Raw genomic sequence first — 69587 nt, 5'->3', positions numbered from 1 at the left:
TGATGCCATGTCGTATGTAAGGAGAAGGCCTATGCATTCTATTATTGTTATCAAGGATCTCCTGAAGAAGCGAGAACTCTCCAAGCATCAATTCGAAATTATGATAAGGGAGACAGAACGCTTATACGGGTTTGCTATGTGCAACCTGCCGCTCGTCTTGCCGTATTCCCAGCCAGCCCGCTTAGCATGGACTCTTGGGCGTGCTTTTTTACTACTGGACACCCTGTACTGTGCAGTCCAGGTCCTTGGCCCGAATGCAAAAAGTGCGGAATGGTGGCCGAAGATGATGGAGCACTTAAGCCCTCTAATGGTCACGAGCGTCTCAATCGGTAACAATAGAAGCGCATCATGTAAGTATATTGATATTTGCAGAAGGTTATTAATTGCTCTTCGCACCTACAGAACTGGCTTTCGCCCCTCTGCGGAGGTTGTTGTCGGATTGAAGCGTTCGCTCTTCTGTGATCTTGGCATCTTCAAGCAAACAGCTGTGTCATGGGAGCGGTGGAGAAGAGATGAACTTTCGTGGAAATACTCTACGAAATGCTGACTGTAGTGGCAGCGTTAGCGGCTGAAGAGGCAAGCAGTAAGCCGGCTTGTTCTCTGTTCGGAAACGTAAAAGCGACGCGAAGCCAACGGAAATGAGCTGTTTACCCAGGGCACTGGAGAAATTACGCCAGAGCTGATTGAATGGAACGGCTGTTTGTTGTTAGTGATTCGCTGCCAGACCTTTCTAACTCAGGCATGTGCGTTTACGCACTTTGCCGTGATTTGAGCTTCAGCTCAGGTGCATTCTATGCTGGCCATTTATGGGGCTAGAGCAGATACTTCACTGTTTACCTGGGTGTTTCAATGTGCATCCTTTTCGTGATGTATGTAATATTCCGGTGGATTGGTGCTGGGATGGGATATTCCGACTTTGCCAACAAGATCTGTGCAGTGTACTCACAATTTTATGGAACGTGGCGTAGTGTTTCACTTCTTTTTTTTGTTAGCCCAGTGATATGAATTTCGGAACTGTAGGCCTGCAGTGCAAATTTATGGGCGTAACATTGCTCACTCTGAGAGCTTTCCGGGAATGAAACTGATGACAAACCCTTTTGCGAACCTGCTTAATTTACTGAAGTAGATGTTGCAGTAAATGTTGAACTTTTCAATGTGAAATACTGATGTTGCGTTCTTGAGTAGAGACGGACTCCTGCAGCTCTTGGAAACATGCTCATTGTAGGCTAAGCAACTAGCATAGGCGATGAAAATGTTTAAATGAGGAGCATGAAACGCACTGGTTGAATCATTCTCACAACTGGGAGCGTTTGATCATCGCTTACAAGAATAGGTGCTTCTTCATTCCGTTTCAGTTGGGAGGTTGTCTACTTTTCAACCGAATTTATCTTACGTTCTATTGACTAGAAACCTTTTGATTTCGTGGCTTCAACTGCCTTTGAGGTCTATGATGAAAGAGTATTTCTAACGAAAGAACAATGTCACCATCTGTGGAAGGTACTCCAGATTGGTTTGTGCGCTAATGAGACTCACAGCAGCTCCACCCAACCTACAAAACACCCAACTGGTTTTCCGGGAACATTTGGCTTGGTGTGATTCCGTTTACTTGCTCGCAAAAATGGCTCGGCAATGTTTAATGCGCCCCAAGTATCCTTGTTCTAAGCAGCTCAAGAGTAACGGCAGCTATACTTGCCCTGGAGTCGTTTCCGTGATCTCTGTAACTGCAGATGAAGGGTTTGCGGAAGAGTACGAGGAGCATCAACGTGACATTAGGCAGGGCTTGACGCGGCAAGCATGAATTCAAGAATTTGGCGCCAGTTCAGCTCACGCGAAAAAGATCTGCTACGTGCTACCTAGGGCACCCCCAAATGTGTTTTAGAGTGACAGTTATCAGAGCGCCGTGCCCAGACGCAATTTCAGGAGTTTGCTTTAGCCTATATAATCCATGAAAAATTGTTGACGAAGCGCAACCCGTCTGTGCTAGCCCGCTGCTGAGCTACTGCAAGTGGAGCACCACATCCCTGCAGCAGGATTTCGCTGTCCAGAACATAACCAGTCCAACACCCAGCATTACGCTGTACCTGGGTTCCAAAATTCTCTCATTTTTCGTTCTTACTAGCGGCAGCTGCACAAGCGTAATGCAGCTTTAAGCTTGTGTGCATATCTGGTAGTTGTCATTGCATAATCTGTGACGAACTCAAAGGTTCTTCATCCTGAAGCTGCAAGCAGTGACTCAGTGACTCATCGAGTGCCCAAATCTGCTAGTGTTGCGGCCGCTTGAGACTTCCCAAGGAAGTAAGCAGGCGCAAGGGAAGGGACATGGGCAAAACAGGTTAACTTTTCATCGGAAGGGAATTTGAAAACTTCAAAGGTTTCTTATTCCCTACATGTAGACTTATCTCTCAGCTACCTAGTGCGTATACGTTCAAATAGCGCAGAACCAATGGTGACTGCAAACGCTGCCAAATAGTACATGTTGTGGTTTTCGCAAAGATTGTGACTGGCACGAATTAGCTCAGAACTTGCTGTCGGCTTTCTTCACTAGTATGCTAAGTTTACTACTTCCATGAGTCTGGTCCTATTCTAAAAGACCTTGGTCATAAGGCGGCATCGACCCAATGAAAGCAGTTGTTTAGGTTGCAGTGATATTCACTGCATCCGTATGAAATACAGAGCACCACACAAAGTCAGATAGAGGCACCGGATATGGCTCTTCGCGCGATCCAGCTCAGAGCTGGAGTGAACTGTGGTGCGGGGAGTCAATGTTAACTCTTGCACGCATTTCACAGTCCTGGCTGGTACTTAGAAAGGCGCCCAAGGTAAAAATTCGAGTAAAATTATGAAAAAGATGAGCTTGAGGAGGCGGGACCAACACCCAGCGCAAGCTAGGACATGGGGAGGCAAGCGGATCTCAACGCCTGAAAAATATTTTGTACAGTGTACAGTACGTTGCCTAAAGTTTATTGGCATTAGATCCAGCGGACCTCCATAGGCTAGTGACAGACGACTGTTATTTGTGCCTCTTACCCAGTTGGCTTTGGAGGATCATTTACTCAAGAGACATTCATGCATCCCACGGCATGATGGGGAAATAGTATAGTCATACATTTACTAAAAAGCGCTCATTTATGGTGAAGAATTTCTGGATCGAGCAGGCATAGGCAGTGTTCAAGGTAATTGTCCAGTGTCGAGATCTGTTTGAGGTGGACGCCTCTCCTGAAGACATGAACCGTCAGACAGCAGCAAAGCCTGTCTTTTACCTGTTTTAAAATGTCTAAGATTTCAATATACTTACAAGCTATTGCCCAAGTAATGTAAAACTAGGTGTTTGGAGTAGTTACCCTGTACTTCGCAATCACACGAAACAGTTGGCAGGGTCGACAGCAAACAGTGATGAAAGCTTGTGCACGAAAGTACAGCGTTGACGTACAGTGGATGCTGTCAACCCGTTTAACAGGCTCGTGTTACCTTAACTACAGTATTTAGGGTTATTATCCCAGACTAATCATAGCCTGAACCTGTTGGTAGGACGGAAGCTGCTGCACTTGTTGTTGCCCTCGACTGATCGGTTGCAAAAGAGCAGCTGGAGAGCGCACAAGCGAGCATGCGCGCCGCCAAAGCGAAAAGGACAAGCATTGACTTGTCATTTCTCATATAATTTCGTGTTGCATAGGCTAGTTGACACTGAAATTATTCTGAGCGGTCGAGAGTAGCGATCCTTTGTCTAGCATCGCTTCAGTCTACGAGCTTATCCGTAGGCCTCTACAGCATCCACACCACCTCTTAATAAGGTTCTTTCTTCATACTTCCTTCTTCCCTGTGCAGTCGCTTCGTTCTTTTGTTTCCTGTGCAGTCGCTTCGTTCTTTCGGCGTAAGAGTCGTGGGAGAGCTAGGTTTCACAACCAGCTGCGCTTGAGAAAGTTTCATGGCATGGAGCAGGTGAAAGAAGCGCCTTTCTGGGAAGTTAGTCTCTTGAGCGAGGATGCATCTTGAGACCAAGCAGGAAGCTTCAAGTGAAAGGACAGCCGCTACCACGGAGGTCCTGACATTTTAATGTGACCGCCAATGAAGTTCGTGAGCAGAGTTAAGGAAGACCCAGCAGGATTTGTCTTGTTTTCCAATAAATAATTTGTGCAACAGAGGTCGGCGTTGTTTACAGGTACCTGAGGAATCGACGCCGACGCATGATGATCGACACAGAGCAGACTGACCGCTGAGCTGTATTCGACGATAGCTTTGCAGCTTCTACGAATTTCTAAAAGCGTGTTCAGGCCAGTGTTCATTTTTCGACACATAAGTGACTCCAACTTGCAACCCCTAGTCAAGATATGCCATTCAGTGTACGTGCAAGCAGTGGTATGTTTATAAGGTCTCTAGCAAGAACTCATTTCATTGCCGCTACCAGAAGTACAATCCTTACCCAGAACTTGCAGCTTGTTCAGCTTGGAAGTCTGCTTGGCTTTTACGGCAGCTGCAAATCTATGCGGGGGGAGTGAGGAAAATTTTGACATAGACGCGTGGTGATCGTGAGAAAACATGGGGAGTCTCTTGCTACCCACAGAGAGTCAAAATGTGGGAGCTATTCCTTACGATTTCATGCAATCTGTGGAGTCCATGCCTTCAATACCTTCAGATAGAATCGAAACACAGCATGGCTCGTGGAATAACCGCCGGGTTGGCTGGCATCGTCTGCGGATGTCGTCGAAGGCGCTTCATAGACTTGTAGCGTTTGCCTCTGTCACAGCAGTGGCATTAATGTTGCATGCATGCAGCGTGTTTGTCATAAGGCGATTATCGTCGTGGCCGAGTAGTCGGAGACTCGCTGCTGGAGAAAACTCCGAAGCTACATCAGGCGGCGGCGCTTACACGTCGTTCTGCGAGGCCTTGTACGAGTGTCAAGAATCTCAACTGAATACTGTCACTATGCCAGAGAGGCCTCCGCAGTCTACTCTGCTGCGTTCCCCTCTTCATATTTTAGAGGAACATCAAAGCAAATTGTCTGGAGAGGAAGCGAATTTTGTAGCCGAAGGGCTGGACTCAACAGAGGAGCCAGCGCAAGGTGATGGCAAGCGGGAAGCCAAGTCAGATCTAGGTTCTGGAAGACACGGTAAACGGCTGGAGGAACCCCAGCAGAGCGAGACATCGAACTCAGGTCCCTGGCTCGGGGCGAACTTTGAAGACGTTGCAACGCGTGCCCGAAAACGTCACGGAAGTGCGTCGAGCAGTAGGACAAAACGCGTCAAAACTAGCAACGTTCAGAGTGATCCAAATATCCCACATCAAAGCACATCGGCATTATCTCATAAGGCACTGCGTGGCGTGGGTGGCGCTGTGGGAGCCGTAGAGCGGCAGCAATATGCACCAACATTTTTCTTAGGCGAGCATCTGGACAGCAGTTTGAGTCGCCATCATGCTGTCGGTGGAGGCTGGTGGTTAGCAGACCCCAATTTACAAGTGCCAGGCAGTAGCGAACTTTGTAACAATTTCGGCCAACCAGGGAATGAAAACCCGCGTAACGTTCATGGAGGAGTCGAGCGACTGCCAGGCCGAAGTGATGGAGTGCTGCCAGAAGACCCTTCTTCCGCGAAATCTGAGAATTTTACCTTATTTTATCCGGAGGACGATGCGACAGCTGTAATGGAGTGGATACGAGAAGTCAAGCAGCACATGGGAAGCACTGGTGAATTTCGCCGAAGCCTCGGCCAATCAAGAAAAGATAACTCTCAACAATCTCATGGAAGTGTTGGAGGATTTCCACTGCCAGGAGCTGTAGTGCTACCAGGAGCCTCTTCTTCCAACGTAGAAACGGGGAATGTATCCGCGTCGTATTCTCCGGAGGATGATTCGGGAGCCGTACAGGAGTGGTTACGAGAAGTCACTCAACACATGGAGAACACTGACGAATATCCCAGCAGTCTCGGCCAACCAGGCAGTGCTAACTCGCGTGGAGCTCCTGGAGTAGTCGAGCAATCGCCATTTCCAGGAAGCGCACTGTTGCCGAAGGGCTCTTCTGTTGGCGCAGAAGGGAGTGGCGCTTTCGAATGCTTTGCTCCGCAGGGCGATGCGAGGACCGCGCAGGAGTGGTTACAGAGCCCTAATTCACGCTCACAAAGAACAAGCGGATTTCGTAGCAATCTGCATCAGACAGTGATCGGCGGCCCAAGTCATTCTTCAATAATAGCCAATGCGCCGATATTCCCAGAAAGTCCTGGAGAGTTTTCACTTGGACCTAGTGTCCGGGCACCAATGCTTGATTACGCTTCAGAAGGTGGAATGCAAGTCAGTGATGGAGCTGAACACAAAGTTTAGTTGAAATTTCTTCTGCCCTGGCCCTAAGCCACGTGAGGCTCCAGAAATGCGTATTGCGGAAACGCCTCCCACTTAATTATCGGCAAAACTCTGCACCTGTCGCATCTTTGTAGGGCACAGCGTTTTATTCAAATGACGAAGAAGCATTGGACTCATACTTAGAGGAGCTGGATATGTCTGGCGCACTTGGAGGGCCCGTACTTAAGAGAAGTCTCTTTGGTGAAGAGGTACGGCCTTTACCTCGCCGTTGGCTCGAGGGCGAGGATTTATGCAGCATGGTAAGCAATCTTTCCTTTTGTGAGCCTTTCAATGCTGCAGAAGCCATGCTTTAGTGTAACTGCTTGCTCCTGTTGCATCTCCAACGCGAAACTAGCAAGAACTGTGCTTTTGTTTACACCTTCTCTTGCAGCCTGGGCAGTCTTCAACGATGACTTCTGGAATTTCTGGAGGGTGTGCTATAGTAGCTGCACTACAACAAAGGGAATTCATGGACAGCCACCCTTTTTACCGCCTGCCTGCTAAACCACCAGCACCCGGTAACAGAGTTTTCAGTTTGGTTCTGGCTTTAACATACAATCAAATAAAAAGCAGGCCCTTTCGACTTCTCGCTCTTGTGAAGGACCTTTTGAAGCAGGAAACGCTAAATGAAAGCAGCCAGGATGCTCTTGTAGAGGCAGCCGAACGCCTGTATGGATACTCGCAAAATAACATGCCTGTTACGGCGCCGCGAAAATGGCCATATCATTATGTCGAGATACTGGGAACCATCTTTCTTCTAGTAGACGCGCTGTTCTGCGCAGCTGAAGCACTTGGATCAAATGCACAGAGAGAACTGTGGTGGCCACAGCTAATGAACCGCGTAAGGGACGCAGTTCAGCACTTTAGGGCGGAAAAGTGGCTGTATGTCGGTAAGCAGAAGAAAAACATTGAGCTTTCCAAAGCATTAGCCAGCGCTCTTGACGTATACAGAAGTGGTGGGCGGCCTTCGGCATACACGGTAGTCAATTTAAAGCGGTGCCTTCTGTGCGACCCCACCAACGTGAAGTTCAGGAGCACGTCTTGGAAATCTTGGAGAGCAGACGAGTTGGAATGGGCCGCTTCTGTACAGCGGCGGCTATTGCAGCGGCTTTAGGCGTTTGTGGGAGCACAGCACATATATACGGTGTGCTCTTATCGCTGTCGTTGAGCTTACAGGGGCAAAACGAGTCTAACCTGGCTCAAATTCTGCCTACACGAGAAAGCACAATCATATAATCTCTTGTTCATGCTGTCTGCTATTCATGTATGTGGATTGCGTGACCTACTTTTGAGATCTGTCATAGGATATTGAGCGCTGCGCTGCTGCACGCTGAGGAGGATGCCACGCTTTTTCCTCACACATCCTTCATTTCCAACAGTTTACTGTAGTCTGCATTCCTTCACAAGTATGCTTTGCTGTGGGGCATTGGCACTCGGGGTGATACTAAGGGTTACCTTGGCAAGTTGTGAAGTATACACGCTTGGTCCTCTATTATCTTGCAGTTTTTTGCTGAGTGCTTTGACCTTCAGACTATAAATTGTGATGCAGCGAGCTGGATAGGTAACAATGAATACGAAATGGCCAACAGCTCGAACTCAGGTAAACGAAACGGGATGACGAAGGCCGGTGTAAAGCCTAAGCTCAATTCGAGTCGTTTCCTGTTCACTAACAGAGAGGAGTGAAACACAACAAAACTGGAGGCTTTGCAGTGGCTGTCGGAATCTCCCGTTATAGAGTGAAATTTATGCAGGGAAGTTTCCACATCTTTCGCGCGAGATTTTACACGTAAAATGTGTGTTGTGAATTTTCAACGTTGTGCTAACAAATGAGAATTGGTATCGGACGCGGCACTTCTCTATCCGTTAAGGGATCCGATCCTTGAGAAACAGGCCATCCTGCTTGGGAAGGCCGCAATCTGTAAACTATGCCCCTGTTCTTACATGGATTCTGCAAAAAAACTGGTTATAAATTGGAGGCCGTGCGACGAATGAGGGCGCTGGCTCGCAGCATTCTTGGCAGCTCTCTTCCGGAGGAGCAGTCGCATGTCCTGGCAGGCCGGGCAAATTTTCGTGGAGATGATTAGACAGATATAATGCCCAACTTTGCCTACGTAACAATGTAAAACTGCTTGGAGGGCGTCGTGTAGCGCCTATTCTTTTGGCCGTAGAGGATGGCAGTCAGGCGATCACCTCCAAGTTTCAGTCAGAAGCAAATTTAAGATACATATAGAAGCTCACTGGTACGTGCCGCTAAGACTATATATTCAAGTAATCTTTAAGGGCTTCTTGGCTGCAATAGGGCTGTGACATGGCTTCCGAGACGGCTTATCTGGGGCTCCACGTCACGTGGTGTGAAGGCCCTAAAGACCTGTGTGCGATGTTTGCAGCACGCAGCGGAATAGCCTAACTTGAGCAATATTGATATCACTACCGGCCATTAAACCATTAAACGTTCCAGTGCTTTAAGCAGTGCAGCGCGGTACAAGTATTTTGGCCATCCCCAAGCATTTCATGCGTCCGGCAAGGCCTCTTGCCCAGAAAAGTGCATTGCACTGGGGACAGTTTCTTTCCCGAAGTATTCACTATTGCCGTGTCATAATATCCCGGCAAGTTTCTAGTTCGACCACTGGTGGCAGCTTGTGACGTCTATGTTGTGCGGCTTTTGCGACAAAGCAATGTACAAGGTAATGTACAACGTAAAGTACAAAAGGAATGCCACTTCATACTTGCAGCATCATCTAGGTGGAGTCCTTATAGACACTGTACCTGCACAGGGCCGGAAACGAGACTATTCTGGCGCCGACAAAGAAGGCCGAACTTCCACGAGGTGCCGCTTAAAACATAATTTATGAGGCGATTCTGAAGGCAACGGCTGAACCTGGTACCCGTAGGAGCAATTGGCTTTCTCCGCAGCAGTGGATGGTTGCGTGGCTCCGTACTCTAGCGGTGGTGTCTGTGGCGACGCCAACTAGTCTTCCTGAACAAAACAAAGCGGATTCGTATCAAAGCTGCTTTATCTGAGTGTGTTGTGGTGGAAAAGTTCCCCAGTGGAACACATGCTAAGTTCGCCACTGCTCACCGCTAAACTAACGGTACCTGACCCGTCAAATGTAAAATTACCTAACATACGGCCAAAAATGTGCAGGAAAGCGGACAGTGACCCTCAGTGATCATTCGGCAGCCCGATCGCGTACAGATATCCGAACTACCAGCATGGATACGTAATCATCTATTGGCATCCAAAACACCAATTAAGCCGTTTTAGGAGTGTATCCCTCGGCGATCACCGGTGGTAGAGCCTGCTGAGGCAGCGAGACTGCCAACTGTGCAACAAAGGCACATTTCTTTTGACAAATTCCTCTCTAGTCAATTTTTATGACTATACAATACTAAGTATTGCAAGCTTTGGATTTTGTCTTCGATTTTGTCGTTCAGCGTCCTGAACGACGCGTGTTCCGGCTTGCTGTCCAAGGACCAGGTTTCTTCAACAAACTCCTCTCTAGTCACTCTCGATCAATACACTACTGAATATTCTAACATTTCGAGGTTGTATCCGCCCAATATTGTAGTGCAGCGTCCCATACCAAGTGTATTCCGCGAACAAGTTGCTTCCTTTAGTATAGTCGATTTTTCAAGATGAAGTGCTTACCATACCTTGGGCATTGTGAATTTTTTAAAAGGAGGAAAACGGTTCACGCGTAAAAACCGGGTGCTGTGAGAAAGATTAAATTCAAGCAGGACTTTATTCCTAGAGCTTGACCTCAAATTACTCAAAGTCTCTCCAATCCCCACTGGGTCACAGCAGGGCCCAAACCCAAGCAATACACTCAACTGTACTTTGGGTGTGTTAAATTTGACTCACGTTGCGTTTTTGTAGGCCACGTTATCGTTTCATTGTTTTCCCCTGCACAACAACGTCCTCCCTTCACTATTCACGCTGCCGACTGGTGACCCCGTGCTCGTCCCATCTCGGCCTCCCGTTCCTTTGCTGCCTTCAGCATTCAAAAGCTTCTCTGTTTTCTCTTTCCCTCTCTCATATCACGGTGGTTTTTCTTTGGTGTTTCTCCCAGTTGGCTCTCCTTGGCCTGCAATTGCGTTTGTTGCAGTTTGCGTTTGGTATTTCTACTCCTCGCTGAGGTGCTGCTCCTGCAGCTGCAATTGTTTTAGCTTTTGCATCTGCTGTTCCAGCTCCATATACAGGTCTGGTTGCTGTTTCAGCTGCTATTGAAATAGCTGCTTTATCTCCGGTTCTTGCCGCAGTTGTCTCGGTTTCTGCCTCTGAAAGTTCGGTGGCAATCGAGGAGGCCGTCGCTGCTGGTGCTACTTATGCAGTAGGTGTTGCGGCAGCTACTCGTTTTTCTGAGGCATATGCTACGGTTCCTACGCCAGCTGGTGCTTCTGTTCTTGTTCCAGCTGCTGCTGCTGTTCACCTATCTCAACTTGGCGCTGCTGCTGCAGTTGCTGTATATGTTGCTGACACAGCCGCTGCTGCAAACACTGACCCTTCCGACTTCTCTCATGGCGCCTTACGGCGCCAACTGGGCCACCTTCGTTTATGCGCGGGTGTTGAAATTCTGTACATCAGGGCAGTCAAACAGATAGCAGGCAGGCCACCACGTGGCCAGTCTTCCAGGTGAGCATCCCTGCGTGGCAAGAAGTTGAGCATCGTCTGCAGTGCCCTGGTCGTGGACGATTTAGCCCACCTCGTGTTGTTTTATACTGTTGCCCGCCGAGATCAATACAGGAGGCCAGCCAGAAGCGGCTCACGTGGCGACCAAAGCAGGGTCTCAAAGAAAGGATGCTCTGGGATATCTAATAGTACCGTAGCAGGAACAAATGGGAGAGAACACCAAGTGTGGGGAGGTATTTTTGCCGATTCGCCCAGTGGCTACGATATAGCCGCAAAACGGTGTTCATTTTCAGGGCATTCAGTGACTGCGTGCGAGTGCTACCTGCTGGGCCGCGCACTTTCTCCAACAGCACAGTCACTGTCAGACCCCGATGAGCCTGCGCGTGCTGCTGTCACAGATATTGCTCTGCGATGACCGCCGTGTTGTTGAAGCAGCAGTGCCAAGGAGGTGAAAGCGTTGGGACTAGACCTGCTGCGGCAAGCATGATACGACCGATCGCTATTGTTTCGTTTCGGCGAGTGCCACTGGGTGACACTGGGGGGCATCTGCTCCAGAGTACTATTAGCGCGATCGGCGTGTGTCTCTCTGGTGGTAAAAGGCATATTTCACGACTCGCTGGTGGTAAAAAGCATATTTCGCGTCCCGCTTGATAGTGAAACAAATGCGGATGTGCTGCCACAGGTCCGAATTAAAAAGAGGGTCTGAAGCCATGAAGGAAGAAATCTCTCTTTTCGTGCCACTGCACAGATATCGCATCTAAAGTGTGGCTGAATGCGTGGGTTTGTGGCACGTGGGACTCCGTATCGTGGGAACTTGTAGGGTGTTGTACACAACTCTTTTTTTAAGACTTTACATGGCGACAGCAGAAGCCTTTGCGCAATCAACAAGTGTATCTGTCCGACTGAGACTAAAAACGTCTTTAGACGGCATCGACAAGTTACGGCTTCGTGCACATGCGGCAAGACGTTGCAGTGCAAAGAAACTGGGATATAAGTCTCTTTGTTCAGCGTGCCATGCCATAAAAGAGTGGCCCTGGCTAGTTGGAAGTTTTACACTTTTTGCGTCGGCAGCATACTTGAGATAAATGATATGCTTTTGCATGCACTTAGGAACTTGGGACAGAACTGCATTCGGGCGCTGGCGGCTATAAAATCGTCTCATGCCACCGCGGTGCCGTAGCTGTCCTTGCGGTCACACCATGTTCTGCGCTTGGACTGCTGCTTTTTCTCGCCCCTGACAGCCTTTATGTGGCTTCAGTCTTCTTCTACTTTTCATCTTTTGCCGCTTGCTTCCCGCATGTGTGAGTGTATGATTTCGCTACTTCCTTTCAGAATGCCGACACCACTGCTCACCCTTCCGTTGTTGCCACATTCAAGTCTCTATGGGATTTCGCGCTTCAGACGCCGATGGTATCACGCTTTTTTAAATACAATGCCCCCTCCAATAGTTCTAGGCAGTCTAGCGAATTCTCCGTGGCCTGCCCCTTACTGGATGCTGCCCGGATCTATCATAATAATGCAGAACCTACTAAAAGCCTCTGCAAGTGTCCAGTGTGCTTCAAATGCTTCAAACACAGTAGAATATTTCCTGTTGGGCGTCAATCCAGCCCAGAGCCCCACTGCCTAGGGTCCCCTCCCATATCAACGGAACGATTCTCCTCAAGGTGAAGGAGGCTCTGAAGGTGATTTTGTTCTTTTGATTCTTTTCTTGCTTGTCCCTCACCAAAGACCTTCATTGTTCCACATAGAAACTCCATCTCCGAAGTACATTGTTGGTCGCATTGCAGACAGTTTACAGCCGTGCCACTGCCCTGTGGAGATATAGAGTGCAGCAGGGTAATCCCATAATGTATGAAGCTTTTGTCTCCCCATAATCCTGGCTCAAAAATATTTTGCTTGGAGCATTGAGGGGTTTCCAATTATTGTGTGGTCTTTGAAAACCTCCAGCGTAGACACCACATATAAAATATACTCATTGTGAGGACCTCAGACGGTCTGTCAGTTACGCACTGATGGAACTCCGTACACCTACCAATTCTGGAAGGCTGCGTCAGAAGAACGTATCTTCTCGGGCGCAGACGCCAACATGACTTTAACCGTAGATTCTATGGTGTACTTGAAACACTTTCAACTTAAAACAACAGCGGCAGTGGTAGTTAACAGCTAGCCTACCTCGAAAACGCAGGTCACAAAGGCCTCTCAGGGCGCGTAGGCCACGATGCCAGCGACGCCTAGTCGCCTTGACGTTGTCACATTAGGGCGGCTGCTCCCTGCTAGGGAGTAAAAGGAACTAATTTTCATTCTGCAACTCAAGGATGATAGAAAATGCTCCCCTAGAAGCAGTCCATGCGGGATCCAGCAAAAAAAGAACGCAAGGCTGTAGGAGGCCAGCCCAAGCCGGTGTCTTCGGTACCTCACTAGTGGAAAGGCAATGAAGAGACGATGTCGTCAGCGGCGCAACGCAAAGAGTTCACTGCGAGGTTGTGCCGCCATCCCGACGCCTGCCTTGGCTGAGACTTGACCTAGAAGCACCGCATTTACTTTTCAAGAATGCATGAGCAGTGCCCCTGCTCAGATTGGCATGCAGGGGTTATCAGCCAGACAAGCAATTTCACCCAGGACTCCAGCAGGATTTCCCATCTTTCGCTCATTTGGTTGTGTTTGTCCTGGAGATTAGCCCAATCATGACCTGCAAAAACAGTCCATTTTGAACCTTGATAGGATCTCTTTATGTCACCGTCTCCAGTCCGCCATGCGTCCCCCGTACGCCCGTAATAAGGGAACATGAGGGTTGTTAAGTTACTCCCGTCGAAACGGCCCAATAGGCCCCCTTTAGATACTATAACGACCTGTAGGGATTTGGGGGCATGCTTCACTAGTTCTACTAGTTAGGATGGCGCGAAAGCACGCTCCCATAACAGGCCCCTGAGGGCCTACCGGCGTTGGGCCCTGCACTGCTTTGCCCAAAACTCACTAAAGGTTTTAAAAACGCAATATCTGGAATAATACAAAAAAATTGGGGCTCTAATCGTGAAAATACAACATGCATATTGGGCTCCAATGCGCCAAAGTCCGTCACTGCCAGGTCAACTGCCTAGATGCGATACGGTAGAATCTCAAATCGGAAGTCTTTTACTGATACATCTACTTATTGTAATTTCGCACTAGTTACATTTTGTGTTGTTCCTCCACGTTTACATGCCTTGGCTTGTCGGTTACTGTGACAACTCTGCGGCGACAGACAGCCCCAGGTGTCTAGGGCGGACCCGTCTTCCAGCTAATGCAAGCGACCCCAACAATACTTATATTATTCTAGTACATGTGATGATGCACTGGCGTATGAGTGTGCTTGTTGGAAGGACTTGCGACGACAGACACAGCGACGCTAGAGGTACCAGGGACACGGGGCCTTTGGGCAAACTTAGTATCGTTGTACGAGTTCTACCGTCGGCAATAGACCTCAAACTCGAAGCAGCAAGCAGGATACTTGCATGCGCTGCCAGCCAAACTCAGACCACAAATATGTCCCCCGCGGAGGCTGAACCACCTCGCCATCAGTCACCAGACACGCTTATGGCCGGCGAAGCAGCAGCAGCAGCAAAGTCGGCTACACTGTCGAGTGCAGCAATATCACGGAACCAGGAAACCCCAGGTACTGCAGCGCCGGTGGGTGGGGAAGAAAGCGCAATGCCAGGAGACGCAGTTGAAGCCAATAAGGCGCAGGGAGGTGCAGGCGAGGCTCCAGGCAGCGGTTCATCTACAGTAGCCAACGCAGCATCTGGTAACTCAACAGCATCCTCATTACAAACAGCACCGGTGGGAAGGAAAGTTGCAGACAACGCAAATGAAGATTCTAAAAATGTCGCAACCAACAGATCTGAAGGAGATAGGAGCACTTTCATCGATGTACTGTGAGCTTATCGGCGTCGTTGGCGCATCTGTGCCTTCGCTCGCCCTCGCTCGTCATTATGGCTGTCTTTGCTTGCTATTTCTGATCTGCATGTCTAATACGTCCATATGACTGCAGCTAGTCAGCATCTGAATGGCTAATTTCTCCCTTTTGTGCTCCTTTAGGGTGCCACGTAGCGGTGTTTTTGAGTAACTCTATAACTTCAGTGCCCTTCAGCCGCTATCAGGTGCTGGCCAACAAATCCTGGGCATTCGTGTTTGATTTATGTCTGAACATTCTCTGCCTGCTTCATTCTTCGTCCCCAGGGATGCCATAAGTTGCCTTTGCGACTTGTCTCCTCAGCGCGTTAGCTCTATCTTGTTTGTTTTTGAACTGGTAGCGTCAATCCATCTTGTTGCTCTCTACCTGTGTACGCAGTTCACTTCTCACTGTAGTTCTGGAGACACTTGCATGGATGCCTGTGCCTATACATGTGGACGTCTTTTTTCCCATCAGGCAGCATGACTTGAACGCGGCGGTACAGCGCGTAGAGGCGGGCCGGCTGCTGTTGGAGAGACTGCGGGGAGCGCTGCTTCAACAGGCAGCCGCAGCGTCAACGTATGCTGCGTCACTGAACAGCGCGGCTGCCACTCTGAAGCCTCTGTCTTCAGAGTCAAGGTACGCGGCCTCACTAAGATACAAAGAGAACCGAACCGCTTGAGGGACGGACCCGAAGATGTTCGGGACAATAGGAGAAACAGACATACAAAGAGATTGCAATATATACAGGCCGCATCGATGGTACGTGTATTTGTGTGTGTGTGTGTGTGTGTGTGTGTGTGTGTGTGTGTGTGTGTGTGTGTGGGTGGGTGGGTGGGTGGGTGTGTGGGTGTGTGTGTGTGTGCGTGATGGTTATGACAGGACATGTGCTGCCGCTGTGGAGAGTTACAGCTGCCTGTTAGGCAGTTCTGCCTTGCAAGCAAAAGAGCTCTCTGATGCCCTCCGAAGAGACGTTGTTGCATCTACACTTGATAGGACAATTGAGAACCATGCCCAAGTCCTCAAACAGGTCGCCCGGGCTCACGTTCATCTCTGTGTGGAGCAAGAGACATGGCAAGAGGGAGATTTGGTGGTGTAGAAAGAGCGAAGAAGCAAGCACACGCATGTTGCATGCTCACGCGCTGATGAGCCCGTAGCTTGTCTGTCACTGGTGTCCTTGTGGCACCCCGGTTTTGTCTTTATTACTTAGCGCTGAATCGCTTGGCAGCAGGACAGTGGCTAGTATTTTTGTGGATGTTTCTTATCGTCAAGGTCGCTAATGGAGAGTGGGATAGGGCGGAGCCAGTGTATTTGCATGTGCCTGAGGGTGAACTCAAAAGGCTGTGCCTCACCTCCCATCCTTCCATCGTCGTGGCTTACACTCAGGCGGAAGCTTGTACTGTCGGTAATGAATTCCCTCCTGCCATAATCTATGTTTATGTTCAGGTCAAGGTGGACGCTGCAGAGGCCCAGAGGCGAAATCACCTAGCCGCCGTTGAACATCAGCGGGTCTGCATATAACAGTCCTCAGAGCAGCAAGAGCGGCACGTACAGAGCAAGTATTCACAGCAGCGGCTGCATTGACAAAAGCAGCAGCAGCAGGTCTCCGATAAACAATATCGCGAGAAACACCATCACCAGTTACTTGTGTGTGCGTGTCTGGGTAGGCAATGGAAAAGTACCTGCGCTGCAGCAAACTAGCTGTCGCAGCAGCAGAGACTGCACAGGCCTCACTGTCTTTGCTGCCCTCAACAAAGACGGAGCTGGCGCTTCAGTCAGTAGTGCTTTCCCTGTGTTCCCCCGTGATGCGTTGTCCTTGCCCTGGCCAGTGCTCCTTATGCTACCGCAGTGCTATCTGCTATTACGCGCGTCCAGTTGCTTGAAGGCACAATCGTGCGTGCTACTTTCGTGTACTGCAGGTGTATACGGCTATCTGTGGAGGCTCGGCAAGCAGAGGAGGCCTACGTGATAGCAGTGCAGGTCGGCCTTCCGTGGGACATCCGTGTAGCTGCGGATTTAGTATAGCTTCCGCTATACTTTGTCCGCAGTGAGTACGCGCATCCATATACTGCGTGCCTTAGTAATGTAACTGGGTTTACTGGATGTGCTCCTTCCCTTTTCAAAATTCCAGGCTGCTTTCAGTGCTTTTGGGCTTCGTGTTCCCGTTAAACAATTCAGACGGTTGTCGTAATCGGAATGCAAATTTGCTCTCATCCTACTTATTTTGCTGAGTTTGTTCCTTCCTTACCCGTAACTTTGATGTTTACGAGCCTCTCTTCCACTTCATTTTGCGTATGTCTTTGTTCATTCTCAATTATTGCCTCGTGCAGCAGTTGACCGGCCCGTCTCGCGTTGATGTGAGCCTGCGCGTTTGCGTCTTTAGCCCTCTTGTTCTTCTATTCAACTCTAGCTGAACTTTTCTCTTGACTTCTTCAGGCTTTACAACAGCGTAGCGCAGCAACACGTGATAGGGTGCGTAGTATCTTGTCTTGTTTAGAGGAGATGGACTTAAAACGCATGCAGTGCCTCAAAGATGCACTGACAAGGGCCGGCGTTTTTGTGGCAGCGAACCTGAGGCACATGCAGTATGATTTAGAGCGCTGTATCCAAGTGAGTTGCTGCTTCAGTTTGGGCTGCTTGTGCTACAGCACTTGGTAAGACCGAAAGTGCGACATTAGCAGCTCTCGATGCTGTTGCATGTGCAGCTCGTTTCGAAAAGTTTTCTGTCTCTGTTCCACAAGTGAGCCCATATTTGTGTTACTGTTGCAGAGCGTGGAAGGAGTCGACCCTGAATCAGATCTGCGAGAATTCGTCGATGAGCGGAGACTGCAAACGCATCTGAACGTCTCGCTTCCTACAGTTGTCAGTTTGCTGATGCTGCTCTCCCTATTGCTGCATCTTGTACCTCTTGACACTCGTCACTGAGCTACAAGTTTTAACTCATAATGCCGCAGATGGTTGTCTTGTAGTTGCGTCTGAGGCAATGCATCTTGTGTTTCTGTGTTCTTGTCGCTGTATCAAGGAGAAATGGACTGTGTTAGACGCCGTATACGGAGACAGCCTACAGCCGGCTGTCTGTAACACGCACACAAACACTGCCGCCACGCCCCTGTCCTCTGCCACGAGCGTGGCACGACAGCTGTTGCAGAAGTCTCCGCTACAAAGAGTCGTCCAATCTGCAGCGGTTAGTTGGATCCTCGGAAAATGATTTTATTTGTGAAAATGGTGCTGCATCCGCTTCACTTAGCTTTCTTGCTGCAACATCGCAATGTCTCCACGAGGAACATCAAGACCTGCTTCTGTTGCTGCTGACTTTGCGGATTTGGTCAAGGGGCCTTCGAGCACTTGGCATTGCCCGTAAAGCTTTTAATTGCCTTCGTGTGCGCAGAGTTTAGCTGCTTATTCAATAGGAGTTCCTGACACTTCTGCTGCAGAGGCCCCAGACAAGCAAGTGCGTGCAGGGACTGAAGGCATCCAGGGGCTATCGAGCCCTCCAGATGATGCGGTGCTGCAGCGCCTTCGGGAAGACTATTCCGGGTACCTTCTTGCTAAGGCTTGCGCTGCAGAGCGTAGAATTTGCGCCTTTTCACACTACACTGCTGCTTTGCTATCGAGTGGGTTCTTTTGTCTGTGCCGGTGCTTGATACGTCTCAGGTTTATAAACGCACTGTGGACACCCGTTATGCAGGTACCTGGCAAGGGCGTCTTGCTGCCTGCTGAGACATGCGCGTTGCTGCTTCACAAGATGCCCCTCTTGCAGGAAGAGCTCACATCATCACTGCACAGGAATGTATTCCTGTCTGCGCTGGTGGCTACAAAGCGGAAGAAAGCTGAAGAAATGCCTGACAGACAAGCACTGCTGCCTTCTATGTAAGAGGGAGACTGCACTTGAGGCTGCTGCGTTTTGGGGTTGCTGCCATTGTTCAGGCTGCTATCGCCGAGTAATTTTATGCAGTTTCCTTGCTAAATAGAGATGCAGTGCCATTTTGCGTTTTTTCGCTGTTTTTGTTCCCTCACATGTGCTGCTGGTGGGGCAACTTATGCTGCAGCATTGTGTGTACGCTCCTGCCCTTGCTCGTGTAGCGGTTGCTGCCAAAGCCTTAGAATTTTGATGGCGAACAGTGTAACTGTTGCGGCTGAGGTCGATGTTTTTCTAGGCTGCAGCTGCGGCTCCTGGGAGCCTCGTGTGAATGGCTGTTGACGGCAGCCGACACTCAGCTAGATGCTTGGTCGGGGAGGCAGCTGTTATTGCTCGCTGTGGAGATCGCTGCACCTGGAAGCGCAGCAGATGACCCTCAGCAACACCAGCATTGGGATTGGCATGAGGCATTGATACTGCAGCAGCAGCTTAACAGCGAAGACTATCCGAATGCCACTTCGGAGAGCCTGGAGTTAGGGAAGCAATGCGCACAGCCCAGCATTGGCACTAGCGGTAACAGTGGCAGCATAGGCAACCAGAATGATGCATGTAAAGAAGATAGAGAACCCCCTACAGTCCGTTGGTCTCTTCATGTGAGTTTGAATTGCTGCTGCTGCTCGCGCTTCCGACTTCTCCTTTGCGTCAGACGAATCCTGAGCAACGGTTTTGTTCCTCATCCCGCTGCGATTCTATTGCTGCAGCGTTGTGTATACCACCATCGCTACTGGAACCGCGTGACGTTTTGGGAGGAGGCATTAGCGTTAACCGTCAGTGAAGAACTTCAGCGGCAAAAAGTGAGCGCACATGCTCTCGTGCAAGATCCCTCGGCCACCACTCCCCCTACAAATATGCCTGCTTGCACGTATCGAAGCACTCACAAAAGGACGGGCTCGCGGACGAAAGTGCGATTGTTGTGGCTTTTACAAATAGGCTTGTACATATACGTGCGTGCGTGCAAGTGAGAATTTGCGTGCTTCTGCCACGCAGTACACGGCATATGGCTGCATGACTTCCTTCACCGAGCGAGCCTGCAATTTTGTCGTTTTGTGAGTGTCTGGGCGTGTTTCAGCTGTCAGAGAAGTGGCAGGCCGCGGGCCCAGAGGTGTTGCAGCAACAAGAAAAGCTGTTCAGGGAGAAGAACCCTTGCTGCAGCAGTCTCCCGTCGTTTGGCTCATTCATGTCCCTGTATGGGATTGCGACCGAGCAGGTCCACTCACTGTTGCTATCAGTGTCGAAGCATTTGAATCTAGATGAACAAACGAGCGAAATGCTATTGCACGGGGTCTCAGGCGTTGTTGCTCCACAAAACCAACTGCCAGCTTCCTCGGTTGTCAGCAGAAGAGGCAGCAATGGCGGCGCAAGTAAAATATCCACCGGCTAGACAGTCTAAGCCTGCACTGCACAGATTTTCCCAAACGTGCTTACTGACTTGCTGCCAGCAGTTACTAGTGCTGTAGTAGTTCGAGCTACCAGCATACTGACTCGTGTGAAGGCAGTCTGCCCTTGGATTGCTGTCTTCGTCCACTGCAGTGGAAGTACATTTAAGAGACCCAAGGAGTTCTCTGGAGCCGTAGTGTATCAGTGTATACATTCTTGGAACGATGTGGTGAGCCTTTTGATAATTAGTGCAAACACTTGGGCAGGAACAGGACATACGAAACGAAATGCTAACTGGTGACGGCGCCGCCAGTTCTTGGACAAAAGCGCGGCCCTTAGAAAGAACGTGAGAAGATAGGAACAAATTGTGCTAAGTAGGTATAAAACACAAAATGCAGGGATCGAAGTAGCGTGAGAAATTGTGCTTCTGTTGAGAAGGCCCAGATGCATGCTATGAACTGCTAAGCCTAGCAGATGCAAGAGCATACACGCAACATAGAGCCAAAGGAAGAGTAGGCCTTATGCAGCTGCAAAGCGTACTGGAACGCAGAACCAAACAAAAGTCATACTGTTGAGACGCGGGGGCAACCGGCATTAATGAAGAGAACGCCACCCGCGTAACGGCGGGTCGTTATGGCTTGCCCATAGAGCAATTCTGTCAGAGAGCCTTTACTGCCTGAGCAGCAAACGTTGGCGGCTGCCTGCAAGCTTGCCCGCTTCACCTTTATTGGTTTTGCCACTCTCTCTGCTCCCGTTCTTGTTCCGGAACGGGGCCTCCAAACTTTGTCACGGCTCGCTGTACCAGAGAACCACCTTTCACGCTGACCAGTAAATGCAAATGAGATTGCTGGCCGTTTTTGTAAACGTTCATTGCGCCGTTCAGCAATTGCGTGTTTTCGCGGCTTCCAGTTGAACTCACGTATAGTGGGGAATATTGGGCTACCGTGGAGTTGTACTAGAGTTGCTTCCCAGCACTTCCTCTACACAGCTGTAGGCATGCAGTTTCGAAGAATGCCCGCAGATGCTTACTGAACTTCGTGAGTTAAACGCCCAGTAGTTGAAGATTGCCGCTTCGACGTCTGCATTAGCTGAGCAAAGTGCTTAAGCTGTAGCCGACCAGATACAGATACGAGCATTTACGCGATGACTCCTTGATAAGCGCTGGTCCGCCTATAGGGGGTCAACAAATCGGATGCAGTGGAAGAGTCAGTTATGAATCAACGCATGAAAAAGCTTCGGGATTTCTCGATTGTAAGCACTTCTTTCTGGTCTTGAGTGCTATAACTATAAAAAACACATAACAGCTAGCGTATGCCCCTCCGCCTTCTCGTACAGTTGATACTGTCGCGTCAGCACAAAGAATCCCACCGACAGGCTGAATACAGCAAAGTAGATCATCAAGCAACGAGAGGACTTTTGCCCGCCATGTGCTTAAGACCCGGCTTGCTTTGTGACAATATTGCAAGAAGGCAGCAACCATCAGGTGATTCTTTGTTTCGCCTGCCTTACAGGACACTTCATCCACGGTTCAAAAGAGGAAGACAACATGGCATCAAAACAGGCAAAAGAATCATTTGGTGCTGGACCCTTCTACCCGCAGTTACTAGACATTTACCCAACACCTCACCTGTTAGACACGTTATGCAACCTGCGAACGCGCGGAACAGACCGTCCTAGGCAGTTTTGAATCATGGGTGGCTGAAATGTTCAGTGCGTTGGAGTTTGATCCTTGGGGTCATAAAAGCAGGCAACGAAAGATGCCATTTGTAGAATCATGAGTTGCCGTGCATAGCTCACTCAGTATCATTAAAGGCAACCAAGAGAAAAGCCTTCTCCTCACCTTTCATGTTGGGTGACACCCACGTAAGCAGAGTGACAACTTCAGCTATAGCAAGTGGACTGGTAGTGCCCTTGAACACGACAACCCGTGGCCAGTCCGCACTACTAGTGTGTGTTCTTCTGAACAATCCTTAGCAGGAGATTTAGTTTGCGCCCAGCTTGGAAATGTTCATGAACTGCAACAGGTCCCAACTAAACAACTTCAGTAGCTGCTGGCGACAAGCTCTTCCAGGCAGTGAACTGCACTGTGTACTACTCCGATATCACAGCTACTTTTGGCATGAAAAACCAAAAATGACCAAAATTGATCAACGCTGAGTGCAGCTGCATGACAGTCATGTGTGTGCTAATATGCTGCTCATATCGGGTTTCGCAGCAGTTAACGCTGCACAGGTAGCGCCCTGCTACACTTGAAACCGTTCGCGGATTTTGGCGATTAGTGGCACAGCTAACACCGTACCGATACCCTGATGCGTTAACTAGATATTTGCAGAAACCAATAAATAAGCTAAAACGCGAGCAGCGACCATAAAATCCGCAGACTTTTTCAACCGATACGAGGTTACCCTTTCTCTGACTGGTCATGGAACTCAGAGCTTCAGAAGGAGCCCCCAGCGCCAGGATATTTGGGGGCGCCAACACTTCCCGGAGTGTGAAACTCGATCAAAAAATTGTTTCTGGGTAAGTGGTGTACACAGAGGTTTGTATGTGACTGTCACGCGCTCAAGCTTTCCGTCAGTGGTCATGTGGTGACGCAGAGCCACTACACTGCCGGGAGTTGCCGCCCGCGCTATCCAACTAACTGCCACTCGTTTTGTCAGTACACCCATACATGCGTACTTGTGTAACTTATCTTGAAATGAAGATAAGTTACACAAGTACGCATGTATGGGTGTACTTCTTGTTCGTGAAGAAATTCAGTATGCTCTTTGTTATTCTCCCTAACGCCTGCCTGCGCTTTCTAAGCGGTGGCAGGGGGATAATAGTGCACAAGATGCTGCCAGCAAATACAGGGGACCATACGAAGATACGCATGCGACAAAAAGCGCCGCTAGACAGGAACGAAGCTCCGCGTCACTAGCGGAGCCAATACATAAAGAGGGAAAAGAGAAAGGCACAAGGCGGGACGATATGAATGAAAACAAGGAAAAACCAGAGGGTGTGAAGGACAAAAGTATTGCCAGGAAGCAAGCGCCTTTACCTTGAAACGGAAAATCAAGGCCAAATGTCCCAGCATGAAGAACGGCTCGAAGCGCATCCTAAAGATAGTCTCTTGCCCTAGCTAGTGCTACGGCTGCTGCGGCTGCTTTGAATGCTGCAGCTGTCGGACGTAGCTCAAACTTCATCTGTCGCCCTGGCTTGGTCTAGATTGGGCACGAACCTGTTAGACAGACCCAGCACAGTTACCGGAGAAGGCGCAACACAGTTAGCACCTCGAAGACAGTTGTCTCGAGAGCGGTTTGCATCTCAGCAATGGGCAACAACGTGGGTTGCCTAAACCTAGCAGCATATTTGCAAAAGCAGGGACAGCATGAGTCAAATAGCCTCACCACCAAAGCTAAGAAAGTCGTCGGTCTCAGCCTGCCTGTACTCCTCGACCAAGCTAAGTACGTGCTCCCTGAGCACCCATCCAAAGTGGCAGCAGACGAGCGGCCTTGATAGAGTCCTAAAAGTGGCTTGTCCGCAGCAGCAGTCATCACGTTGCCTTCTTACTTGGAGTCTTCCATTTCTGAAAAATCCCCGAGACCATCAGAACTGCTGAACATCGGTTGTCGTCTGCAGTGACAAGACGAATGCACCAGAACTCGCCGCACACTCTACTGCGGCTTCGTCTCTGGTGGATGGGCAGCATCAGCAGCTGCATCTACGCTGCAACAACTACGGTCTGCAACTGCGGCAAGACTACTGCAGCATTACTTGTAATTGTCGAGAAAAGCCTTTCGCTTGAAAAGACGATCGTACTGAACCACACACCGCTCAAAAAGCTACAGCACCAGCAGCAACAGCACCACGCGGGAAGACTGTAAGTCGGAAATCAGAGCTGCGGGAAGGCGGAAACAGCAGACACGGCCTAATAAGGACGCCAACGCCCCTAACACTGCCCAGGCGCAGCAGTGCCACCACCAGCAACAACGAACGAGTGACCCACAGTTGTAATTGCCGTGTGGTTGGCGAGCATCAGGCCTGCGCACTTGTGCTTTTGAGGGCTGAAGGGCGAGGCTCGGGCTAAGACAATCTGGGGAGACGCCGGTGCCCAGCGGATAAATTGCAGCAGCTGCCTCTCGCGGATGCGCTGCAAGCTCTTGTGAACCTGTGGAAACAAACGAAAAAACACCACGAATGCAGCACAGGCGCCGCTGAAGGGATGGTTACTCTAGTTCAGACGGCGGCTGCACTGTTTCAGCTGTTAAACCGCCATGTCTTACCTGCAATGGATCTGCCTCGCCACGGATAACGTTTAGAAGTGACATATATAGACCACGACGGAGCGATGTGGAGACCTGCAGTCTCAGCAGCGAGCTCACAGACAGCCATCCCAATTCCACCGACTGTAATGAAGCGCAAGCTTTCTCGCGTACATATAAGCAATCCTTGTGCAGGCACCCATCCATGTATGGGGTTCCCCGACTCTGTGCACATGTGAATACGAGCGAATGTATGCAGACCCCAGCAGTTGCTGCAGGGCTTTCAACGTCAGAGACTGCGTTGACACATGTTGGCTGAAAGATAGCATTCCAAATGCACTGTGTTTAGCACAAGGGCTGCTTGACGTGCAAGGGAGAGAAATGGCTCCGTCTTCCTAGTGTCGTTCTTTAGCAGATAGGTACTGCTAAGCTAGCAAGCATCTCTACTCATTTGCTGCGGCTCCTGCGTTTCGTGGTCATGCCTTCCTTTCGCTGCGTGTATGCCTGAGTAAGTGCACAGGCACCATGACATTCTTGGACTGGGTGAGGCGCCGCATGATGTCCATCACGGTCGTCTTCTGCACAGTCGAGACGCAGCGATCTAGCGTCATTGGGGTGTATCCGCACATCAAGAAGTGACAGCGTGGAACCGGGACCAAGCACGATAAAAGGGATAGTAGGCTTGAAGACAAAGAGGATGGATAACGCAAAGTCGCTGTACACGCTGCCATCACCGTTGAAATCTGAGAAAAAAAACGCGCACAGACAAACATGTAGACAGGGGCATGGGCCGAAACTGAAAAATAAGCATAACACGACGCACATACTTACGCACTGAACAATAGACGGGCACAGATAAAAGTAAGGCCAACTGCAGGCGACGCAAGGAAAATTTAAGGCGAAGTCGATTGCACGCTGGCAGAAACTTACGCGCTCGAAACGAGCGGCGCACCAATATAGATACGAACTCCCAAGTATTGGTACACACGAAGATGAACGAATTACAGAAGAGATGCAATGATGCAGGAAACTGCTCGAACTATGACGCAGATGAACTAAAATTGGTATTGACAACAGAGAAGACGCACATTCGAAACTGCATAAGCATGAACGACGAAAATAAGCGGGTGTACAGTGTCACTTGCGTACCAGAAGCGCAGCACTATTGTGTGTCGCGCTACTGCCTAAAGATGATGAAGGGGTCATTGCGTGAACACGAACTCAGAAGGTACGTAGCACGTATATAGACACAGGTAGATACACACAAACAAAAACAATAATTGGTGGTCTCGGCTCTAGCTGCCTGATTCCATTTGGCAGGGGTCACCTTAGGCTCCTCTTTCCAAGGTGCCGGGCACCAGAAACGTGTGCATGCACTGAATTAAAAAAGAGCTCCATGTAATGCCGATGAAGGCATATGAACGTGGCTGTACTGATGCGTGGAGGAACATGAACGTGGCTGTACTAATGGAGGCACAAAGGCAGCTAGATGCGCAAAGAAAAGCACTGCCTGCTAAGAAACTTACCAAGGCATTGGTCTGTTGAAAGCTGGGGTTAGGGAGGCGCAGGCGGTCGGCTGCAACACGGTGGACTGCGTGGTTATCAAGCACTACAACAGCATCGCTTTGGAGGCAGAGGCGCTTAAGGGTAAGCAGGGCATTATAGGGCTGTACCACAACGTCACTTGCGGCATCGCCTAAGACAGGAAAGACTGAAAAGTTCTGCACCAACTTTGAGCCGTAACGGTCTCCCAGCAACTCCAGCAGATAAGAACCCATGCCTGAACCAGTGCCTCCAGCCTGCAGCACTCATGAGTCGCAGACCTTTTTCCTCAAACAATAGCTTAAACTCTGCCTCGCAATCCCTTTGTCGATAACTCCGTGCAGGCGTTGCTCATTTGACATAAGGAAAAAGTCGCAAGCCACCAACAAGTTTACATTAATATGCACCTCATAGAAAGGAATACAAACAAGGCTCTATGGGCGAAATAAGCATAAAACCACAAAGCAACAGTTCGCACAATGGAGTGGCACAAGACGAAACCCTCAAGGCTTTCGCTGCCGTCAGCTTCTCGGTCAATCATCTCCAGCAACTCCTCCTCAACCTTGGCGGCCTGAGCATACCCGCTACCCCAATTATTCCCAGCGCCTGAGCAGCCCAGGAGACGAAGACACTGACACCTAAGCCGTAGAACTGGCAACTCCTAAGGAGTGTCAAGGAGCATGTTATACGAATGCTAAGTGTATTCGTACTCCTTCGCCTCCTCAGCTTCGAGCCTATGCTTCTCTTTCCAGCAATGTTCGCTATTTCTGTCTCATCTGCTTTGTGTAATCATCTGTTTCGTGTAATCCGGTTGCTGCTATATCTGCATCGCGTAATCCTGTCAAGGCGTATCCGTTTGCTCGTGGCAGACAGCGATTTTCTTTGCTCTTGTCCTAATCGTTAGTCCGTTTGTGCCACTTTCTTCTGTGTGTCATTTCTCTAGCTCTCCATGTTGGCTGCATTAAGCGACTACTGACCCTGTCGTTTACTGTCACCTTTGGCGCCATCTGTTGGTGACGCCTAGCTAGCTAGTTAGCAAGTAGCATGTTTGTCATGAATCAAGTAGATTCCCTCTTTGTCTCTCTCGACCCACCACCGCCGTCTCTGGAAACGAAGAAATTTTCTGGGTTGTACAGATGACGATATTCTGAGGTCTGCACTCCGCCAAACAGGCAAAATCGCGGAACCAGTAAGAGCGGTAATCAGCAGCAATCCGATCATGGTAAGTGCCATCCAAAGGGCGACAGAATCGTTCCAGCTTGCGATTAGCCCATAGGTCGGTAGCAAAGTGACTAAACACTACTCTGAGCAGGAGCTAAATGAGATTGAGGCGCAAAAAGGATTAGACACACATACAAGCAGAAAGGAGCTGACGTTATCGACGCAGGCAGGTGACCAAACCATCCGAGCGTCACCAATCCAACGCAGAAGTACATAAAATACAGGACCTCCCGGACCTCGGTAAACGTAGATAACAACAGGCAACGGCAAAGGAAAAACGCATGCTCCTAAACTACACCATTAACGGGCACTGTGAAAACGTACGCTGACACATAAGCAAAGGAGCCTGAAAGCTAGACGCAAAAGAAAATGGGCAAAGATGATGATGAACCCACTCAAGAAAAAGCGCAAAGACAGGCGAGCAAGGACTGGGAGAAGACAGAAATGCTTATCCGTACTTTTCTTGGCCTTACCTGTAAGGCATAAAAATACAAAGATTAAGCAGGATCAGGCAAAGACAAGCAGATGTTTGCGTCCATGTCAAGACATAGAGAGGAAAATACAGGCCGACACACAAAAGTAGTCGCCGGGAGTCAGGCAGGCTCAGACATCCACAAGAACATAAAATACGGTTGCAGATTTAGATTTAGGCAGCCAAAATCGTATGATCCAGGCAAACACGACAAACGCGTATACAGAACCCATATACACCAGAAAAAGCCACACTAAAGTGACAGAAGACAGACATCGACACGCACAGAAAGATGCACGCAGTAGGGCACGGGCATAAAATAGTGGGAATACACAGAAGAGTACATGAACAGACCCCCCTACACAGGTAGACAAGCAGGGTAAGAGGCCTATCTATACATAGTCCACGGGAACCAGAGTTAAACAGTCCACGGGAATCAAATGTAAACAGTTGATGAAGACAGTAGGAGAATCTGCTACACTGTGAAGGAAAGAAACTTGTCAACAAACAATGTATCGGCTTGGTAACAGCTCCACCTCCGCTGCGCTTTAGTTGAGGCTCTGAAGCTCCTGCTGCTGCAGCAATTTAGAGACCGCGACAAAGAAGCATCCAAAGCAAACAGAAACGCCCAGCAGTTGTAGAAATCTACCGCCAGCAGCAACACCACACCCGTAACGAAGGTGCAACAGCACTAACAACACAGTGGCACGGAAGCTTCAGCAGTGCACAATTGTGTTCACCTGAATTGTGTTGATGACGCGAGGCTCTAAGTCGAAGAGAAGTGCTCTTGGTATGTAATGCTCATCATCTGCCTGGTAGAAAAAGACGTCCTTACGGTCTTCTGATGCTTGGGCCACGGGCAACAGCAAACCCTCCTAAAGCACGTGCAACACATCACCATGCGCAAAATGCAATGCTTGCAACATTTGAACAGCTGCAACAAGTGGAATCAATGCATCAGATGCGCACGGAGTGGTGTGGGGAAGAAAGAAATATATATAGCGGTATATTTTTCTGATAACGGTGAATTGAGAAGGCAAAATCAATGGGAAACTGTTGATACACAAAACCTGGCAGAGTGTCACGTGATAGGAGACAGCCGCACAACGGAAGGCAAATGCACGGAGACAAAAATAAAATGCAGAAACGGCACCACGCAGTCATAAAGCAGCCAAAGCAGAGCTGCAGAACTCATGCAGCAAGGGAAGGAGAAAACAATAGGCACACAAAATGACAAGGAAAGGAGGAGACAGTGGACAAAAGCACCGGTTTCAAAATAACAATCCATGGCTGAAGAAAGCGAAGGGGAGGCCGCATAAACGGAGACAGCATATACCCACCTGGTCAATGCCATGCTCTGCGCACAGTTGTTTCCAGAACTCCATACCAATTTGGTTGCCGCATTGACCAACCTGAATTGTAATCAGCTCCCGAGGCATCTTGCATACAACAGACAGAAGGCACTCCTTTTCATGCCGCTGCAATGTTTACTGCTGTTGTTGCTGCTCTTGACGTCTCTGCAATTTCAGGAGCATGTACTTTCCCCGCCAGAGATATGCAACCCCGGTCCTTTCTGTGTGACCTCTCTGCCAATTCTATTCAAGCTGCCCTGAAAACAAGAGGCGATTCATCACATGAAGCGTGACTGTCGTGCCCGTCACATGCAGTGGTACTCCTGCAGTTGCAGGTGGACTGCCACGGCTAGAAAACTCAATAGACTGAAAACGAGCATTTCTCCCACATTTCTAAGTTTCGTTTAAAAAAATCCAAAAATGGAGACGAACACTGAGTCATCCGCTGATAAGACGTCGAGGCCCAGACAGCAACAATGTGTTGGGGGTGGTGGACGGGATCCGTTCAGCCCTGGAGACTATTAAGCTGTAAACCACTTCGACCTTCTAGAAAACTTTGCGTTAAATCATAGCTTAACGTCTGATTAATGTAATGAAGACTAACAAGGCAGTTCTACGAATGCGGTGTAGCCGCCTCTTCGGCTGCACCCTCTTCGGGGTTGCAGTTCGAAGGCCAGTTGAGCCCTATTCACCGAATAACGCACATACACGAAAACAGGACATCTTAATTTTCCTAAAAAACTAACGTTTCGCCCTTTTTGGAGCTTATCCACCTCAGCTACTTGTAAAGCCTGTTTGCAGACAGCCCACGCTGTATTGGAAGGTCTGCTTTGTAGACCATACGAATGCGTATTTGGTTGTGGCTTCGTCAACAATACTACAATAATAGCACTAGAATGCTTTCTGAGAGTTGATATAAATTCGTAAAACCTAAGGGAACTATGCGATTGATAAAGTCAGCGCCACTCATCAGCAGTTGCCCGCCAACTTAAAGTAGCATTAGCGCGTTGCAAGGGAACGTCCCCGCAAGTTCGGACGGGACAACCTTCCTTGGTCAGCCAATTGGTGCGCAGACCCTTGAACAAACGTACCCCTATACTGAATCTCCTTTGTTCTAGCGTACCGCAGTGAACGAACTCCTGCCAACACCGCTTGCAGGTCAAATTCTTCATCACCAAGGCCAATTGCCTGACAACCGTATATACAACTACAGCTACTGAATACCAAGTCTCACTGGTCTCAACCAGTGTACAATGTGCGTGCACCTCCACACGGGGCATCCTCTCTCCTGTGCCGCATGCCTCAAATACAGACTGCAAAGAGCGATACGGAACAAAATCAAGATTGGCGCTTCATGATTTACTTGCAAAGCCTCGACTCCTGCTTGAGGCTAATGTGTCATTTTAGGTACTTCCGTGTCTACTTCTAGGTTTACCACTTGGACGCCATTAAATAGCTCTTAGTCTCAGAATCGGTGTCTCGACCAAGTGTGAGGTCCCGCAGGTCGACACTTCCAACGTATAGAGTGCATCATGCTCTGGAGTTGCACACAGTAGCATTCTAGACATTCTCGAGTTGTTTGCCCCTTTGATCAGCTCTCCCCAAATTCCCTGAGTTGTAACCAGAGTGCTATAACTTCATTCCTCGCGAACAACACTCCAGCCTGTGGTAGCCGTGGCGTAGTCATGTAGCTGCCAGCACCAAAAGAAGCCGCCGACGGACCTAGCTGCAGCATTAGCAGCTCGGGAGGCCATCAGAGGCTTGATTATGCTCTTAAGCGAGCTGTAGTGTACCAACGCGCAACCCGCCCGTTCGAGTAACAAGCGATTAGACGGTAGCAACAAGAAAATAGGCCTGCAGGATGCTGAGGAATGCGCGCACCCAGGAATGTTAGCATGGGACTTGATGACGGATCTCACGACTTAGCATTTTCGGTTCAGTAGGCGTTTAATGCTTGGCAAAAAACTTCTTGCCAATGAACGTACTGAGGCCACCTAGACGCTTCGGCAGCAAGCCTCTGTCCAATCCATACAAAGACACTGCTAGTAGCTGCTGTGCCACCGCACTCATATCGGGTAGTGCTGCTGGCGACCTTGTCTGGGAGTTGAAGTGACCTGCTCCGTGAACTGCTGCTGCCGCTGCCATCGCTGTAGCTGTTTCAACAGATGCTGTTTAGCAGCTGTTGCACTCAAATGCGTAGCCTCGATATATGAAAAAGTGATTCTTGGCTCGCCTTCTCTGCCTGCCACATAAATTCAAACCGCCAATCTCTAAGCCTTTCCCTACAATTCCTGAAGATGTGAGAAATACGTATTGTTAAATGCGGAAAGATGGTGCTGCTGCTGCAGCAGCGACAGCAGCGGCAGCGCAACAAACTTACTAGCTCTTGAGGTGTTAATCTGGAGTTCAGAACAGCCACAATTTTTCCTTCTAGCTTCTGCTCCTCCTGCCTGCTGAACTGCTGCAGCAGCAGCTCGACTTGTTGCTGTAGCAGCAACAACAAACCGCGAACCCTCTGCAGCTCATTCGCTTCCCACCGCCCCACGCCTGGAAATAGACTTGCCTGTGCAGACATTCAGCCTCAAAAAAACGCTGTATCCCAAGTTGTAGACCCCAGAAAATCCAGCCATTCGTTTTCTGCTCCAAAGAACGCTGTATCCAAGCTGTAAACCCTAGCACTGGCATTTGGATGGCGCCTACAGGGAGAAATGCGTCAATGAATCCACGTGCAAGGTCAAGCAAAACAGCCAGCGGCAGTGGCGGCTCCTCTTGCTGTTTTCGTTCTAGCTGCTGTTGCGAAAAACCCTCCGACTGCTGCTCTGGTCCCACGTCTTTGCAGTATTGTTGCTGCAACCAATCAACCAATTGTCTCAACAGCGACTCTGCGACATTCCGCTGCATGTTCTGTTTTTGCTTCTGTTGCGTCTGTAAATGCAGCAGGCTTTCCGCCAGTAATGAGGCCTGAAAGTGCTGCGCATGGCGCAGCAGCACTCGCAGCAGCTGGGGTCTCCACTGCACAAGCAACGCCGCATTTTCCTCCTGTAGGCGAAGCAAATCCACATACGGGACAACAGAAGCTTCCATCATCGAGTTACACCAACCAGAGCAACAGACTCAGTAACGACACAGACTACACGCACCCGCAAGGACGGACAACAGCAAGCGCAAGCCGCAGCCGTTTCTAACTCGAACTGTATCAGCAGCTCCACAACAGTGCGGTGAGGAGCCAATATCTGCGCATGTAGTAACAGGCAGATCGCCTCCTCTGTATGCAAACAGGCAGCAACAAAAACCGCACCGCGAAATGCAGCTGGAGCAGACTGAAACATGTAAATGGGCGATGTAATTGGTAGCAGTCGCAAAACTAAGGCTAAACAACAGGCGCAGCAGCACCAGTCTGTACAGCTCTCGCTGCGACGGGCTCAAGGATGCAGCGTCGCCAATTGTGGCAGCACATGCAACAGCATGAGCGACAACAGCCACACCCATCAGCCGCCTCGTCTCTGGAGATTTTATGAAGAGACCAAAGCTCTTCTGCAGGGCCTCTGGGCTCAAAGGCTGTCTGGGCAGCTGCAGCAGCTGCTCCACTATCTTCTGTTGCTGCTGGTCGAAAATTTGACGCAGCTGCTGCTGTATGAGTTGCCGGTGCTGGCCAACAATAACGTTGCTCGATATTCCGGCTGCTGCAAAGTTGCCCGGAAAAAAAGCAGCAGCTGCAGCAAGAATACCTGCGCAGTATACTCCTTAAGTGCTATCGGCAAATACACTAACGCAGGCAGTAATGGACATAGATAGCAAATCCGAAGAACCATACAAACGAGGAACCGAAATGGCCCAGCAGCAAAATGCTTGCCATAAGGCAGCTTTAAGCCCTAGAGACTTGCAATGCAAAACCCACCCTGGCAGAAAAACAGCAGCAATTGGGCATCAGCGAGAATCACCCACCGACAGCTTGCGCCAATGCAGGCGCTGGTGAAGAGCAGCGTGTAATAAACGATTTCCCCTCACAGGCCCATAGCAGTGAAAGAGGCTGCTGGCGCTGCGGCTGCTGCTGGTGCCACATCGACTGGTACCATAGAGCACCAACCTAAGCAGCAGCAAGACAGGGAAAAGCAGCTCATATGAAACGTGCCCCAACAAGTCAGTTCGCAGAATGTGCATGTGTGTCCTAAGCGCCCTCGCACCTTATCTCACTCCGCCGGTACTTCTGCTCCAAAGAAGGTCTCTACTTCTGGTGCAACTGCTGCTGTTGCTTGTCAGCTTACAGAGTGCACTGCAGTTGATGGAAGATGCGTGGTGTACGCTGGGCCAATGCGTGAAAACCAGCGGAGGTCTCGCAATATAAATCTGCAGAAGCTCGTCCTGGGGTTACTCACTCCCGTCTCTTGGGCTGTTTCTATTGCTGTTACTGCAGACCACTCTAAACAGCAGGCAGAAGACAGCAGGATACTGCCACCTGCTATTGTCGCTTTCTTTATTCCTTTAGGCGCTGCTTGTGCTAGAGGCAGTAAACGCCGGCTGCGTTTCAGGCAGCGAAGACGGCCTTCAAAAACGCCGTCAAAACCAAAAGCCTGCAAGAGAAGCACGAGATAGGTCATAACAGCTGTGCGATACTAGCTTTCAGCTTCGCCTCTTTGATTTCAGAAAAAAATAGTGGCGCGAAAGGCAGCTGCAGAAGTCACTGAATCAACGGTGTTTAGCAGCATACAAGCAGCTCTCCTTGGACTGAATCCACAAGCAGCACGGGCTCGGCAGCAGCAGCTGTGGTTCCTGCTGAACTAGATGTTGCCTGCAAACAGCTTATGGAACGCGGGGCTTGGCCGCCCAAACAGAGCTCTTGTAGCACAGGCGCATCTTCACTGCTGCTGTTCAGGCAGCTGCCGCTACTGTTGCCTTTTCCGTCGAACAATGCACCCTTCACGGCCAAGGAGCCGTAGAAAACACCCACCCCTGGTACAGCAACCACAAGAAGCACCCGTGACAAATCCCCTACACCTGAATAAATTTTTGTTGTAGACTGCAGCTGCACTGCTTCGATCTGCAGCGAGCCTGCAGCAGCAGCCGCAGCTGCTGCTGTCGGCAGCAGCAGGCGAGACAGCATCTGCTCCTCCAATGTCTTCGGCTCAAGCAACGAGCATAGAAGGACTGGCTGTTTCTCGGTGACGCCGTTGCTTTGTAACTCCTTCGGCAGCACCAAACTAATGGCGAGTATAGCATCCGGGTGCCGCTGCAATAACTTCTGTTCCTGCTCATCATCGTACTCCTGCTCTTTCTGCATCGTGCGCAATGGCAGCAGCATCAGTAAATGGCCCCCAACCTGCCAACAGCGATAGCCCGCACAATGGCACTACACAACGTATATGCACAGAGCACCTGTGACTCCCTCATCCACCACATTTCCCAGCGTTTCTGACGTTCCATCTTGTGACGCCTACCTCGGCGCGCGCAGCGATCTTCAACGCTGTGGTTGGTAGGGGAAGCGCCGCCTGTGAATCGGTGCCGCTGCTCCTCTTGTGAGGCCTGAGGGCCACAACTTCGCCTGCTGCTGCACCTGCAACGATGAAGGTTGCAACGCCTGCTTCCGTTTCTGTGAAAGGTGCAACGAAGCAACCACATCCTGCGTCCAAAGACGTCCCATTTGGTAGGCTATATACCTCTAATATCGCATTGTTGGAAGCCTGAAGTATACAGATGCCAGCAAAAGCCAGAGGCGTTCCAGGCAACATCTATGGGACGCAATAATTCGCCTCTGGCCAAACCATAAGTAGCATAGACCGGGAGGGAGAGAGACGGAAAAGATGAAAATAAGGACAGCAGCAAAGACACGTACTGCACATTTGGCGATGGTTTTGTTCGATCTCCACAGATATTCTGAGAGCTCCTCGGAGTCCAAACTTCTGTTGCGAGAAAGCAATCGAGCTGCCACTTTGCTGTTCCTCCCAGCCGCGTCTGACTCTACGGCGGCTACGCAGAATGCAGAGACCGGCCGCCCTTCCTTCTGTTCGCTGTTTGAGGCTCCGGAATCAGCAGCAGAGCAAGTAGCGGGGCCTTTGTCACGGCGCTTCTTAGGTGATTTCTGAGCTTCCCCAGCACTGCTGATTCCCATATTGTTGCTGCGGCTTCCGCTGCTGGCTCTATGCTTGTTGTTGACTGCTGTCAGCTAAGCTGCAGAGAGGGAGGCCACCTCTTGTAGTCTGTACAAAGAAGCCGACTGAAGTCAGAAAACACCACTGCACCATGCGCCAAATGGTTCGACACTTGCATCCACCGCTCCTGCTGCCGCTGCTTCTATCACTAGTATTATGCTTCTATATTCGTTCGCCGTTCTACATTCGCTCAGGTGAAATGATGGACTTTTATTGTTACAGCAGTTTTCGTGGGGAGAAATCGATACAGGTGCCCCACACCAATGGGGCCCCGAGTATCATTGCGATTCAGCAAGGGAGCGCATGCGTGGCTGCGCAAGAAATGGATTAGTAGCTGGATACAGAACTTTCAGCTGAAGCGTTCACTTGCTTTTTTGCAAAGGCCGGAACAGGTGCAGCACGGGTGCACATTGCCAAATTCGGGAGCGGCTGCAACAGTTGGGGCAGTTGGAGTGGCAGCAGCGAACATGGCAGAAGCATGAACGACAGCGGCAACCTGAGGTTTCACAATAGAGCTGCTCCGCACAAGCTAGCTCTTGCTGATGATGCTGGCATCAGCTGTAGCCAAATCAGACTCCCCCGCAGCAGCAGCCGCTAGAGCAGCAGTAGCAGCTGCAGCAGCAATGGCAGGTACCGCACGGTTCGTACACGGCACGTGCTGCGTCTGGCTGCGTTCGACAGTTCGTTGTGAGCCAGCGACAAGGATTGCGAGTGGCGCACCAACGGGAGGAACGCAAGCAGCAAAACGAGCCACGCCAGCAGCCTGCGTAGCGTCGGCTCGAACACCAATAAGAACAGCAGATATTCGTCTGCACCAGACTTCCCGTGCATTGGGACTGTTACGGGACCGTCGCCTTGGTACGGCCATGCAGTCACGGTGCCACCTGCGCTGTCTCGCACCAACAACACCTGAAGTGACAGTGCTGCAGGCCAATATGCAGCAAAGGACGGCATTCTCTCTCATGCAAACACAATTCCCAGAACCCAGCAGCAGCAGCATTGATATCAAGAGCAACAGCAATGACCGCTCCAGCAGCACCAAAAATAGCAGCATCGCCACTACCAGCGAGAGCCCAATATCTAAGGTGCAGCGACAGCAGCAACGGCATGTGGTCCATTGGAACGTATCCAAAATGTGTCCCGTATGCAATGTGAGTCCTGCGTTTGTCGCTGTTGATTCTGCGGCCCTGTAGTACTGCTCTTGTGAGAGCTGGCGTTGTTGCTCCATGCTACCGTGTTCAGTATGAAGGACGCCGTTGCTGCTTAGGCTTCTGCCGCCACAGCCGGCGTTGCTGTGTCTGACTGGTGTGCAAGCGGAGCCAGCAACAGGAGAGCCTGTGGAAGCGGCTGCACCGACAACGCAGCTTTAGCAACAGCTGTGTCGCCGGAAACTGCCACAGTAACTGCCAGTGTTTTACTACGCAGCCCACTATGAGCGTACAGGTGCGGCAGCTGTGTGCTGTGCCATCTGTGCGTAGAAGTCTGTGTCTCGAGGCCAAGTGGAGTATTTGCCTTCTGCGTGCGCCGCTGCGTGGCGATTCCTCATGGGCTACTCCGTTAGCAGCAGAAAATGTGGGCTCATTGGGTAAGCTGCTACTGTTTCTGCACTTGCCGCTGCGCTTAAGGCTGGATGTAGCTGCCCTTGAGAGCTTGCTTGATGGGCCGTTTGCTGTTGTCATTGTAGGCACATGCATGTGCTGCGCTACGCGGACCTTCGACAGCAGCAGCAGCTGCAGCTCGAGATCAATGGACGACTTCAGAAACAACGTAAAACAGCAGGAGCGGAAGAGCCACGGGCTGTTAAGAAACCGTGACGAAGACGTGACACGTATGCACTCATGTCGCTGTCGTATCGGTTGTTCCATATCCGCAGCCAAGGAGGGCAAGCAGTAGCAGCAGCAGAAGCGCTACCACCAGCAGTGCAGGAGCAGCCACTTGCACAAATGCCAGAGTTACAGGCTCCGGTCCCAAAAACCAGGCTTCAACATGAAACGAAGCAACAGCTGCTACACTACTCGTTTCATTTCAGCAGCCCCGGTATTTTGCGTACTGCTACCGCGCCGGTGCACCATAACCAGTGTACTTTGAGTAACTGTGCAATGCCACAGTACACAGTGGGACGGCGGCTGCCTGGTTCTGTGTGGGATGCACTTCTATTGGTGGCCTCTTCAAGGCCCTGCAGCGGGAGCACTTCAAGCAGCGGCAGCTGCAGCAGCACGTGCTGCAGCAGCACGAATCATGACTTGACGAAAGTCATGGCGTAAAGAAGGCGCATTGTGGGCTCCTGAATGAATCTTCTGTTGAAAGGGTTATATATAAATCCCACTTCATGCAGCGGCCGAAGCCCCGCAGCTCTACATAGACACCGTATCTCTTCGGGGGTGCTGAAATTTTTCCAGTCGTGCGTACCCTGCAGACACGTCTCGTTGCACCGTAAATGCACCTCGTGCATTCAGCCGTTTAGATGCTCCCCGGCTTTTAGGTAGGGGTAAACAGACACACGGCTAAAAGCGCATCGGCAAGATCCAGACTCCAGCAGGCATACGTTTCTGAGGTATACTTAAGCGCTATGGTACACAACACTACATGCGATGAAACGTCATCGATTCATCTTTTCAACGAGCATGAGATTGCGGACCCTGCAAAGCTAAATGTGGAGCCATACATAGGCACACACATACGGAGACTGAAACTCTGAAGACGGGGGAACAGAATCAAACTGCTCGCCTGCTCAGCTGGTTAACTGTTAGCTAATCATCCACCAGCGGCACCTCCATGAGTGCTGCAAGACTAGTTGGCGAGATAGGAACCCAAGGATTCCGTCTCGTGCAGCAAATAGCAGCAAGCAGGGAATGAGCTATTTGTGGATATGCCTAGTTTGCCCTTTAGTTGCTCCTTAGATAGCTAGATATCTACGTATCCTCGTAGCTTGATAGACCTCACCTTTGGGATGATGCCCAGGAGATGTTCGGCCACGAGAATTGAGGCGACGTAATTTTCTGGGGTTCGGTTAAGAGACGTTAGCATGAAGAGTCCACCCTGTTGCAGCCGCGCTGCCGCCGCAGCAATTGCGGCTGCCTTGCCTTCCTTCCCCCATATATGCTCGATTACCTCCGACATCACTGCAGCATGAAAGTGACCACACTCCGGCCTGCATGGGCACCACAACCCGTTGGTGTTGCCTCTGTTGATCCAGTGGCCATTCCTGCCCGAGAATAAGCAGCGAACAACCACACCGCAGCAGCACCTAATACTTCAATAGGGAGTGCCACATCTAGAGTACCTTACCGTTTCGGCAGAGTGCAAGCGTCTGCTACGACGTAGGACAGACGACTGCCCAAGTCAGGGAGGCCCTGTGAGGCTGAAGCAACAACAGCAGCGTCATCAGCAAGCGTCCAAGAAACAATAAGTGGGACTGCGGCATTGCCGAAATCGCCAAGGCCAGTGGAAGGAGGCAAAGTAACAGCAGAAAAGCAGCACTATGTATGTATCTGACCGCGTTGCTTCTGTCTGCGACCCGCTGCTGCAAGAAGCTGCTCGTTAGAATCAAACCCAGTGACTGAAGCCCCTGCAGCAGCAAGGCCTTCGCTAAGAAGGCCTCCGCCGCAGCCTATGTCAGCGATGCGCACTCCGCATAGAGGCAGCTCTGCCGCTTGCGCCTGCTGCTGTTGTTGCAGCTGTGGGAGGGACCGAAGGATCTGCTGGTAGATAGGTAGCGTCTGCAGTTGCTGCACTAGCAAGGATACCCGCACTGGAGTGTACGCATGCAAAGCCCCAGCAGGACCGTCGGGGTCCCACCAATCATCGGCTTGTGCAGAAAATAGCTTCTCCTCGTTGTGCAGTTGCTGACGATATTGCCCACTGCTGGGGCTGCCGCTCCCAGCAGTGGAGCTTGTGTGCCTGCTGAAATTTTTGTCGCAGGGAGAGCTTCTGCACTGTCTGTCATCGTTGCTGTGGCGGCGGCGCACAAGTACGCAGTTGCTCGTTCCTGGAAAGCTGGGTAGTTTCGAGGACTTACTGTTGCTGCTCCCATTGCTCCAAAGATTGCGGCTGTGCTTCTTGGCGCTGTTGAAGGATCTAGTGCAGCTGTAAGAATGTGGTGAAGAACTAGTGGCGCAGGCTGGAATAGCAGGAGCCGCATTTCTGGCTGCTTTCGATGCGGCAACCCCACTGCCGACAGAACTTCTAAGTAGGAGCGCTAGAGAGAGCATCTCAAGGATATTCTGAGCCTTTCTGGATAGTTACCGAAAATCTATAGTCCTAAAGCCTGAGTTTTACACGTACAGCTAGGCTTGAGAGCTTAAGTTTAATCTATTTAGATATACGCTTAATACGGCAGAAGTACAGGGCGGGGCTGCATGTGGTGCAGCTGCATTTGCTTTACAGGTGCAGATTGTGAAAAATCTCCACAAATTTTGATTCCCCAAAATTGTACTTGGTTGAGCTAGAAGCCTTGACTCCACTGAGAATCACCGCTTAAGAAGCGCCAGAATCTTTCCAGATCCACTCCAGTAAACGCGGCAGGACGTCGCGAAATGCAGCAGAAGCCGCATAGGCTGCGGTACAAAGTAACGAACATACTGGCTTATATTTGTCATGGAGCATTCTCACGATCGTAGGGGCTGTAGCAACGACAGCACGGGCTCGACTGTCGGGAACAGCAGCACGAGGAATCGCAGCAGCGATCCTTGTGGGACCTCGAGCGATCCTACCCGCAGCAACATCTGGGCGAAAGACACTGCCGATAAAAATATTAGTCGAGGTAGTACTATTAGTGGGAGCACGAACACAGGCAGCATCACCGGCAACTACTACGTGCCTCCTCCGTGGGGCCTCACGAAAGCTGGGTATGACGCTTTGGGTACTTCGGCAAATATAGGCACACTACAAGGTCCTGGAGCGAAAGCAGAAGGGACCGCAGCAGCAGCTGCTCTGCCTCATGCAGTGTTGCAAGTAATCCGTCAGGGCATCACTATCGAGTCCTTTCGTCTTGAGCAGAAGCCGTATTGGGTTATTGGCAGTAATGAGCAAGCAGACATTTACTATCCGCACCCGTGTGTCTCCAGACGCCACCTAGGTAAGCCACACGCCCTTGAATCGTAGCACATGCCTACGTTCGGCATGTGGGAGCAGCACTGCATCAACAGTAGCAAATGTAGCAGCATCAATGTGACTCTGCGTAATTGTTGTTGCAGTTCCAACAGTAGCAAAAGTAGCAGAATCAATGTGACTCTGCGTAATTATTGTTGCAGTTCTTCAGTACAGTCAAAGCGCTCCACACAGCCTTTACGCTGTGGACTTGGGCTCCTCTTTTGGCACTTGTTGCAACGGCAATGCCCTTCCCGCCAGACAGCCGCTCTTGCTGCTCGGGCCAGGTGTCCCCGAAGCTGCTGCCTCTTTCGTTCCCTATACGCGAACCGATTCGGACAGTGTTCGCAGCAGCGACAACGCCAGCAGCAGTACCAGCAAAGCGTTGCTGTCTGGAGATGAAGACGACGGGGATGAAAGCTGCGTGTTTGTCTTGGGCACGCCAGGAACAACCAACAGGTTCATTGCTGTTGCTCGCGCTACAGTACTTGCCTTTGCTTGTGCTTCAGTCTCCGCGGCTGCTGCCGATGCTGTACTGGTTGCACCTGTCCTGAGTTGTGTTCACCGTTCCTGCTGTTCCAGATGAATTTGTCACTGCTGCTTCCCTGCATTGTTATTCCGGTTGCACTAGCCTCTTAAGTGAAGCTGCTGTCATTGAATACCTTTACTTAATGTGGGTTATTTTTGCTCCTGTTCAATGTATTTGCGCTCTGCAGGCTGTTCGTAATCGGAACTGGCAAAGCTGCTGAGATGGCACTCACACTAACAGCGCAACCGGCAGCAAGAGCAACGAAACCACAGGCAGCGACACTGGCAGCGACGACAGCTAGAACCAAGGCTGCAGCAGGAGCCGCTCCTGCCAATGCAAAGACAGCCAAACGAGAGTTGAAAGAGCAGCAGGAAGAAGCGCGATTTCTGCAGTTGGTGCAGCAGCAGCAGCAGCTTGAGGAGAAAGCAGCGGCCGCCGCTGCTGCAGGTGATGAGGCAAGTGCCGCGGCAGCAGAAGCGGCAGCAGAAGCGGCAGCAGCGGCTGCTGACGCATTGCAGTGGCAGCTTGACAGCAGGAAACGGCGAAAAGCTGAGGCTTTCTTCGCGGCTGCCTGCAGCTTCGACGAGGATGACTCCTTCTTTGACAGGACGGCAACAGCAGCAGCAGATACTAGTACGGGGACGCAGCGGCAAAGTAAGCCTCTGGATGAGCTATCTATCAAGGCATCTTTGAAGTCCTTGAGGCAGGAGATAATGGAGCTTGAACTCCAGAAAAGAAAGGGCGCTGCTGCTGCAGCGATAGCACAAGGACCAGCTGCTGCCGCTATCTTAGCAACGAAAACAGCCAGCGTGACTGCACCAGCACAGACAATCGCAGTCTCGACAACAGCAACAGCAGCGGCAGATATAAAGACGCAACCTGCAGCTGCTGAAGAAGAAGAAGATTGTTTAGACGCTTTCATGCGACAGACACACGATACACTGAATGCCGAAGAGCAGCAGAAGTTGCAGCAACAGATCGACGCAAAGCGGAAGCAGCTTACCGAATACAGAAAGCTGCTGAGGGTTACTAAAACCTAAAAGTAATGTACGCTGAACTGCCGTGATCTTGTTAGTACTCCTGAGGCAGCAGCCGCCTTTGCTGTTGGGGCCACCTCCACGTTGGCTACTGCTGTAAACTGAAGCAGCAGTTTCTCCTTCGAGGAGTTAGCGAGTACCGTGCTTGTCACAGCCCCGTGTTTGAAGTACACTTGTCTGCCATGTTGCTAGTACTGCCTTGGCTGCTGCGGTAGATGGCATTTGGTTGCCTTTTTCGTCTGTGAGTGGGCATGGCTGGTTTTGGTGCTCACACAATCGCTATCGCCTCAGGTAAGGCCGGTAGAGTGGCTGCGTTTGTTTCTGTAGCCTTTGGTGAAACTGTTGCTGGCTAGTTCTCGTTCAAGCCATTGTTTTTATTGTTTGCAGAGCACCTGTCTTACTTTTTGTTGGAGCTGTTGGTGCGATTGTGCTATTCAAGAGCTGGCCTGTGGCCGGTGAGGTAGGCATGAGCTGATCCCTTCAGAACTGGAGAGAGCGGTTTTTTGTAAGCTGAAGAAACCGGGAACGACAGTTCTTGAAGTGTCTGTGGTCTACAAGTTGAACTTTGTAGGTCGGTGTGCAGATTCATCTGCTGTTGATGTAGCTAGTGTCGAGAGGGACCTTGTAAGGTTTAGGTGCATTCTGACAAATGTGGGCCGATGGAGACCTCTCGCAACGGTTTTCTGAGCTTCGACACTTCTCATGTTCACAGTACATCGAGAGGGACGTGGGCTGATGCCAGCTCTACATTGTCCCTGCACCCCGTCTGAGGTGGTAGCTTCACCATGGCCTTTTTGCTCCCGAGTAGGCCAATATTAACATTGTGATTATTTGCGCTGGCATGCATTGCTACAGCTGCACTTCCGTGCCCTGTCGCGGCAGTCGGTTGAGATCTTGGCACTGTGGTTCTCCTGCTGCAGGTGATCCATCGTGTCGATCGGTACCCCGTTGAGGCAGTCTGCCCCTCTTCGTTGGCTTTATCTTTCCTTCTTCAGCTTCAATCAGTGCAAAAGCAAAAGGGGCGAGGAGTTGCTCGCCGGTCATTTACTCCTGGCGGCTTCTGCTGCGCGATACGTGAACCTTGCGGCTGGAAGGCAGCTCCAGCTGCACGCCCATGATGACACTATTCTCCTCCGCGTTCCCCCACATCTGTGTTGAATTAAAATTAGCGTTTTCGTTTCTTTGTGTATTCTCAAGTTGTGCACTTATTTCAACTGCGTTTCCCCCCAAGGTCTACTCTTGTCGCGGACATCGTCGTCTAAGGCCTGGGCTAAAATGATCCCCGAGCACTGAAGGCGCCAGAGAAATGCCGGCAGAGACTGACCGCTATTCTCTTTCTGGAAGTCTTTAGGGTCCATCTTGTGCCGCGCATTTACAGATATGAGGCCCGCCTGCCTGTTTGCGCTTTGCGTGCGGGCGGCTGCAGCAGCGGCAGTAGCAGGCGTGCCAGCAGCAACAGCTTCTCCACAACCATCAACAGAAGCAGCAGAGACCACAGCAGCAGAAGCTTCAGCAGTAACTCTTACACTTGCAACGACTACGGCGGAGGCAGCCACTGACCCGTCAGCTGGGCGCCTCAGCGGCGATGCCGAAACTTCTCCAGCCAATGCAATTCCAACTGCATCTGCAGGCCCTGAGAACTTCAGTTTGAAGCAGCAACGTCAGGTTCCAGAGTCAGCGCTAGAAGCGCCGATCTCTGCCAAGTCCCGCAAAACTCGACAGCCCTCTCGCCCGCGGACTATTTGGCGAAATTTTGTCAGGGCAATCACAGCGGCGGCGGCTATTCTGTTAGTGCTGATGTATGTGCGGACACAGAATTCGCAAGAAAGGCGCTCGAAGGAGAAGGACTCAGAGCACTATTCACAGCCCAGGCGAAAGTCGGAGCAAGAGCAAGAGATGCTGCGGGGCGAACAGCAGGTGTTTCTGCAACAGCAGCTGCAAGGACGCTTGCAGGAGACCCAAGGACAACAGAGTGCACAGGACGATCAGCGCGTGAAACACCTGCATCTAAAAGGACATGAGCGTTTTCAGCAGCAGACCTACCCTCAGCTGCTACAGCCGCAACAGCTGGGAGGTAAGCAGCGTCAAGCCGCCTGGTTTCAAGCACAACAAATGCAGCCGCAGCAAGCGCTACAGCAGCAGGGTTGGCAGCCGGAACTGCTCCAGGTAAAACCGCAGCCCCTGCCACCGCAAGAACTTCCCAATATACGGCAACAAGCGCAATTTCCGCAGTTTCAACAGCTCCAAGAGCACCAGAGGCAACTTCAGAAGCCCGGGCAACAGTCACAGCTGCAGCAGCTGCAGCTACAACAAGCGCAGGAGCAGCAGGAACATTTGCAGGAGCAACAGCAACAACGCGACCAGCGAGAACACGCACAACAATTGCATCCCTGCTTTTCTAGGGGACAGGTACGCTAGGGTCAGCAGATGCAAGGATATCTGCTGGGTGCTAGTGCATATTCTCTGAGTCGTAGTCCAAGGTAGAGGCCCGGGGTGGCTAAGCGTACCTGCAGATCTGCCATGCCGTTCTTTTTTTCGAATTTGCCTTGTCCTATGCATTTGTGACACCCAAGGGGTTGCGGAGGCACTTGCGAGCCCAACCTGCTACGTGGCCGTTTCCGGTGTCAAGCCCCTAACAATCACCCATGTTTACGTGGATCTACATTACTGGCTGTATGTTAGCTGGCAAAGTCAAGCTGCTCCTATTTTTGTGCACGTGAGCCGCCGTTTCTGGTCTTTCTATGACTGCTGCAATGGTTCTACGTAACGCATGGGGAAAATAATTACCCGCGGTTGCCATTCTGGATGCAGACAGTGAGCTGGTGGGATCTGGCGACAGCAGGTGCACCAAAAACGTCAGCATATTTGCAGAACAGTGTACATCTGCCTCTATGCACAAAGTGGACGCAGCTGGCTGTACAAGGCCAAGGGCGGTATAAGGTCTACTTGCTGCGACCTGCCGCTGTTACTTTCGTGCCAAAGTCTATGCACTTTTTTCAGATATATTAAGTGCTGGAGGCTCAAAGCATTGCGGCAGCAACAGGTCAAAGCACGCTGCCCTGCCTGGAGAAGGGCCTTACAGCATACTTCACTGGCCCGAGCTTGGTTGGGCTACTACCCACCTGACATGGCTTGAGTTCACTTGAGTATGATGCTTGGCGCCCTTTTAACGGAACCGATTGCACACCGTCGTCACTGTCATAGCAGTATGGCGGTTTATGAGAGGGCCTTCAAGGGTATCACTTTGCTGTATCTGAAGGCTCGCAGTGCGCGTAACTGGGAATGCTAAACATGTAAGATGCTACGAGGGACCCACTAGTGCTTGGAGGCAAGCCTCCGGACACGGTGCACGACGCTTAGAAACTGCTGAAGGGATATGACCAGCAGGACAAAGCTGCTAGGTGAAACAAAGTGAACGAAATCACAGGCTGGACAGGTCAAAGTGCACACTTTTTTTGCATAGTTACCGCTATGCAAAGCGACAGCTATGGGGTGGTTTTGACTCACGGCGTCCTAAGCATGGAGGCGCTGCATTGTGTTTAATCTGAGTCTATCATCCTGCTTGACCATCTGCACCATTTCTGATCAGGCGCAGAAGGGCGCTCGCACAAAGTCGGCCCTCCATGCATACTCTTCCCCGTTTCTCTTCAGCATACGTATCCTGGAACTGCCACTGACGGACGTCCTCATTCTTTCAGTGGCTAGGTAAACAGCGGACTTTACACAGCTCTCCTGCTTAAGTAAGTGGATGGTTGCAGCTAGAATACAAGGTGGACTCCAGATATTGGGTGAAGGTGGGTGGAGCACCCACCTCCACCCAATGTCTGGATTCTCCTTTGTGCTGCTGCAAAAGAAGATCTGGAGACGCTATTTTGTATGCCGTGAGCAAATGCTGTCTTTGTGTCGCCTTGAGAACCAATTGTATTCTATCAAGTGGTTATGGAGTCCAAAAATCAGCCCATGGGCAAACCATTGGATGCGTAATGCTTGCCAAGTGATCTTTGAGTTCTTTGCATCTAGACACTATCACGCAATCAAATAGTGGAGGCGTCTGCCGCCTCCGAAAGTCCGCATCTTCTGATTCATGGACTCATCGTGCTGACCATTCGGCAGTTGCTTGGAGACACCGGCGCTTTAAGTGGATGTGAAGGCGCCTGTTAAGAGCTAATTTGGTCAAACTTTGCGGTGTAACTTTGCAAGGATACACCAGTTTTACAGTTGGCGCAGCAGCAAGCCCCGGGCTCTGATCGCTGCCACTCACGCTCCAGCTAGAGGATGTAAGTTTCCCTGTGGGCAGTTTGCAGCCTGTTGTCTAATATATAATCGTATTTTACTTGGCCTGCACGACCACAGCGCAAGTGTCAAACGTGAATGTAAGGCCCACAAACTTGCCTTCAGCTGACGAAGCCTCCCGCAATGGCCAACACTACAGCCACAGGGACGTCAAGTAGAGCGCGTCCGGACCGTCTACTGTTTAGTACCTGCGCAGAGTGCTACAACGTGCGTTTAGCGAAAGGCCGTTTTGCTGCTCATTTCAAATGGCACCAGCTCGCACAATCGAAAAAAACAGTTCAGCTCCAGTTTGATCCCCTCTGTGACACTAGTTGCGAGCCTACGGATGTCCTCACATTTTGCATTTGTACTTCCTTAGGAGGCTGTTGACGGAGCATGGCCCAAATTTAGCTTGCGTTTCCCGCGCAATGTTTGTTTTTCAAAGACAGCCGTTAGCACAAAACTGTCTGCGTGCGTCCATTTGTTGCATTATGGGACACGGTACGAAGAGATTAGGGCGGATTTAGGGGTTTCTAGGCAGCGTTAGTTTGACTGCAACAAGACCAGGGCTCACTTGATCAGGTTTTCCTGCCTGCTTGTTCGTTCGGCTTTCCAAGAGACTGCAAATTCCATAGTCAAGTATCTTGATTTTTGTCGAGGCTCTGTGTACCATGGTAGGCGCGGATCAGCTAAAGCGTTCATGGAATATTAAGTTTTCACCAGAATTTACAGAGCCCGCAGGGCCTTTGGGCATTTTGAAGTGTTTCTAGAAAGGCGCAGCACTAGTGGGGCTGGCATTGCTTGCTCATTTGTGAACTTGGCGGCCTCTGCATGAATTTTAGCTAGTGCGTGTTTTGATCAGTTCTGGTTGCGCACGCACCCTGGACTTCAACAAATTTCTATAATCGCCGCACGCAACATGTCCTGTTGAGAAATATTGAAATACTCTTCATTGGTTTAACTAGACGAGTAGTGCTATTCAAGTGTTTTAGAATGGCGCCCGCTAGTTCGCTTTGTATCTTGAAAATGCTGGCGTTGTCCAGACTCCCGTTTTCAACGGGCTTTTAGATGAACGAAATACGCGGATCTTCCTTTTTTTGTATATCCGACTAATTGTCGTGCTGACGCATCACTTGCCACTTTAGGATCTATACTGTCTTCACTAACTTTATGCGTCTTAAGCTACCAAACGATGATAACTGATTGCCGAGCGTAGAAGTGTTTGACAAAACTCTTCGGGCTTTTAAACATTTCAGTGCGTTGTGGACCAGCACTGCTGACGGACGAACAGGTAGTGCGTGCTTGTCCCACCATGAGCTGAGTGTGCTTTAGTGCACCATTTTTAAACCAAATTATTTCTCAAATCTGCAGTGGAGACGCCATTAATTCCGGTCGCGCTAATTTCGTGCTGGCGTTCAAATGCCCAAGGCCAAAACTTTCAAGCTGCAAAGAACAGCATTTCAGCATACTCTGACAAAGCGGCGACGTCACGCCGAAGTCTCCCTTAAAGAAGGTGCGCACTTTACTTGTTAAAAAAATCATTTGTTCGATTTGCGAGCCTTTCAAATTTGCAATCTCCTCACATATTCGCAGCGTGCTAGGATTCCCTTAGTTTACGGCTGTGGGACAGCGGTTTTCTCTTGCTCTGGCGTGTCATTGCGTTAGGAAATGCAGGATGTCCGTTCAAGGAGCACACAGAAGTCAAAAGGCAAACCTTCGTAGCTGTACTTGCGTGCAGAGAGCAAGCGCAGCCATTCGGCTGGCCGGTTGCGGTCCCTTGCTATTTTCCCAGAATTACTTAAAGTGCCCTAAGCCTGCTGCCGTGTGCTGCATCAGTTTAGTTATTCACGAGCGATCAGGCGATAGCAAGGATATGGTGGATGGCAACCTCGCTTTTTGCAAACTTTAGGCTGCTGCTAATGCTCATTGCATTGGCCTCGTAGATAATTGAAACACAGAAAGTTCGCTCCTTTTAAGCAGACTATTTTATTCAGCTGGTAGCTCAAGGCTAATGTAGAACTGAAACACGGGCTTCAACGAGCGGCACCCCTGGAGCGCTGCGGATAGGCTTCTTACGTTCTTGTTGGCCGGATAATAATGCGAATGCTGCAAGAACATACGGAGTGCAAAGCTCCTCGGATAGCCGAATACGCCAAATGTTGTTCAGCTCTGTGGATGTAGGCGGTAAGCAAGATATGTTGTTTATTTTGCAGTTTTCCGGCAGATGTGGCTGTCGAAGCAACGTTGCCGCCAGACAGTATCCAAGAAATCATCTCTGTAGAGATTGCCGTTGTACGCTCAGCGGAGTGCACCCTTCTACACGGCGAATTATCTCAGCTTTTGTGCCACGACATCTAAACAACTGTAAATTTCGGGATGTGGGTACAGAGCGTGAGCCAGCAGTGCAGCTGTCACGAAGGCTTTCTAGCTGGATGGGCAAGCCAACCTTTTTCGGACCGCCTTTGTTCCTCTGGTGAAGCAGCTTCGCATTTAGTTGCCGTATAATGAATTGGCGTTTTTTGTTGCAGGTTTGTCTGACCGCGCCATCACGTTACACGAAGAATCAGTGTGCCACAGTGATAGCCGTATTCTACTTTATCTTAGACTCACGGTCTTCCGCGCGTATATTTAAGTGCTACAGAGAGTCTCAAGGATTTGTGGTGAAGCCTATGGGGCCCAGTTTACTGCGGAGTATGCAGTAAGCAATTTGCGAAGCCACTGGGAAACGCTCCTGTTTGTTCAAGCGTGTAGGTGGCAGTTTTGGCCAGCACTGCTCTGTGTTGTGCTGCTTGTAGCTACCATTACAGAGGACTGGCTAAACAAAGAATGCAACCTATTGGAGTTTTTTGTACTGGTTTCCAGGTTACACGCCTCTTCGCTCATCACTGCTTTGCACTGCGTTGATGACGTGTTGAAGTCGTCAGGCAAGAGCCAGTTCTTTCAAGATGTGCGAATAACGAAGGCTGTGCGTTATGGACGGTTTTGCACCTTTTTGTGAATTGTAATCACTGGAACTCAGATAATTACTGTACGATCATGACGAAGACATATCCAGTCGGCAAAGACAAAGAGAAGAATTTGTCGGCACAGCTCTAGAAGCATAGTGATATTTCGGAGCCTGCATTTCTGCGCAGGTTCCGCAATTCAGTTCCAGAAACGAGTGCACAGGCACACTCACAACGTGGAGTTTTGTTTCTTCTCTGTCACGTAGACGGTAGGTTGCTTCGATGCAGCTCAAAGGATGAGCCGATTATAATCTCGCCCACATCCCGCGCCTTCCCTTTCCACGAGCATACTGTTTTACAGCGTCTTCGTCGTAATTTCGTGTCTGCTTGGTCGCATATGGGGCGTCACCTGCAGGATGCAGGCATGCCAGTGGCACACACATGCCAGTGGCATGACTGCTGCGCGGCGTAGACCGCATCTAGGGTGTAGGGTTAGTGAACATCACAAATGCATTTTTTGTTGGTTTGTCTTCACCAAGGCGAATTCGAAACTTGTCATGAGGGAAGCTTCGATCGATAACTTGCCCTCAGCGCGTGCGTTCGAGAGCCCAGCTCACTCACACACCACAGCTACGAACTGTGTGGGGGTTCAGTGGACGTTCCAAGCCTTTAAAAGGCCAAGTTCACGACTTTGGTCTGGCTACTAACACAGTTCACTACTTTTGTGTGCTTTTGCCATGTATTGGCAACGGGAATGCTACTCCTGCACCGTGGAGCCGGCGTATCTCGAGGACGCAGGTCGTGCGTTGCCTAGCGTGTGCTCGAAACCCTATTCAAAACCGTAAACCGTAGTTAGTCCTTCAGCAGTTAAGTCACTATCTACGTAGCTTGGCCTATTTAACAATGCCCATGCATCCGAGAGAAGAGTTGATGTCGTTGTCAGTATTTGTGCATATGGCGTTTAGTTTTGCCGTAGTGCAGCATGTTGTAGTTTGATGACATGATGCATGCGGCGCTTTATCGGGGTTTGGCATCCAGCACATGCCATTGTTACGCGTCTCCCAGCGAGTCCGTCTGCTGCAGCCTCTTTCAAGCGCCACCGTATTAGTAAAGTAGCTAGAGTTTCCGAGGCACGTCTAACGGACGAAAGACATTGCTGAAGCATACGAGGTGAAGCTCCAGCTGCTTCTCCAAGTGTCCTAGTATCGCATTCTGATTTTATTGATGCCTAATGGCACTGTTTTGCATCATGAGCGACTCAGATTGTCCGTCTTGCAAAGTTAGATTACTGTACGCATGCTTTGCCAGCTGTTGAGCCTCTTTGAGTCCCGCATGACGTCAAGGTTCACCTAAGCGCCAAGTGATGGCCTAATCCAAATAATTGGTGGGGAGAGCAGCTAAATGGCACGATACCATTTTAGTGCCTCTACTACGCCTAGTCAGGCATTTTTAAGGTGCATGCGTGCACAGAGAGAGGGCGAAGAATGTAAGTGGCAGTTTTCGCACTGCGCGACAACCAGATTCCTGCGCTACTATTTGTCGGATGATGTAGAAACTGGGTTACTGAAGAAACGACAGAATGCTTGGTTTTAGAAACTGCGGCCATCCCCGGACCTCACCTTCCACATCTCTCTGTTGGTGTATTTATGTGGAGGTTCGTCTCGGTGACTGCTCTGTCTGCTTCTTGAGTTGAAAAGATTAAGGCTACGGTATCGCGAGCAGCTAAAGATTTCGTCAAGATGCCGTCCGCCAGTGCAAGCATCAACCATACAAAGATACATGTCGCTGAAGGTTGTGAGTTGCGCAGATTGTGCTGTTCCCAGCCTCAACGCGAAGGAAAGCATCTTCGCCTCAGTGACTACACACTGAAATCTGCAGACACTGGGTTCATGGAATTTTATGGAGTGTATGACTTTTTTGCGTCTGTTGAAGTGGCATATGCTCAGTTGTTGATTGTGCTATTCAAAACCTAACCGTTCCATGCTTTCAGGTCGTATAATAATGAGCCAGGACGCTGTCGAGCTTGCTGTCTTGTGCCAGCGAAACGGCCGAATTAAATCCATAGACAGTATGCTTTTTATGTCAGGGATTGTTTTACTTAGCACTTTACTGAGGCACTCGTAATCGGTTTAGCAGTGAGGCGTGCCTGTTCTTTGCCGTTTGACTGAAAAGTCCACTAGTTTTTTTCACATTAGCGGCGTACGTGATGGTGCAGGTTGCACGGAAACTACAGGTGTACAATATTTCAACGGCGGTCTATAAAATCCTGCCCACAGGAAGTACGCCGCTGTCAACTTGGGGCGCCCCAAAGCACTCTAGTTTGCGAAGAGCCCTCCGATTCAAGCATATTAGTATTCCAGGTGCATATGTAAGTTTCTTTGCGAGATGCTAGGCTGTTTCTTCGAAGTACAGGAGTTTCCTAAAGTTGGCATTACACAGTTACAGCAATTATCGGCCTCTCATGCTCTCCATCAACATTCTATAGTCAGTGAGATCACATGATTTTTTCAGCAAACCGGGGCAAAACGTTCGCCCTGTGACGCCTAAATGTGTACTTTGTGGGCATGCGGCTTGAAGCCAGGTAGCTTATATTGGATTTCGATTATGCTGTAAGGACATGCACTATTTAGTTATGCCGTGCAGTGCTTCTATAACATAGCTCTCATAGCAGGCCATGTTGGCCAAAAATTGTTTCCAAGCCAGACCAATAAAACTGATCATCATTTCGCGCGTGTAGCTTGACTTACACGTCGTGACAAGCTCATTAGCTGCGCGACCTTTGACTCTGCTACGACAAACAAGCACTCATGCCTTCTTTTTACGACTGATTATATCGGGTTGCGTAATATAGACTCTTAGGCTCTCTGGACTGCAGTGCTGGTGTTTTAAAACAAAGATAGGCGTGTACTGCACAATTTGAAGAAAGGATCAGGGCACAATGCGAAAGGCCTAGCCTAGAGACATCTGTTTATATCGCGGATGTTGCAATTTCGTCTTTTGGTGAACTGCAGCCTACAAGTGGTAAACACCTTTTCAGAAGGTAAGCCGCGGCATGGAGAGTTACTAAATGCTACCACAGTGTTATGGCCTTCATCATACTCCAGCGTTAAGTCGGCGCCGTCGCTGCACATCGTTCATAGAAGAAAAACGTTCAGCTACCTTGGAAGCATGGTATTACGGGAAGGAAGTAAGCTCTCACCATATTTAGTGTGTAGCCCGAGGTCTCTCATGCCAGCTGCTTGGCAGAGGATAGGCGTTGATTGGGGATCTTGGCAACATCCATGGAAGTTTTTGTATGGACTTAGAATGAGCCCTTCTCGAGAGATTGGCAGCCTAAGAAGCAACGTACCGCTTGGTCTGTCTCACATCACATCGCATGTTCCAATGCGGGTCGTATGCTGTTTTAATGGGTGCGATTTTTGTCCATGCGAATTGTTAGCGTTTTAAAGCCATGCCACGGTGATACAATGAGAAAAACGAATTCGGGAAGTGGAGCTGCAGAACCTGTAACGGAAGTGGCCACTTTTTTGCTCAGCACACGCGAGCCTTTGCCACAATATGGCGCTGGGAAGAAGCCTTGGCTCCGCGCATATACTGTTGTTTTTTGTCTTATCGACGAGAATTGTCGCTTACCCGAGCCTTGCTCTAGAGCATTACTTGGAGTGTAGTGACTCCGGCTCTGCCGTAGCACCCGCGCGTCTGTCTTTGTGAATATAGCTGCCGATAATGGGTGATGCAGGCGAGCATAGGATAGCCAAGTTTCGACAATTAACAGGCGCGGTCATCCTGCAAAGCGTTTGATCTACTTCGTATGCGCCACACGACTGTTCAGAATCTCTACTTTAGGGCGAAATTCATATCACAGCCGTCGCAGTACGCAGAAGCTCAATATGGCATACGACGTGGTGTGCTTCAAAATGCCATTCGCTTGTCCAAAAGACTCCTAAATGGCCGACATGATGCGACTACTAAGTTCATACTGCGTACTAATTGCTTGTCTCACTGCCTGTCGATGTCCCTTACTTAGTGTCGATGCTGAAAAAGCAGTGGAAGCTAGCCAAGACATTATTCTTCCAGATTGTGCGCATTGACCTCAACGTTAGCATTTATTTTCGTTTTGCGGGACAAAAGATGGCAACAGGCTTTTCTGCAGTCAGGCGCCGGCAAACAGAGTGAGCAGGAGTCAGCCTGAGCGTATTCTAGGCTGTAACATACTCAGACTGATGTAGAAGCACTCAGTGATGCATCTGCACTTTTTAAGGACGTAAGCTGATTTTACAGATAAACTTGAAGCTTTCTCCGCTGAACAGGCATAACGCACACCATAAATGACGGGCTGATTTGTTGATAGCTCCAACACGGGTGCACATACCGCCTGCATCTCGCATGCGGACAGGCTGTACGCTACGAGAGTCCTTTGTTGCTCGTGAATCGATAGGAACGCGGAGACTGTCCATAAAAGTCGGGAAAACGTGTGCGTCGCACTGTATTGTGCCTAACTTGGCATGACACCTTTCTCCGCAACCGAGCACAGGAGATTGATGTGCTTCACATGCTATCTAGGCTCAGCAGCCTTTTCACTTGTGCAGGATTTTTCAAGACTTTGTTTCCTCTGTGATAATTAATAGAGGCACCTACGTGCAATACATTTGTACAGCGCAAAAGCATAGTTCATTAAGAAGAAAGCACCCAAACTCAAAGACTTGCTGCGGTGCTCGCTTTCGTCATTTGGGTTTGCGTGTTCAGTTTTTGGCGTTTGCCAATCAAAAATCAAATTTACATGCATATCTTCAGGCGTGGGTGCTTTCCAATCAAGCATACCATCTCTACAGAACGGATGCATTTGTCCTGAGCTGGGGTTTAAGGCAGCTACATGCTTGTGGGTTCAGGACGTTCGTTCAAAATCCGTCACCTGACAACGTGTCTTGCAGTAAACCGTGAAAGGCAATGCAGCAGGCAGCAAAATTGACTTGGTGGCACCAAAGAAGTGACACAGGAGTCCAGCACTACACGCGTCAGCACGTTCAAGTTGATCGATAATTTGTGGCGCAAATTTTTGTGAATGACGCGTGGCGTGTATTGCCGCTTTCCAATAGCGTTCACTGACAGTGAAGACAGCTGAAACGTAGGAGCGAACACCCAGTGCTTTGGTCTCTTAAAAAAGCTCACCCTGTTATTATTATTGAAGATGCCAGATAAGGGCTTCCGAAGTGGCGGAAAAACGGTGGGTCATCCAAAACGTTCTGCATACATGAATTGCGCCTTCTCATAAGCGCCGCTTCTCTCATCATCACTGCATCACTTTCTACAGAGTGTAGGCGTCTGGCCTTGTGTGCCCACAAATGGCATTGAAGTTGAGGAAGCCTTTTCTGCTTCCGTGCCCGAACTTTTCTTTCTCCCTATGATCTGAACTGTAGCAGCTTGGTAGATATCAAATACCATCGTTTCCAGCGTAGTTTGTGTGGTGGTGCACAGCTTTCACATTCACCAGAAATCTTGACATTGCTTGAAAGGCAGTACCATCTTGCCTACTAATTATATTGCAGGGAGAAGCTTTGTTCACTTTTCACACTGCGGCGCTCGCCAGATTGTGCGCTTATCTCATTCGGACAGGCGTGATGGGTTTGATCATCACCCAGCCAAGGGGACGAGGAGGCGGCCACGAGTAGGTGCATTGCTTCGCCGTGATGTAACTGCTAAGTACAGGATGCTCTTGGGTAACTTTATCCACTAGAGCGAACATTAAGGCTCCAAAGATGGGGAAGGGACTGAAAGGATCTGCGAATATTCTACTCTGCTATTCGTATGTGGTGAAATTACCCTGTGATTGGAAGAAAAACGCACTTTTCATTTTCGAATGAGTGGAATAGTACATCATGCACCACTGAAGTATATCTGACGTACTTTGGGCCGGTGCTTTTAAGTGAATTTCTCCCTTGCAGTCGAAGCACTAACCCCAGATTATTGACTTGTATGCAGAGAGTTCGTCTTCACTTAGGCCTCGCGTCTTTGTACGCTGGTGCCAAAGCTCTGCAAGCCTGCCAGAAGTGGAGGGACCCCAAAAACTCGCACGGTACAATCTGCAGAATGTATAGTGCTGCTCAAAGCTAAACTGCGCATGTGAAAGCGTGACTTGGCTGCACACATAGAATAAGCGAACCCGTGGCATTTGCACCGAACATGTGAACCTGCCTGAGGTATACCTCCCTGGTGAGGTTGTGGTTACCTGTTTCGGAGGAGGTGTGTTTCTTTTGGCAGCTACGTGCTGCGGGTGAATTCAGGCCAAAATTAATGTGGAGAAGGTGGCTGTTGGACTACTGCATTTGCTCTACAGCAGGCATTCTCTATAGCAGGCATTCTCCGCATTGGAGTTACAACAATGTGGCTTGGCGGTAACCGGGATTTGGAGCAGAGCAGTGTGCAAGAAACCAAGGCGAAACAGAAAGTTCAAAATAATGAGAAGGCTCACGTTGTTCTAGACTCTGTTTTGCCGCTGTCAACTCGCTGCTCCCAAAAAACGACTTTTCCACAACTGCTTGTGCATATGCACCGCTATTTCCGCAGGAGGTGAGCCTCGAGGACGGATAGTACGCAATGCGAAAGAGAAATAAGAAAAGACTAAAGAAAATATACGCTGCGATGCCACTTTATACATTTTGACTATTGAATATCCGGATTGGGTTACCGCATCGCCTCGAGTCCGCAGCTACGGCAGAGGTTATGCTGGTAACAGCTTGTACGTTTATCGTTTCTGAATATTTGTGTGCTGCACGACGAGGCTTGCCGATTGCCCTTTGCAGACAACAGTTTATAAACATCCACACCTCTTTGGAAGGAGATTTACGGCAAGGCTATGTCACTGTTCGAAGAAACTAGTATTCTGATCCTTCTAGCCCGACAAGATCTCTGGGGGTATCGCTGCTTTGTACTATACTTGAGTTCTACATTACTGCACAACAGCATGCAAGCATTTGATCAGCAAGTAGGCCTCCCGATTGTTGCTCTGTACGCAAGGCTGCCCTGCCCACGATGTTGGGAATGGTCTCACATTCACATACATGACTGCGAGTCTGCTCTGATTACGCGGTGTTACACGATGAGAAGGCTGAAGCAGAAAGGGCGCGAAGGCAAAAGCAGCAATATGATTCGATACCGTCAGTCTAGGGCAATGCGTTCTTTCCTCAGCGAGTGGGTGTCCCTGCGAGTGCATTTTTCCCACATCTTACATCACCCGCACAAAGTCAGTTATTACGCAGCTGATGAAGGCCGTGGTAGTGTATCTGGCAGCTCTCGAGTGGGACATAGTTTTTTCTGCCGCTGTATCCTGGTTGAATCATTGTGAGGATTGGAAGAATAGTTTTTTTGTATGTGCAGGCCTTCGCATAGTTGCTCATTCGATGCTGACGGAGCACGCTATATTAACTAGATTGTACGTTTTCGGAATGCAGCGCATTTCCAATTGAGTACGGCTATTTCCTTCGCGAAACATTGCATACCTTGACATCGGAAACGCAGTCTCAAAGCAATAGTTGACTGAGCACAGGTCACAACAGCGACCATTGCTGTCAAATCTGAGAGGCGCCCTGAAGAGGCACGCTCGTAGTAAGGGGGTTTGAGCCTATGACTCTCTAAACAGTTGCACTACATGCTCCGCTTGTACATTATGTGAACATTCATCTATTATTGTGATATAATGTGCTTTTTTAAATCTATCGATATATCAACACTTTCAGCTTTTCCTTATTCCATTGAAAGACAGAAAAGTTCACTATTCACGTCGAGTAATGTATTCTGTATGCTTCGTTGCAGAAAGTGTGTGCAGTATGAACTGAAGTCGCTGTGGACTTAGGTCTGGAAGGCATGGCAGCTCTTTACAGTGGCATCGCCCCCGAATGGTTTCGCTGGACTTGCTGTATTCCACGGGACCTGCATATCTTTCCTATCTTTATCTGCGTATCCTTTCTATCTTAAGGTCTTAAAGATTTGATGGCCCCTTATTTCCCCTAAGTAGTGAAAACAAATGTTTCTCCAAACGACCAATTTTCGGTCCGCATATTTTTCCACGTGTATTATTCTCAGGAAGTGTGCCTTTTGCTTCGCACCAAACCTATGCTTGTATGAAAGGAAGGAGGGCTCTAACTGCCAATGTACAGTTTGGGGCTTGCCAAACATTTGCAAACGACACTCAAATTCCCCCAGTGCCGGAACGTCTCAGCCGACGCAGCTAATCACAATGCTACGCTCTATATTGAATGCCTCCTTTAATTACATAGAACATGCCTGTCTGCCGGAGGAGCGAAACAATGCAACAGCTGGTATAATCGGTGCAGAAATGGCATAAACTCTGCTGTTGCAACCTGAAGATGGCGCAAGGGCCACTGCACGCAGGAAACTTCGGTAAATACGTATATTTTGCGACTTTGATCAAAGGCAGTATGCTGACGCCTGGCACTATATATATATATCATATATATATATACATATATATTATATATATTATTGATGGGGAGCTTTAGCTTTGCGTGAAGCGGAGCTGAAACAATCCCTTTAAAGGATGGATATTCACTCATGCAGGTAATTAAAAGGTCACAATGCGACTATTGAATCGTTTTGTATATTTAATGTATAAAGTTTTGGCTTTTTACATGCATTGCAGGAAAGAATAGGTCTTCTGCGTCATTCGTGCTCCGGTTCTCATTTAGTACTTAGTATTTGCACTGGTCGCGAAGTCTCTGGTGGCTATTAAAAGCTTTCGGGTTCCGTACATCAGTAACGAATAAAAAAGGCCCGTGAAGTGGATTTAACGGCTTTCTAGTGTATGTTAAGTGTCTCGAAGTGCCTGGAGCTTCATGAGGAAAGCAAAGACTGTGGAAACGAGTCACCTGATTGTTAACTGCCCTTTCACTAAGATCATGAATTACATTCACTGAAGTCGATTGAGCATTTAAGCAAAATAGAAGGAGCGGAGTTGATCAACGGTTGGAATTTACAGTCTAGTTGGCGAGACCGGAATGCAGAGAGTATGCATTTGTTTCACCATAGGGCTTGTGCTTTTCGAACTTCGTACCCTTCTAGCTTGTCGATACTTTGCTTTGATATTTCCTGGATTCATCATGCTGCTTTCAACTCAAACTCGCACAGTCTTCTTTCTCCTGCGCTTAAGTTTCCCGACACTGATGGGTGAAACTGCGTTGTTGTCGAATGTACAAGCTTGCAAATAGCGGTAGCCACCGTGTCCACAAAAGCATTTTTTTAATAAAACAAATCGGTTATCTTTTGTATCTAGCAAGTAAGATATATGAGTTTTCGACGCCTTACTACTGCTAAAATTCGTTTTGAGCCCGCGTCTATCTTCTTCGAATGGTTTGCCTTCAGGCTCCATCGTTATGGCTCTCGGACGCTCGCGCTGTGTGATGCGTATGTACGGTTCATTTACCAGCAATGTGAGCACAATGTGTCGCCAACAATCTTGCATTAAATTTGTGGACAGAGAGTAAGGCCGAGTCTTAATACAAAGTGTAGCAGTGTTTTCAAAGCCCACTAGTCTTGCAGCAGGTGAATTGTAACTCAGAATGTCCCTGGCCAGCGTTTGATCTGTGAGATTTCTGTTCAGCCTTGGATTCAAAGTAATATTGTCTAACTACCCTTGACTCTTTGTTTCTTAGATCGTATGTATCAAATCACAGCAAGTGAAATCCAAAAGGTTTCACTGATGGGTGCCTGATCAGTGATTTCTGTGGCTCACAAATGATACATTGAGGCATATGGAGGGTAGCGGTACTCCTCAGGGTTCCACATCTACTGAGCCACTGCTTACGAGCGGTTGAGCGTTTTGTCCTGCTGTGCGTTCGGATGTGGCTTTGGACCATACATCCATGGTTTGCACGCGCACATCCGATTCCAGAAGGTATGTCCTAGCGTCAGTTGCCTCCCGCTTTATAGGGGGGAAGCAAATTTCTCCATAATACACGCTGTTTATTGTACGATCTCTGCGGACTCCGGTTTGAAACTGAAGTGCATAGAGAACAGTGGGTCGGCAGCGCTCACTACCGCAAGATTTGCTCCGCGCAAGCAGGTATCCCGTCCTCGCATGAATGTGGAATGGCATTTGGATTTCAGGCCGTCAGGGCACTTTTGCGACACTTACCTGCAGGACGTAGGTAGCGCGGAAGGCCTTTGCTATCTTCACGTGTGAGAAAACGGGAAAATGGTGCTTTGCTTGTCACTGAAAATGCATTGAGGTATTAAAGGAGAGTCCCGCGGGATTTTATTATCAAGAAGATCCTGGTAACTTTGAAACGGAATTATTCATGACTGCGTAGGAAGGCATAGGCCAACGGTGTTCTTGCGAGCAGCTAGTGTGTTATGCTGGCTTAAAATAATATGCTCGTCAGCTTCTTCTTCAAGAGGCCTCCATTGTACCCACTGCTTCGTTGGATCTCTGTCCACTTTGCAATCCCATGGGTAATTGAAGTGTGTTCGGCACCTGCAAACATGTCGAAAGGTTCTGTTTGTGATAACCTGTGCCACCTCGTAAGGAGCTCAGCCTCGCGTGGTGCCTGCGGTACGATGTGGGCTTCAGGTTATGGCCACGAGGAAATTTTTAACTAGTGCTCTCGACAGGTTTTGCTTGTTAGCTTGTTTCTTCGCCAGCTGGTACGCTGCGTATACTGGAGCCGCCTGACTGTTACTTGGGGACAGCCAAGGCACAAGTTTAGATCATCAGAAGAAGCATATAATGTGCATTGGTAGGCTTCCGACAGAGATATGCGTCATATTGCTGACGCCAGCATGTACGTCCTGTGTTTCGAATTATTGGACAGGGGAGAATTCACCAAGATATTGGTCACGACGTAATGCATTGCCCGACCATTTTTCGACTTAGCTGCTACACTTGTACTTAGGGAGTCTCCCGATGGCTTGGCGTCCATGTAAGAAAAGTATTTCAGCACATATGAGCTGATCAAGTTGTTTTAGAGGCAACTTCTCCATGGCATCTCTAAGCGCGTCGGAAAAGTGGGTACCTACCTTCGTAAAGGCCAGGCAAAGGACAAGGATTCGCAGTTTTTCCCAGGTAGCTGAAACTTCTTCGCAATGTTTTCTCCATGATACGTGACTTACAGGTAGAAACTATCAAGGCATATGCGCAGCATTTTCTCTACTTGAGTGTGAAATTAACCGATGAGGCAGCGTCCTCGAGGCAGCTTGATGCTTCTTACCGATACTGAAGGTACTGTTTTTGCGTGACATCGTGAGCCCTCGTCCCGGCTCCAGTCCAAGATCCTGATCATAGTTATACACTCAATCACACCCAGTCGTAGTTATATGCTACTAAGGTGGTGCTTGCACTGCACACTATCTTCGCAGGTGTTGCCACTCAATGCTTTGCAAGGATGCGCACGCAACGTTCGTACAGACGTTCAGTGCACTACTGGTTCCAAAATATTGGGACCGGTTGTGGCTGTAACTGCTACGAGGCATGCTCTCGCGGATTGACGGTGATCATAAAGCTTCCACTTCATGCAAGAACTCACTTGCCAGTTTTTCGCTCAGGGTGGAAAATTGGTAGTTGAACCCACGTGCTAATTACAGAAAGCACCGGAGCGCCTAGAAAAGGAAGAGATCCAATGTCTTGACTATTGGGGCATTCCATAGGTAGCTCTGAATACCGAATAGTCGGCTGATTTGACTGTACTTAAAGGAGAGCGCTTACTGAGTAGAAGAGTGAAATTGGCCTCTGTGAATACAGGAAGTTAGGATCTCAAACTCTTTAGGCTTTTCGGCTCACTTCTAGCAAGCTTTGGAGGCTCGCACGCTAGCTTTGGGAACCTTTATGTGCAGGGTCACCTGCAGACTTCCTAATTGTTTGCAGTGCGCCGTGTATTTTCATTTTACTAAACTTAATAGAGACTCGGTCATGCAGTGGCCGATACAGCGGGTGTTTGACACCACTGCACGAGACTGCACACATCATGCTTCGTGGTGGCCCAGAAGAAGACACTGCTGGCACTAACGCATTACAAGCGCTGGCAGTGGACATACAGTCATTACGCGCACAGCCCGTGAGTTGCATATGCTTCTTTAACAGTAGCAGTGAACGCACCATTATTCTCCGCACGCCGGCATTAGTCTCTTCAATAGTGCATATGTATGCCCCATTAAGCATCTACAGCTCTGCCTCTAATTCTGTTATTGGTGCACTTTTACAATTGATGCCGAGGTGTATATTTGTGAGGCATATAACGCGCACTCCTGTACAGTTACACAGGTTGCTGAGGACACGCGCGTGGGCCTGCTGAAGTGGAAGGACGCGTGAAAGGAAGGACACGTAAATATACTTTGCGGCAAGCAGAAAGACATTTTGAAAGTAAGCCGCTTGGCAAGATACACTCTACGCACTGATTTTTTAAAATAAGAGTGGCAAGCTGTCCCGAGCAGAGGCTGATCACTCATGTGGACTCTTTGAAGAATCTTTCACACCTGCTCAATGGGGAAGAGGGTACTGATGGGCATGCCAAACAAACGGCTAAGACGATGAAGGGGATTACAGACAGTCTTGGTAAGATTCAGGCTGTGGAAAGTGTATGATGTTGTTCCTGCAAGGCTTAATCAGTGGTGCAGGAAGAACAAGTCACCCTGTATGACGTTAACCAAAAGCTTGTGAGTTTCTGACAAATCAGGATAGCAGCTGTAGAAGGTAGTGCACGGAAGCATGGCGGTGTTTTGCGTGACGTTTGGGTGACTGCGGAAATAGCCAGTGTGTTTAAGGTGCCTTTGTTCTGCCAGACGTCTGTTGAGGGCAGACCAAAGCGTCGGCTAGAGCATGATTATAATGGGCCAACTGTCAGTTACAGCCTGCGGCAAATTTGTAGAGTTTGTTTGAGCGATGGAGCAAAGTCTCACGGGTAGTGAGGGCTCGACTTCAGCACGACACATGGCTGTTAGCCTTAATGTCACGCGGACTGCTACTTCATGGCAGCAAAACTGGGGTAGCGACGCTGAACGTAGCCTGAAACTAATAACACCCGTTCGTTCCAATTCTATGGGAAATATGAATTATTCCCAAGGCCTCAATTGTCACAATGAACCTAGGAAGTGTGTACTCTTCATCTCCTCTAGCGTATATATATTTTACATAAAATAAGGAGGAAGGAATGGAAAACGTCTCCGCCCCACAAGGGAGATTTAAATGATCCTGAACGTGCTCTCTGATGAGCGCATATATGCTGCTTTCACAACTGAAGCTGCTAAAAGGGAAACATACTCAGTTATTTTATTGGATGAAATAGAAAAAGCGCGCTCTACCACTGAGCGAACAGACCTTTTGACCAGCACCTAACTATTTTTCCATTGATTAAAGACACTTTTGCCCTCTTGCCCTCGCGGCCTGGAGTGTTCGTTGTATGTGGCAACTCTATATCTAATGCCCGCGAGCGTGTGTCACTCTTTCTGGTAGTTCTGTGCAGTACCCTGCTGAACCTTGTGTACAATGCTGGCTTAAGTTCGGATAACAGCCTACGGGGACACCCACCGAGAATCGTAACAATCTCCTCAGGACGTGAGTCCTCAGCACCCTTTGGGCAACTTCGTTACGTATTCATGATATTAATGGCTTATAGTGTGAGTTTGATATGAATGTTCTGGCATCTGCACATTTGATGCTCATGCGCGCGCTGAGAAGTCTACAACGCTTTGTGAGCGTGGCCTAGCGTCTGCGGGGCAGACAGGCATCAGTACACTTGTACACCTCATGCGCACAGAGCAGTCGGGCTGCACCTGAAAATTCCCGGATGGTGAATTGCTCAGCATTTTTTGGTTCGTGCTATCTTTTGAATCTTGATGTGTTACAGGACTGAATGTGCGCCACTGCGGCCTTTGGTATTCGCAATCCCGCTTCGCTTAGCTTAGGGTTGCAGGTAAAGACATGGTGTTCACCCTTAACGCATACACATGTTCAACGTCACACCAATGAACAAAACGGGCCGGCTGCTTCCTGAGCTAGAGCCTTCTTTAAGTGAATTTATCGTACCTACAATCAGATTGTTCGTTACTCATAAGATTAAACATGTACTCTTCACCAATGAGGACTGTAATGCGGGCTTCGAAGTGTCTTGTCTATTTCAAACTGGCGATGGAGCCGGAGCCAAGGGGCGAATTGTCCCTGCCTTCGTAGCGTGTGAGATCCCAACGCATCTAGTTGCAACTAGTTTCACAAAGTGATTTGCTCCCATGAAGTTGGTCCATTGATGGGACCTGTACAGTGAGCCCTTTGCTACGCTTGAGTAAGCAAAAGCCTCTGAGACGCTAAAACATTATTGCACAACGTGCGCAATACTGTTCTGGTGAATAGCCGCTGTAGGCTTTTACGCTGTTGAAGAAGAAACTGCCGGCAAAATCATCGAAAGGTTTGGGTACTAAAATTTTTTTTGGAAAGCAAGTAGGCCTTGCAACCCATGCCAGAGGTGTCGCAAAAACGTTGTATTCCAATAGGCTGACATCTAAATTTGCATTTCACTTGCGCACCAGGTCGATGGATTGAAGCAGTACTGCAGCGTAGAATCAATTGGTTGATGCTGTGTTACAGTCCGACGCAAGACTACTGCTGGATACAGAAAGTACGTCCTATACTGTTGACATATTAGTTTTCACACTTTGTTTTTCTCGCAACAAGATGCCTAGCTCTGAAACGGAGCCAGTTTCCTCATTCTTTGGTAGCCTTACTCGTCACACAAGTAGAAAGACGCATTCTCTTTGGCGTTGACGCTATTCCGCCTGCGGCAACGCATGGAGTTGGCGCGTAGGGAGAACAGCTTCGTCATTCAGAAAATGTGGGTGGCGCAGCATTAACACGGAACCACAGCATCTGATTTGCTGTATGTAATAGTTAGTGCGTAGATGGGTGGCGTGCACGAACTTGCGCTTGCATTTTCTCGTGTAGCGCGGTTATTTTGGAAGAATACGTTTCGTTCTTGGCAGTGGTTTTGGTGACTGTCCGTGGAGACTCTGCTTGAGCTGCTCGAGCATTTCGTAAAGCTATTCCCCTGAATATACGATAGGAAGCGTCCAACTGTTATTTTTTTACCTTTTATTTATGGCCGATTCCGTAGGTTTCAAGCTGGTTGCTAATCGTTTCTCAACGCTTTGGGTAGGGTACCAGTTGGGGAACTTAGCTTCCATCGTCAGCAACTTTCGGAAGGCATCCCCATCAACCCATGTTACAGCGAACATTTAGATTCAAAAGCAACACAGGCACTCATATTCTGCTATACGTAGGCTGTACGTGTCAGTTTTTCCAGGAATTCCCATTTTCTCTGGCAACAAGAGTTAGCAATTAGCTTCGCTTCTTCTTCAGCAGTCGAGCAAGCAACCCAAAGAAACAGACTCGCCCATAACTAACTGCTTTCGTGTGTGTGGCCTTCCCACCAGAAGCAAACTTGCAGCTGTGGATTGTTTGCTTTATGAACTGAGGCCGCATACTGAAACCGGGAGATTTAATTGAAATAGAGTTTCGGAGAAGGTGGAGATGCCATGGTGGCAGGCTGTAAGCTTAGCTCTGAACACAATGGCATAAAGGTATACAGTAATTAGGGGAAGGAGTATTCGTCGAGGAATCAGCTCTTCGAAATTTCTTGCATCAATAATGCTTGAGTTAATTGCCTCCTTGAAGTCAGCTTGTCACAATCCTGGCATATAATTATTAGGAGGCAAGAGATGATGCCTTGAGGATGTCAGCTTTTTTCCAACAGATAGTTAGTAGATGTCTTGTGTCTGTGCCTCAGTACACAAATATACCAACAGTTCTCGGTAAAAGCGCCTCATGCTCTGCTGACGGTCGTGTTGTAGAACTCGTGAATCGTTCTGTAGAATTGAACACTTCACAAACTTACATGAGTCGCACTGTACCGTGCAAATCTGGTTTATTCGCCTCGTCAACGAACAGCCCCAAACCTGCAGTAAATAGTCGGACTCAAGACGTTGAGAAGGCTTCGACATCCTCGTCATCTTGTATGTACCTGTTATCGCTCCGCGAGTGGTCTGTTTTTTGGCACATAGCGAGTCAGTGTGACACGTCAGCTACTCATGCGCTTAAATAACTGTATCGAGCAAGTTCTCTAACACGCCAAAAAGCGCTTCTGGACGAATTCCTTAAATATCTACTTCATTTGGGCAAAGTTAGTGCTCTAGTTGGGTGCAAGTTAAGGTTTCTTTCAAATTTAAATGTGGGCCATTTTTTCTTGTTGAGGACAGCACATGCCTGTGAATCAGCGTGCACTACGTTTGTAGAAGCCCTCTGCTTCTGTTCCTGCACTATCAGCGTTATCTCTAGGCACCCATACTTGCTTTGATCTAGCAAGTTCGTTCAAAAATCACTTAAGAACGACATAGCAAGTGTGTAGCGTGAAGGCGGTTCAAGAGCGCGTCCGTGCGCCCTGGCAATGATTACGGCTTTCCTCGGGCGTGGAGCTTCATAAAACATCGAAGCTCTTTGCACTTTCGAGGTGGTTCCCGTGCCTCCTTTCACAACTCTAGTTTCTTCAGTGGCTTGAGCGACGGTATTGGCGCAGTGAGGCGTCTGCTTTATTCTGTTCAAGGCCATTCGGCTATGCCAGCGCTTTATTTCCATGTTTTATCTATTGCTTCATGTATAACTGCATTTTTTAGCAAGTATGTTGCAGCCTGAGCTTCACTCTAAGCTCGAGCAGAATTCCATGGGCATTTAGAAGTCTCTTTGTCTGAAAATATCATGCGTGCTAACGAGTCGCTTGCAGTAGTACTCCAACCCTTGCTCTCTGGTACAAGTTTCATGACCGTCGATATTCGCAGTATGTCCATTGTTGCATTTATGTGCGAGGTAGGCTACTTCTGGTGCGACAGCTTGTGCGTGACGTTCTAGTTGTTCGCGAGCAGTGAATGTTTTGCTCATCCATTAGAACGCACAAAAGGCTTCAATTCTGTTTCTTACACTTCTAATCGGGACAGAGTTTCAGCGCTTAGTTATGCATATATGTGGAGTAAAGCTTATACTTTTAAAGATCGCGTACTTGGGACAGTAGCGGAGGCGATGATATATACAAGCGGGATAGACTGTAATTATTTAAGTGCAGTGCTGCGTTGCGGACACAGGGAGTGAGTCCTCGGTGCTCACAACTGGAGGTGAGAGTTGTTCATATGTACCTGTCACAATTGTCACAATCCAGTGATCTCGTCTCTCATTAGTGGCGTTTTTGTTTCCGGGTCCCACTATTTAAAGAAGTGCATAAACTTATTTCCTGCACTTCGCTCAGAACAGTCTTTCGTGAAGGGACGGTGATTTGACGCAGTGCTGTGGGCAAAATTTATTTAGTGCTTGGGCAGGCGCTCCACACAAATATCTGTTATGTATACAAATATCTGTTGTGTATATCAAGACTGTGCGCTCAGCGTTGCGGGCTAGTAAGGCTCGTGCATTGCATTCTAGATTGTCATCCGGAGTGATAGTCCAGGCCCTACCTTGTCTCACACAGACGCATCCTCGTTTCTAGTGACGTCTGAAAGAATATTGATGCCATGTGATTTCTGTGGGAAGGGTCACGAAAAGTAATGCTAGTTAAGCACTGGACAAAACAGAGGCTACATAACGCTACTGAGAAGCCCACTCGCCTTGTGCCAGTACTGTAACACTTTTGGCGTCTCATCATGCTTTGAATGCAGGAAGTGTGTATGGTTCCCATGGTGTATGAGGCGCAGAATTTGATGCCACAGTTGCATTCACTGTGCAGTGTGATAGCAGAAAACTGCCTAGCCAATTTTTGAAACGAAGGAGCGGCTCGTCAGTGATTACTGGCTACTTTGGCCCTCGCTTACCTGTTTATGTGGTAGTTGTGCACCTCATGGGCTTTTCCGTGCTATTTCCTGGGTTATATGGGCTGTTTTGGGCCTTGCTATCGAGGAAAAGTCAGTAAAGTTTCGGGAAAACCTTTGTCCAGCTCTGCCACCCATCTAGCTACATGCCATCTTCAACAATAATATCAGTTTGCACAGCCCTCGTTGAATGCACGAGGTTTGACCAGTGCAGGTCGATCACTCCCTCCACAGAATAAGACCAGAACCCTTTTTTCATCGAAAATTCAAATGGCCTTAGCGAGTGCGCTCAGCGGCTGGATAATACTGTGATAAGGCATAGATACAGTCCGGAATGGAAATGCCTCAAAAGAACCCCATCCGCTGCTCTGTCCCCCGATGACGCCATGCAGCTTCACAGTCATCATAGCTCATTCAGGAAAGTTGATTATAGTTCCCTGAATGCCTCCAGGAAGTACGATTCCGCCCCTCCATCTGTAATTAGCTGATGTGGCAGCGAGCGTCCCTGTAAAGATTTCGTAACTTGTGATGTTTATCCGTCGACATTTGTGGTTGGATTTATTGGCTGGTCAAGTTCAATATGTTCGTTATCGATGGGCCTTATGGGGGACCCAAGTCATGGAGTGAATGAACTAAACTTAAATGCATGCGACAATTCTATTAAAACAGCTCGTGTGTTTTTTCTCTTGAAAATGATACGAAAACGATGTGTGCAACCTTCTAGGTTTTTGATCGTGTCCTTGATGGCTTACTGTTTAGTGCCAGCAGTATGTAGCACGGCGAAATACATAAACTGGTAATAATGGGAATTGAGCAGAAACTGCCATTTGAGACACGTGAATGCTTTCTTTCCTCAAGGTAAAACCACGGTGCTTGCACGGTAGACTAATGCGTAGGAGCTACCACACTAGCACACCGCATCACCACCTGCACATCTAAGGTAGTGCGTTAATCTCCAGGGAGTGCCTTTTGTTAAGGAAAATTATATGATTCGCGCGCCCATGCAAGCCTGCTGGTGGGGACCAGAAAAAAGGCTTGAGATGAAACGTTACGGATGACATTTTGACCTGGCTTTTTCAGCTTGCAAAGTGTCCTCGTAGGTCATTTGGGCAGTTTGTAAGCTGCGTCTTCTTGGCGAACCTTAATAATATCATTGCCTAGCGCGTTCGATTTGCTCTTCCTGCTGAGAAGTACTAAGCATGCACTTTCAAGATACAAGCAAGACTATTGCACTCCTGGCCTGACGACGCATTGTGGAATGTGGAGCAGTATGTAAGCGTCCACTTCGCACTTAAACTACACTTTCTTTACGAGAGTGTTCTTCTCATGCAACTACGAGTCAAGGCTCTTATTTGTTGCCAAGCTGGCGGGTCGCACAGTCGGATGCGTCTGCCATGCTATCGTTAAGGTCGGGTGCAAAGACAAACTTGCACTTGCTGTAAGATGGTAAGGTTAAAGAACTAGCAATGAGAAGCTTAGAGAAAATTTTGCGATGAAGAATTTCAATTACTGGGTCGTTTGTCTACGGAGCGTTCGCTATGCTTTCTCGACAACTGCCGAAAGGAAAAACCCAACGGAAATTGTATAACTTCTCAACTAGAGGAATTCGCCCTAGCCTGCCGAAAATATTACAATCACATGGGTAGGTATTTGTTTTACGGTTAGCTTTTAGTGGTGGCAATTCATGGCTTTGCCAAAGGAAGTGAGTTTCTCTGGAGTTCACTGAGTATTAAGTCATGTGGATAAGCGTCCATTCTGGCATGCCTTCTCTCAGCGCGCCCGTCTCCCTCTCCACTGAAACTGCATTATTAAGCTATGTGGATGGGTGTCTTACTCTCACATGCCTTTAGTCAGTCACCTCGTGTCCCTTTCCTCTGAACCAGCCACAGCAAATGCGATGTTACTATTGTCAACTAGTCCTCGGTGATACTGCGACATGCCTGGTGAAGCCTGGAGGTTCGCTGTGGGAGAATTTACGCAGTGCTAACACGCTGGCCCGGGAACTGTCAGTGCATTGTGGGTAGCAGTACGTGAGCTCTGCGCCTTTCAGTCAATTGTTTCCTTTTTATCGGCACTGCAGAGGGACTACACGTCGCTGGATAGATGTGTCATGAATATTGTTTCCTTACTGCATACATCTCACGTGAATATCTAGATGCAGCACTGTGAGACGCTATGCGCCAGATGACAACCCAGAGTTTCCTGTATCTTTGAGGTGGTGGCGTGCTTTCATGGCGCATTTGACGACTCACCCTCCGTATATGACTTCTATGGAGGCGGCGGCAGGTTGTGTGTTCTCACCCAGGCTGAGGCACTGTCGAATTTCTAGAGTCCTAGGGAGCGTCTTGCACGCAAGTGTCGGGCATGATGTGGCACGGCTACTGTACAGCTCCCTCCACTACTTCGTCGTTGTGATGCTAGGCATAACCATGCAGAGCAGCAGACGATCCGGGATTGCTCAAGTTCCTTTCTCATTTTGCCCGTGTCTCATAGCACGCCGTACGTCGAAGACGGACTTTAAGAGGCTGCCCTGGCAGTATATCCTTAATTTCTGTTTGAAAGCGCCTGTAAATTGAGTACGTAAGCTACCAACCGCATTGGAGCTCGAGCACGCGCCTACTGAGGCCGCTGCTCACTTTGAACAGGGCCAGTTCCCGTGTTGTTCTCTCTCCCTTCAAAAAACAGGAGGTAGGAAAGCAAACCCCTTGTTGTGGCGT

General features: G+C 49.3%; 8 protein-coding genes across 8 annotated transcripts; 5 read left to right on the top strand and 3 right to left on the bottom strand.

Annotated features, from left to right (window-relative positions):
- Positions 1 to 4536: 4536 nt before the first annotated feature.
- ETH_00031345 (uncharacterized protein) lies at positions 4537 to 7441 on the top strand (the record flags this gene model as incomplete). The annotated part of the gene is made up of 3 exons (XM_013378268.1): positions 4537 to 6279; positions 6423 to 6587; positions 6719 to 7441. The coding sequence occupies 3 exons, from the start codon at positions 4537 to 4539 to the stop codon at positions 7439 to 7441; spliced, it is 2631 nt and encodes an 876-aa protein (XP_013233722.1).
- Positions 7442 to 14155: 6714 nt separating this feature from the next.
- ETH_00031340 (uncharacterized protein) lies at positions 14156 to 20185 on the top strand (the record flags this gene model as incomplete). Its single annotated transcript, XM_013378267.1, has 14 exons — positions 14156 to 14868; positions 15363 to 15524; positions 15768 to 15940; positions 16096 to 16394; positions 16553 to 16659; positions 16805 to 16865; positions 17322 to 17495; positions 17655 to 17747; positions 17908 to 18069; positions 18274 to 18422; positions 18540 to 18755; positions 19043 to 19397; positions 19506 to 19598; positions 19874 to 20185. The coding sequence occupies 14 exons, from the start codon at positions 14156 to 14158 to the stop codon at positions 20183 to 20185; spliced, it is 3069 nt and encodes a 1022-aa protein (XP_013233721.1).
- Positions 20186 to 23556: 3371 nt separating this feature from the next.
- ETH_00031335 (tubulin gamma chain, putative) lies at positions 23557 to 29099 on the bottom strand (the record flags this gene model as incomplete). The annotated part of the gene is made up of 11 exons (XM_013378266.1): positions 23557 to 23638; positions 23734 to 23796; positions 23938 to 23981; positions 24170 to 24331; positions 24447 to 24521; positions 24950 to 25003; positions 25952 to 26224; positions 26446 to 26573; positions 27061 to 27121; positions 28401 to 28535; positions 29001 to 29099. 11 exons carry the CDS (start codon positions 29097 to 29099, stop codon positions 23557 to 23559), a joined length of 1176 nt encoding a protein of 391 aa, XP_013233720.1.
- A 526-nt stretch (positions 29100 to 29625) lies between these two features.
- ETH_00031330 (uncharacterized protein) lies at positions 29626 to 35118 on the bottom strand (the record flags this gene model as incomplete). Its single annotated transcript, XM_013378265.1, has 11 exons — positions 29626 to 29696; positions 30104 to 30200; positions 31393 to 31497; positions 31713 to 32051; positions 32153 to 32277; positions 32498 to 32695; positions 32958 to 33099; positions 33389 to 33583; positions 33721 to 34329; positions 34448 to 34690; positions 34843 to 35118. 11 exons carry the CDS (start codon positions 35116 to 35118, stop codon positions 29626 to 29628), a joined length of 2400 nt encoding a protein of 799 aa, XP_013233719.1.
- Positions 35119 to 35781: 663 nt separating this feature from the next.
- Positions 35782 to 36972, top strand: ETH_00031325 (uncharacterized protein; the record flags this gene model as incomplete). Its single annotated transcript, XM_013378264.1, has 3 exons — positions 35782 to 36309; positions 36637 to 36743; positions 36843 to 36972. The coding sequence occupies 3 exons, from the start codon at positions 35782 to 35784 to the stop codon at positions 36970 to 36972; spliced, it is 765 nt and encodes a 254-aa protein (XP_013233718.1).
- A 422-nt stretch (positions 36973 to 37394) lies between these two features.
- Positions 37395 to 39369, bottom strand: ETH_00031320 (3-demethylubiquinone-9 3-methyltransferase, putative; the record flags this gene model as incomplete). Its single annotated transcript, XM_013378263.1, has 4 exons — positions 37395 to 37568; positions 38102 to 38309; positions 38447 to 38519; positions 38655 to 39369. 4 exons carry the CDS (start codon positions 39367 to 39369, stop codon positions 37395 to 37397), a joined length of 1170 nt encoding a protein of 389 aa, XP_013233717.1.
- A 385-nt stretch (positions 39370 to 39754) lies between these two features.
- ETH_00031315 (pinA, putative) lies at positions 39755 to 41815 on the top strand (the record flags this gene model as incomplete). The annotated part of the gene is made up of 3 exons (XM_013378262.1): positions 39755 to 40235; positions 40411 to 40705; positions 40963 to 41815. 3 exons carry the CDS (start codon positions 39755 to 39757, stop codon positions 41813 to 41815), a joined length of 1629 nt encoding a protein of 542 aa, XP_013233716.1.
- A 1377-nt stretch (positions 41816 to 43192) lies between these two features.
- On the top strand, positions 43193 to 44230 carry ETH_00031310 (uncharacterized protein; the record flags this gene model as incomplete). The annotated part of the gene is made up of 1 exon (XM_013378261.1): positions 43193 to 44230. The coding sequence occupies one exon, from the start codon at positions 43193 to 43195 to the stop codon at positions 44228 to 44230; it is 1038 nt and encodes a 345-aa protein (XP_013233715.1).
- Positions 44231 to 69587: the final 25357 nt, after the last annotated feature.

This window comes from Eimeria tenella, genomic scaffold, assembly GCF_000499545.2.
Source record: "Eimeria tenella Houghton genomic scaffold, Eth_scaff8, whole genome shotgun sequence".
Classification (NCBI taxonomy): Eukaryota; Apicomplexa; class Conoidasida; order Eucoccidiorida; family Eimeriidae; genus Eimeria; species Eimeria tenella.
This window is presented reverse-complemented; position numbering and strand designations above follow the sequence as displayed.